Raw genomic sequence first — 72089 nt, 5'->3', positions numbered from 1 at the left:
TCTTCGGTGCCTATATGGGGTAACTAATATGGCCCCACGGTTACAGGGGAAACTCCATCAGGGGATTAGTTAGGAAAAATGGGCTCGTTATTGATGTTTCCTTCAACCCCTAGGTCATCTATATATTTTATATACCCTTGTCAGCTCTTCTAGTGCTTCGATTGGGTACGAAGAGGAAACAACCATGCCAACATCATGAAACATTTGAAGTCCTTCCTAGATTTTAGGTCATGGAAGGTGATTGAGATTGGTCACACATCTCCACTAGGAAAATTTCTTTGATCTTCATTATTTTGGTTTTAGTGTGGTTTGTTCTTTCAGTATAGGGTGATGGATTTGAGCTCACTTATGTGAGAGGGTTTTCTTTCTCTCCAGAAGTCACTGAGATTACATTTTGTGTAAGGTATATTAGGCCTCTTCCTAAGGAAGATTCCATTCTCAGTCCTAAAAATTATAATTATTTTATGGATTTTTCCTCCTATGTAGTAAGATTCTCAGTCCAATTTGGGGACTGAATTACTGCAAGGCAAGGTATCATGTTGCATCAACATGCTCTCCTTCATTGTAGAGAAGCATATTAAGAAGGGGGCATACTCAAGCCTAATAGAGGGATGAAAAGTCAATAAATCGATTAAGGTAACTCACTCCATAACATGAGCAAGAGGAATTATTTCAGGTTGAAAGGGAGTTGGAAGACAAGCATTGTACCCTTATAGACATTGGAGTGTTGGTAGATATTTTTTATTCGTTTCCAAATGCCAGATATACTCGTTGGAGATATAACTCATACATGTAAATTGTGGATACCTATATGCGCTTCAAATTCCTCCTAGACAAAGTGTTGATAGACATAAATAAACTCTGGGATTAAATTATTACTAGATATATAATTTATAATATATTTTTTTCAAATTATTTTCCTCAAACAAATTTCATATATATGTAATTTTATTAACAAAAAATACTATTTTGCAAATAATCAAATAAAATATTTTATGACTGGTATAATTTGGAAATAATAAATCACCATCATTAAATTAATTTTGAATGTTATTTTTTTTTAAATAGATTTTTAAAATATGTTTACCCTAATGATAGTGCATATTTGTGATTCATAAAATAAAATACAAGATGTCAAAAACTCATTGGCACGTTAGATGAGTAAATCAAAATTCCATTTCTCCAAAACAAAAAATGTTTTTGCTTAATTTCAAGGAATCTTTTTCCTTCTTGATCAACCTCTTTAGCCATGGGACCCATTCAGGAATAACTAATAAGGAATGAAAGTCATAGGGACTTCATATTATTGACCAATACCTTGTCATGTTCATTCATAAAGAGGCTTTAGAACGCAAAAATAAAGTCAATATATTGTAAGTATTAGGGTGATGTGGGGTGTCTCAATGTTTATAGTTGATGGGGTGTATAAAAGGATGATACTACCAAAAGACATGAAGAGGAAATCCATAGGAGGATTAAAGAATCCCTAGAGAGACCATGTAAAATTAGAAATGCATAACAAAATCAAAGAGGAAATACTTCAAATTTGAACCTTATTGGTATATCATTACTAAAAAAAATTCAAAAATTTATATTGATATCAACAATATTAAGGAAGTCAAGAAGGTCAATACCAATATTATGGAGATGAAAGATAATTCATCAATATTCATGGATTAGGGCATCATCAAGCCATTAATCAAAATAATGTTATCCCATACCAATATTTACTATGAATTAGAGAAGTCACAACAATAATACGTGGAGTCAATGGAAGGAAACTTATGAAAAAACCAACCATCATTGATTAAAACCAAGAGAAGCTAAGTTTGGAAGGATGTATCATGGTCACTAGAAAGAGCAATATAGGAGTATAAGGAGATCCCATTATTTGGTTTCATCACATGTAACACCCTTAACTACAATTATTTGAAGACAAAGGCTTTCAAAGGAGGGCACTGCAATATGACCACAAGTGGGGGCATGCATTGGGTTAAATGTGAGGGCAATACATAAATAAACATGTAATTTATGAGGAAGGGTGATTTGGTATAACATTATAAAGATATGACACTAGATCAAGTGTGTGCCATATTTGAATTGCTCCATTACTCTCACATGTTTATGTATTCATAACGTTCAATTGCCCAAAGTGTTATGATTCATTAATAGTTCTTATTATTTGAGTGGAGAATGCAATAATAGTATACAAATTCAAACCTTTTTGCTAAGATATTTAAAAAATAAAATAAAAAATCTTGAAAAAATAAGGCACTAGAGTAAGTGTGTGCTAGGTTTAAATTGCCCCATTACTCTCATATGTTTATGATATTGCATTTTCATAACTTCCAATTGCCCAAGTGTTGTGATTCATTAATAATTCATATTAGCTAGTTCCTATTATTTGAGTGGAGGATGCGACAATAGTATACAAATTCAAACTTTTTTGCTAGGTCCAAGGAATTGTTGATCAATTAGTTGATGTATATATTCTTTAGGCTAGAGCTTTTGAAAAAATATTATGATTATTATGGAATTACCTATCAAGGACCTGATGGCTATAAACAAGAAATTAATAAATTTTGAATGAATATTGATGAGGTGGAGGAATTTTTTTTAAAACACATTTAAAATAAAATATGTTAGCCCAACTATATATAAATTAAATAGTTGGTAAATGTCTATAAGCATCAAGATACTTACCTCATGATACATCTCACATTATCAAGATTTACAAAAGCTCATAAAAATGAACTAAATTTTAACTTTATTTATTATTATTATTATTATTATAAAAAAGTTAAATATATATACATTTAAAAAATAACAAAAAAAAACATAATCCAACACTTATGCACATGAGTTATAAGTTATAAAAATAAAAATAAAAAATACATTAAAAAATAGAAGAAAAACCTAGTATCCAACACATATGTACATGACCATTTTTTTAATTAAATTGAAAACTGAAAAGAGTATAATTACTTTTAAGATCAATTTCAATCCTCTATCCACCATTACTAAAAATCCACATCATATTTGTTTTAATTAAATTAAACTTATAAAAATCTTATTCCAAAATAAACATGTCTATAAAAACAAGGAGCCATTGTTGTGGCGCTAGTCCCTGCCGGTTAATAGAAGGGTTTGGTGAGTTATTATGATGAGATTTAATAGGTGTTTAATTTGCATTATCATCAGAGCTGGTTTGCATTACTAATGTGTTGTAGGCATGCTTATTTGTATTAAGATTTAGTGAATTGGATAGCGAATTGTTGTATGGACTTTTTGACTTTATGCAAAGAGTGAAATATAATGAACTTTGCGTTTGTTAAGTAAGAATTGTGATAAATGTAAGAATAGTTTTAGACGTAATTTTCCAATGTGTCATGATTTAGAAAGTGTTTAGATTAATAATTAAAATGTAATAAAATTTAAGAGTGAATCATGGAAACCTTGACGGGGAAAAACTATAAAAGGTAATAATAATGCATTATAATGTATGAAGAATTAGAGAGTGTTAAAGTAAGTAATGTATTTTAATAAGCATGGGGTATAAAATATATTTAAATGCATAATAATGAATTCATGGTGCATAAAAAATAGAATTTTGTTATTTTTTTACATTTGAATATTATGGAAATATTCATAAAATGATAATGAGCAAATAAAAATTATTATGAATATAAATTTGTTAATTAAATCCGTGGTGGAGAGTGTTCAATATTTAGATAAATGATTGTCGAAAGTCAAAGAAGAACTTAAGCATTTAAAAATTATGGAGTCTTGAACCCACAATTGAAAGATTAGATATCTAGTAACATGTTTGGACATAAGTGATTCCATTGGGGTTAATGTCAATGATTGGGGAATTATTCCATGGTCAAAAGAACAAAAGATATATTTATTTAAAAATATTGTTTATCATAACTTTAGTGTGAACTTTAAATTTGTCCAATTACTAATTAGCAAAGAAAATAAACCCTGCATCTAATTTCTAATTAGTAATTTGTTGCATTTAATTAGTAATTTGTTGTGATGCAAAAGGACATGACTTTTGGTCTTTTTTATAGTTTTGGGTTAGTAAATATAGTATCTAAGTACAATAGCAAAGCAATTTTGATAAGTTTATTTTATAAATTAAAAACTAAAATAAACAGATTAAAATTAAAAAAACATTTAAACTCTACGAGTTGAAATGTAAATTGATCATGACCTGCAAGAAAAAATTCATTATCTTTTGGTGTTGTATACTCTTGCTTTTTGCAATATCTGTGTTCCATTTAAGCAAGTTAGTTTTCTTATTGAAATTTTTTCAAAGTATAATGAAGGCACTTACATCACAGATAAACAGATGCCATTAAACATAGTTGTTTTTCTATTTTGTGATTATCTTAATTAGGGAGTATAGTTTAATATAATTCATTTATTTGACATAACATAAGCATAGGATATATGATGACATATAGAATGACGAAATTTGGGATAATTGAAAATAATAAAAGAATGGAGATTGACTATAGCAGTTCAAATTACTCTATTTATTAGTTAGAAATAATGTTTTGACACTTCAAATTACTTTATTTATTAGTTAGAAACTATTTATTAGTTAGAAATAATGTTTTGACACTTCAAATTACTCTTTATTAGTTAGAAATAATGTTTTGACAGCTTGATTTTTTAAAAGTTATTATGTTATTAAACTTTATACCTGGTGACAAGAAAGGCTTGCCTTGCCATAAGCTAATTATTGCAGGTTAATACAACTGGGAGAAATGATATTACATGTTATAAATTATGAAAGTCATATTCAATTAATACTGTTTTAAATAAAAAATAGATAACAGTTCATTTCAATGTGCGAATCTTTTTATTCAAGGAATTTTATTTCTTTGTGATTGGAAGTGTAGTCTTTCCATTATGAATACTGAATAATAAAAATATTATAGGAAATTTATACTTAGTTAAAACTATAAATAATTTAATAGTTATAATTAAATATGAATGGATAAGCAGTATTTAATATTATATGGGTAATTTAAATCATAAAATGCATTATTTATTTAAACAATGCAAGATAGAGTGTGATATTACAATTAAATAAAAATAAATAATAATAATATTTTTATATTAGATCGGAGATATTGAAATTTAATTAAACATTAGCATAATGAATCAAGAGCCATAGAGACAAAATAAAAACTGCCAATGCAATTTTTATTAACTAATAATTAATGCATTAAACATTGGCATAATGAAAAAATATTGGACCAGAGATATTGAAATTTAATTAAACATTAGCATAATGAATCAAGAGCCATAGAGACAAAATAAAAACTGCCAATGCAATTTTTATTAACTAATAATTAATGCATTAAACATTAGCATAATGAATCAAGAGCCATAGAGACAAAATAAAAACTGCCAATGCCAATTTTTATTAACTGATAATTAATGCAACATTCCACTAGATGAATGTTCACATAAAAGATGATCATTTAAGAACAGAGAATTTGTGTTGTAACATTTTGCCATTCTGTCAATACAATGTCATTTTGCCAGCAAGGACAACACTTCATTCCAAGTCTGCATGTTTCAAAAATTTCAGTTGAAGGGGATCCCATGGAATTTGCAGAAATTTATGCTTCTTTATACTAGCTTAACTGCTGAATTTTAACAAGATCATTTCCAGACTTTCCTAGAATCGCTGCAACTGTGCGTTCAGATGTTACAACTTCAACTGTAGTTTTCGTGATAAGCTGACCAGCTGCTGTCACACTGCCAAAGGTGATATACAATGCCAAGGACATTAGCACAGAAATACTGATCAACAAAAGCACTATGATAGTAGCAATTGACAAAATTTTGCAAATGTTGTGTACCTTTCAAATCTGGCAGAAGTCTGTTGACAAAGAATTGGGTCCTCAAAATCAGAGAAATTGCCAATACTGTTTATATTGTGATTTGACTGAATTTTGAAACAAAGCATATAGTTAGTACTGCAGGGGTTCATGTTTGCAGACAGATTTATGGTTAATTATCTTAAATAGAAATTTAATTGAATCAAGGAATCTGATTTTGTTCTAAGAAATCAAAATCAAAAAGTAGCAACAGAAGGACAGTAGACGAATTGTTGGCAAATGTTGGAAAATGTCGGAGGGAGATCAAGAACTGCATACAAAATTGGTGCACTTGTTTGCTGTGGATTGCCTGAAATTTCAATCATTGATTCAGATTTTCCTGGTCTAACTTCAAGAAGATTAACTTTGGCATGAGAAATCTGACCATACAAAGAAAACATGATCAGTAAATAAAGTGTGTTCATAGCAAGGCATCAACAATTGAGCTTGTTATTTGAGCATGCAAGAGTCCATGGTTATTTGAGCATTATAAGTTAATGGCATTGTGGTTGAATACTGAGGGTTTGTCTTAGCTGTGGTCGACATGCGCTGTGGTGGTCTGATTGGTGGCTAGCTGTTCCTCCTCGAGATGCTGGAAAGTTCGGCTTGGGTTTTACTGTCTTCGTGGCCTTTGGGTTTTACTGTCTTCGCGGCCTTTGGGTTGGTATTGTTACTTGCTTGTTTAGCTCTGCAGTCTGTGTGATTTTTTGTCTGTGGTGGAGTTCCTGGTTGCTCGGATATTGTTAGTTGCTTGTTTAGCTCTGCAGTCTGTGCGATTTTTCGTCTGTGGTGGTCTTGTGGGTGGACAATTGTCCCTCGTCGAGATCCTGGAAAGTTACTCGACTTGGGTTTTACCGTGTTCGCGCCCTTTGGGTTATTATTGTTACTTGGTTGTTTAACTGTGCAGACTTGCCTGCTTCGTAGGTCCAGCAGTATTGTCTCTTCGTTTCCCTCAAGAGTCCATGGCTATTTGAGCATTATAAGTTAATGGCATTCTGATTAAATACTGAGGGTTTCTCTTACCTACATGGCTTTTATGAGCAATATAAGCTAAGTCGAACCAAGGTTTTGGAGGTTGGAAAGGTTGGTTTTGGGGGTGGAAAGGTTTTGGGGTGTTATTGGGGGCCTCGCATCGTTGGAGGTGAAGGGCATGTGGTCCGGTGACTCCCAAGCCGTTGTGTAACGTTGGTATGAATCGGACCGTGTTCGCGCCCTTTGGGTTATTATTGTTACTTGGTTGTTTAGCTCTGCAATCTCTGCGATTTTTCGTTTGTATTTGTTGTATTGTCTGCGGTGAAAACACAATGCGGTTTCTGCCGGCCGTGATGCTGTGGACTTGTCTTAGCTACATGGGTTTTATGGAAATTTCTGTAAATGTCGGTTTCGACCGGCATTTGCAACGAGACGACCTGAGTCAAGCTATGGAGTGTATTCAAGGTTTTTCGGTTGTATAATTTATGTGTATGTTTACTTTGGTGCATAATGTTTTTTTAAGTTTGTAATTCTGTTATGGATCTATGGATATTCGACTTTGATATTACTCCTAGAACGGAAGGTTGCTTTGTTGACTAAAGCTGTATAAGACTAAAACACATGCCTAAGATGGCTTGTTGCAGCTTTGCAATGTTGACGAGATCTGTTTTGATTTGCAAAAACAATTTATTAGAAAGTGAGTATTGTACATACCTCAACCAATTGATCAATTTCGAAAGCACACTGAGGAAGTTGTTCTCTTTGTAATATTCTAATATTGGCAGCTGTTGTGTGCCTCATATTAGAAGTCAGTACAGCACCCCTGCCAATTAGACAACACAATTTCAAAATAAGATCAAGTTGCTGAAACGTACTTTATCATATGCAATCCTATTACTGGTTACAAAATTGTATCTGCGATCAAACTTCAGATTCACGCTAACTAGCTAAACATGAGAATGCAGAAGGAGAGATCAAAAGTGTGAGGCTACAAAGCCATAAACTTTTGGAACAAGGCCTGTAGCATGTGCTTTTCAATGAGGTCTAATAGAAACATTGGCTGAAAATATTGCACAATGTTGAGGATGTAGGCAATTAAATGCAAAGAACCGACTAGAAATTTTAGGCACGGGTTTCATAAAAAGTTTTAAGTCCCCTTGCCGAAGTACTCCAAAGGTAGCTTCTGCATACACAACACTGTGTGTGAAGTGCACTTCAAATGATATAAAAAATGAAATGGGTTGAGGTAAACTTACTGCTTGGACATTCTTTATCATGCTTATTTTAAAACACCAAATAAACCTTATTCTTCGCCCCGTAAACCTTAATTCGACTTAGGAAAAACGCCAAATATTTCCAAATATCGCCGCGGTCAACCCAAAGTCAGCGATCGATATAGTCCCCGGAAGGGACTAATAACTATGCGTCATGATCTTTGTTTTTTATTCTCGAGTCAAATGAATGCAATTAAACTAAAACAGAATGCACACAGAATCCAGACTAACACGTAGCAAAGTTTTAGAGACATATATGTAAAAGCAAGTGAAGCAGAAAATAAACGTACTTTCACGTTGAACTCTGAGCGGTTCTGTTTTAGAAGATAAAGAATTGCAAAAAAGTCATTTCTATCTATATCTGAATCCAACAGAATTTGATGTGGTGCTCCATGCGATGGAAAAATTTGACAACTTAGGTAAGCTAACAGAAATATTTGGGAAAGAATAAACACATGTAACATCATCATGATGCTCTGTGACGAGTTGCACTTTGTATCATCAAGTGCACTTGCTCATGCAAATAAACTAGTTGAGTCAAAACAGCAGTCAAATTATGCAAGACTGAAATAACATGGAAGTGTAACGTAAAACATCTCAACTCAATTTTGCATCTAATAATATGTTGAGCCATAAATAAAACAAAGATGTCTGGATAAGGTATTTGCAAAAAAACCTGAAATACTTGCAAACAGAAAGAAGCATCAAATAGTTGCAGATTGCCTTATGTGAGCAGGGAAGAACACAATTTCAATATAAGATCAAGCTGCTGAAAGGTGTTTTATCGTATGCAATGCTATTGCTGGTTACAGAATTGTATCTGCAATCAAACTTCAGATTCACGCTAACTTGAGCCTCCTTTTACCCTGATTGAAGCTGTTTTTCTTCTGATGCACCACCAAGTAAAACAGAACGTCAACAATGCAGCAGAAGATTCAAACTGATATAAAAGTGGTTTCCAACATTAATGCAATTGATATATCTAGCCATTTAGCTAACCAACGTATGCAAAAGATATCACCCCATAAACCTTGTTCAGACTCCTTTATATTTGTAGATGCAGAATAACGCATTTTATGAAGATATGTACCAATATCATTAACACGATGTAACTTGTATAGGAACTCAGGTGCTAGTTCATATTGATATGACTGTATTGCTTCAACGTCATTGTTCTTTAAGCAAAAAAGAAAGTGGTCTATTAACGCATTTCGCAATTCATTTGAAGTATAACGAAAATGTAGAAGCATTTCGAACGAGTCAAATAGACAATCTCCTACACTATATGAAAATGCATTTAGTCTAAAAAGACCATTTCTTTTTAATACAATATCAATGTTCTCAGGCAAAATGCATTGCAATCTGAATTTGTAATTGTCAACATATATTATTTCTTCCATTATTTGCAATTGCTTACCAGAGTTGGCTTTTTCAATTGTCTTGTATAGCTTTGCAAAAAATATTAATGAAGTTAGCAAAAACTGAACATGACTGTCATCGATAGGCCACCAAACCCCCTGAAGCTTCTCAACGCCAAAGTGTTTCCCAAAGAACGATGTCCCTTTTTCAACAAAACTACCAATGCAAAAATTCGCAGTTTCGTTGAAAAAGGGAGATCGTTCTTTGGGAAAGACTTTGGTGTTGAGAAGCTTCAGGGGGGTTTGGTGGCCTGATCTGACATATATACATTTAAATATAGATATGTAAAAAGAGGAGATATATATAGTAAACATTAATATTTTAAATAGCAAATAGCATATTTGTATAGTTGCCATACATACCTTTTCAAAGCAAGTGGTTGGTTTGCCTTTCCTAATTGAGTTATGTGGTCTATTTCTTCAGTTGTTTGTTTTCCTTTTTCAGGATTTATGCTATGTTATAGAATAGGAACATATATTTAGTTCAATTTCAAAGAGCATATAGAAGTAAACAGTTAACAAGGAACATTAAAACCATAGAACCATACATATGTAAAGATAGAATGGATATATATTAAACATTAACATTCTAAATACAAATTGGCATATTTGTATAGTTGTCATAGACATACCTTGCTGAACATTATTATTCTAAATACAAATCAGCATATTTGTATAGTTGTCATAGACATACCTTTGCAAAACAAGTGGTTGGCTTGCCCTTTCTAATTGCGTTATGGATTCTATTTCTTCAATTGTTTCGTTTCGTCTCTCAAGATTTAGGCTATGTTATAGAATAGTAACATATATTTAGTGCAAACTAGAAGTAAAAACTGAACAAGAACATTAAAACCATAAAACCATACATATGTAAAAATAAAAATAGAATGCATATATAGTAGACATTAATATTCTAAATACAAATTACCATTTTTGTGTAGTTCTCATAGACATACCTTTGCAAAACAAGTGGTTTGTTTGCGCTTTCTAATTGGCTTATGCATTCTATTTCTTCAATTGTTTCATTTCCTTTTTCAAGTTTTATGCTATGTTATAGAATACCAAGACATATTTAGTACAAGTCAAAAGAACATATGAAAGTAAAACTTGAACAAGAAGACAAGATCCATAGAAAAGGAAAGGCAAAAAGAATATACTATGTTTGTTTATGTTGCATGTTGTTGTTCTTTTTTCTTGGTTGTTCTGTTCAATTGAAAAGGGTTTTACTAGCAGAATCTGCATGCATAAATAGATGGGGTCATATCTGCAAATTTATGATAGGATAGTTCTGTTGATTAATTGAAAAAGTTGTCTCTGGCATAAGTTGCATTGATCAATATAGAATGCCATATATGTAAATGTAGAATAGAATGCATAGTATGTATGTTGTTATCACTTCGTTTACCACAAAAAGATATTGTAGTATGCTTTAGTAAAATAGATATGGTAAAAGAAATGAGATATTGCAAAAATGTCAAAATTTGGAATTTTGTAAATTGTTTCATGTGTATATCATAGGTCAAGGACAAGAGATATTATATCATGGTCAGACCAATATGCATCCAATACGAAAATTCTATAGTTTATATTGCCTAGATTTGCCCAAACATGGTCAATCAATGATTTGTGCATGCTATTAGTTTTGTCAACTAGGAAATGAAGATTGTAGTTTTGCATGTAGGTTTCTAGCTGCTTTGTTTTTTGATTGCAATGCACCATATCAATATTCAAGTCCCCTAGTATAACTATGATATTGTTTAGATCTAACTGGTATAAGGATTTTGCAATGACGTTGAGGATATTGTTTAGGTTTGCATGTGGCAATGCATATATATTGAGTATTGCAATTTCTAATGTGTCAACTTTTATTTTTGCAAACAATGCTTCTACAAAGCAGTCTTCAAAACGGGTATGTTCAAGGATAATGATATTTTCCTTTATCAATATCATTACTTCATGCTTAATGCAACTTGAGATGCAATTGAAATTTTTGAAGTCTTCATTTAAGTCGAACTAAGGTTTACGGGGCAGAAAGGGTTGGGGGTCTTATTACGCGCTTTGCATGGTTCGAGGCGAATGGCACGTGGCGCACGTGAGGGGCACATGGTTGCATGCGGTCTGGTGGTCTGATCGGCGGCCAGGTGTCCATCCTCGAGATGCTGGAATGTTCAGCTTGTGTTTTACTGTCTTCGCAGCATTTGGGTTGGTATTGTTACTTGCTTATTTAGCTCTGCAGTCTGTGCAATGTTTGGTCTGCGGTAGAGTTCCTGTGGTAAATGTCTGCGTGAAGCTATGATTCTTAGTTGTATTGTTTAGAGGTTAAGTTCGGCTACTGCATTATAAGTTAATGGAATTTGGATATGGTTATACTATATGGATCTAAACAGAATTCAAGGATCAAGGAACCCAAACAAAGCATTGAGAACCAAATACGAGTAGTGCATAAGCATAATTCCATAACGCTTCTCAAGAAGATCCATCATTATGGGACACTGCAGGTATGATCCATATAAATGATGAACATGTAATATATTCAAAGGGCAGGTTTGGCAAACACAGCAACAATCTGCCTAAGCAAATTGTCCCAAGACTATTGGCAATTGTCGCATGTGAAAGAAGATGCCCAAAAATTACAGATCTTTGATGATTCACAAATTGTGGTGAATTCGATGAATGGAACAAATTGATTGGATAATTATAAACTTCAACCTATATTTCAGGAGATTCGACTTCGTTAAACAGAGTATTTAACACATTATGTTTGAACATGTTTACAAAGACAGGAACATGGAAACTGATGGACTGTCAAAAGCAAGATTACACTTGGTAGCATGAGCTTGGCTCATTCAACAGAGAGTGGAAGGAGAGCTGATGGAATGTCTTTTAAATGCCAATATCTATGTATAATTTTTTATGCCACTGTTTATGAACATATCTAGGACCTGATTCTTCATGAGACAAAACTGGTTTCAAATCTCTGATGTATGTCAGAATGACCATGACAGGGTTGTCATATTGACATTTTTGAAAACTGGTTATGAACCAACATATCTTCTCAGCCATACTTTTATCACTTCCTATGCTTAAGCATATCTCTATATCTATATTTTTTTATGGGACTGTTTATGGACATATCTAGCAGCTAATTTCTAATGAGATAAAACTCGCTTCAAAGCTCCGATATATGTTAGAATGACTATGATAGGGCTGTCATATTGACATTTTTGGAAACTGTTTATGAAACAAGATATGTTCCCAGTAATACTTTTATCACTTCCTATGCTTAAGCATATCTGTGAAATGCAGGAACATATATAATAAATGTAATTTTGTTTTCATAATAAAATAATTTTTTCCGTCTGAGCAGAATAAGGTAGTTGAACATCATATGAGAACCAATCTGGTTATAACTAGCTAACATGACATTTTAATCTAAGGTTTAAATAGACAAAATGTCTTGATTCATCATTATACGGAGCTAGTTGCATGCATTACTCAACTTCTACTTGTTGGGATCATCTCAAATAATATTGTTGTTATGATTATAACAATTGATAATATTAATATTAATATTAATGTAAACACAGAATAAACAATGACAATTTCAGATTTGAATTCCAATATAATTGAATGACAGAAAAGATATAAATGACTGAATACAGCTTAAATATCTATGTTTTTTAAAACAATCACAGAGTAACTCAACTATAAATCTAGAGTAACTGAACCATAAACCTACACAATGCAAAAATTAAAAGCCTAACAAATTTACAAAAAGCAATTAATAGAAAAATTGACAAAAAGCAATTAGTCGAATAACAGCGTACCTGGAACAAAGCCGACTATTCAAATTGCTTCTCGTCTAGACCATATTCATGCACAACAGAGCCTGTACCAAGAACCACAACTTCACCTAGGCCATCTCGGCCCAAATGACAAGGAAGTCACATGGTGCTCGAAGCTGACATTTACGGGAATTTCCATAAAACCCATGCAGGTAAGAGAAACCCTCAGTATCACAGAAAAGCTTATAATTTTCGCAAACGAAACATTTCATCCAATATATAAGCAACAGCAAATGAACAACATCTAGTACCAATATAGCAAACCTTCAATTCAGCACTTCTTAACAAAGCAAATGAACTTAACAAAGTCGTTAACAAAGCAACCTTCTGTTCTAGGAGTAACATCAGAGTCGAATATTCATACATCCATAACAGAATTACAAACTTGAACAAACATTATGGACCAAAGTAAACATATACATAAATTATACGAGCGAAAAACGTTGAATACACGCCTAAGATAGGAAACCGTGCAGTTACAAAACAGACTGCAATCTTCAATATTTTAACATTTCAAACAGTTCAAAATCCCCAATTTATTTAGATCTTCATGTGCAAAAAAAGTTCAAACTACAAAAGACTGCGACTCAATCTGTACCAAGAACCATAGCTTCGCCCAGGTCCACTCGGCTCAAATGATAACGAAGTCACATCGTGGCTGAAACCCACATTTACAGTTGTTTCCATAAAACCTATGCAGCTAACAGAAACCCAGAGTATCACGGCAGCTAGCAACCGCATCGGTCAACCCAAAGTCAGCGATCTATCAATCGCATATAGTCCCCAGCAGGGATCATGGAGTAACTGGACTATAAACCTAGAGTAACTGGACCATAAACCTACACAATGCAAAAATTAAAACACTAACAAATTGACAAAAAGCAAGTAATACAAAAATTGACAAAAAGCAATGAGTAGAATAACACCGTACCTGCAACGAAGCCGAGCGTTCGAATTCCTTCTCGTCTAGACCATATGCATGCACAACGCAGCCTATGCCAGTACCATGAGAAAATGTGCAAATGACGAAATTGGTTAACGAAGTCTGCACACAAAACCCTCAGTATTCAACCAGAATGCCATTAACTTATAATGCTCAAATAACCATGGACTGTTGCATGCAGGTAACAGAAACCCTCAGTATTTAACCAGAATGCCATTAACTTATAATGCAGTAGCCGAACTTAACCTCTAAACAATACAACCAAGAATCACAGCTTCACGCAGACATTTAGCCAAATTTCCATAAAACCCATGCAACTAAGACAAACCCTCAGTATTCAACCAGAATGCCATTAACTTATAATGCTGAAATAACCATGGACTCTTGCATCCAAGTAACAGAAACCCTCAGTATTTAACCAGAATGCCATTAACTTATAATGCAGTAGCTGAACTTACCAAAGCGACAGCACACAGTCGAGCGATAGAAGCTGCACCTAGAACAAGACAACCGCAACCAAACGTTTGCGATAGAGTTAACCGAGCAGCCAGGAACCGCATTGTGTTTTCACCGCAAACAATACAACAAATACAAAGGAAAAATCACAGAGACCGCAGAGCTAAACAACCAAGCAACAATAATAATCCAAATGCCATTAACTTATAATGCAGTAGCTGAACTTAACCTGTAAACAATACAACTAAGAATCACAGCTTCACGCAGACATTTACCGAAATTTCCATAAAACCCATGCAGGTAACAGCAATCCTCAGAGCAGGCAGGAACCGCATTGTCTTTTCAACGCAGACAATACAACAAATAGAAAACAAAAATCGCACAGACCGCAGAGCTAAAGAACCAACTAACAATAACAACCCAAAGGCCGCGAACAGGGTAAAAGCCAAATAACCATGAACTCTTGCATGCACGTAACAAAAATCCTCAATATTTAACCAGAATGCCATACAGTAGCCGAACTTACGAAAGCCACACCCAGCAGGCAGGAACCCCAGCGCAGACGAAAAATCGCACAGACTGCAGAGCTAAACAACCAAGGAACAATACCCGAGCAGGCAGGAACTCCACCGCAGATGAAAAATCGCACAGAGTGCAAAGCTAAACAAGAAACTAACAATACCAATCCAAAGGCCGCGAAGACAGTAAAACCCAAAGGCCGCGAAGACACTAAAACCCAAGCCGAACTTTCCACCATGTCGAGGAGCAACAGCTGGCCACCGACGAGACCACCACAGCGCATGCCGACCACAGCTAAGACAAACCCTCAGTATTCAAGCAGAATGCCATTAACTTATAATGCTCAAATAACCATGGACACTTGCATGCACGTAAGACAAAACCTCAGTTTTCAACCAGAAGACAAACCCTCAGTATTCACAATAATAATCCAAATGCCATTAACATATAATGCAGTAGCCGAACTTAACCTCTAAACAATACAACTAAGAATCATAGCTTCACGCAAACATTTACCGCAGGAACTCTACCGCAGACCAAACATCGCACAGACTGCAGAGCTAAACAAGCAAGTAACAATACCAACCCGAATTCCGCGAAGACAGTAAAACACAAGCCGAACATTCCAGCATCTCGAGGACGGACACCTGGCTGCCGATCAGACCACCAGACCGCATGCAACCACGTGCCCCTCGCGCGCCACGTGCCATTCGCCTCGAACCATGAGAAGCGCGTAATAAGACCCCGAACCCTTTCCGCCCCGTAAACCTTAGTTCGACTTAGGAAATATGCCAAATATTTGCAAAAATCGCGTCCGTCAACCCATGGACAAACCCTCAGTATTCAACCAGAATGCCATTAACTTATAATGCTCAAATAACCATGGACACTTGCATGCACGTAAGAGAAAACCTCAGTATTCAACCAGAAGACAAACCCTCAGTATTCACAATAATAATCCAAATGCCATTAACTTATAATGCAGTAGCCGAACTTAACCTCTAAACAATACAACTAAGAATCATAGCTTCACGCGGACATTTACCCAAATTTGCATAAAACCCATGCAGCTAAGACAAACCCTCAGTATTCAACCAGAATTCCATTAACTTATAATGCTCAAATAACCATGGACTCTTGCATGCAGCTAACACAACAGGCAGGAACTGCATTGTGTTTTCACCGCAGAAAATAGAACAAATAGAAAGGAAAAATCGCACAGACCGCGCAGCTAAACAACCAAGTAATCATAATAACCCAAAGGCCGCGAACAGGGTAAAACCCAAATAGCAATGGACTCTTGCATGAAGGTAACAGAAACCCTGAGTATTTAACCAGAATGCCATACAGTAGCCGAAATTACCAAAGTCACACCGAGCAGACAGGAACCCCACCGCAGACGAAAAATCGCACAGACTGCAGAGCTAAACAAGCAACTAACAATACCCGAGCAGGCAGGAACTTCACCGCAGACGAAAAATCGCACAGACTGCAAAGCTAAACAAGCAAGTAACAATATCAACCCAAAGGCCGCGAAGACAGTAAAACCCAAGCCGAACTTTCCAGCATGTCGAGCAGGAATAGCTGGCCGCCGATCAGACCACCATAGCGCATGCCGACCACAGCTAACTTGACAAACCCTCAGTATTCAACCAGAATGCCATTAACTTATAATGTTCAACTAACCATGGACTCTTGCATGCACGTAAGAGAAACCCTCAGTATCTAACCAGAAGACAAACCCTCAGTATTCAACCAGAATGCCATCGACTCTTGCATGCAGGCCACACAGTAGCCGAACTCACCAAAGCCACACCGAGCAGGCAGGAACTCCACCGCAGACGAAAAATCGCACAGACTGCAAGCAACAATACCCGGGCAGGCAGGAACTCTACCGCATACCAAACATCGCACAGACTGCAGAGCTACACAAGCAAGTAACAATACCAACCCAAATGCCGCGAAGACAGTAAAACACACCCCGAACGTTCCAGCATCTCGAGGACGGACACCAGGCCGCCGATCACACCACCAGACTCAAGGAAAATTTTAAGGATGGAAAATTTTCTTGAAGTTTAAAAACATTGGCGAATCTCACTAATCCCTAATATGCAAACTATAAATTTTTTAATGATATATTTGCAAAATTATTCAAATTTATAATGATTTTATATATAGTCTCTATATAATGTTGGCGATTTTTAAGGTAAAATAATTTTATATTCTAAAATTTGGGCGAATCATCTTTTATAAAAATTGGAAATTGGCGAATCGTTTTTTGGAAAAATCATGGAAAATTAGCCCACTGGGCGAACATTAGCCCCTAAAATTTTCCATGACCAGACTGCATGCAACCACGTGCCCCTCACGCGCGCCACGTGCCATTCGCCTCGAACCATGCGAAGCGCGTAATAAGACCCCCAACCCTTTCCGCCTCGTAAACCTTAATTCGACTTAGGAAAAACGCCAAATATTTCCAAATATCGCCGCGGTCAACCCAAAGTCAGCGATCTATCAATCGCTTATAGTCCCCGACAGGGACTAATAATAATCACTTCACCAATCATAAATATTTTTATACTTAAAATACAAATTATTATTCTTGGAGGTTTATTTAGAGTAATGGGTGAGAAATTTCAAATATTAATTAGCTTTTAAATTTAAATTTAAATTTATCGTAGAGATTCTAGATAAATTGTGATTGGGTGTGTCATTAAAGCACTTTTAGATATTAAGTTGAATTCCCAGTATTATTCAAATATTATTCTAGAACATGACTATAATATACCCTTACTAATGCTAAACTATATAAAATGTCAATCATTTTTATTAATATGATTACAATGTATATTAAATTCAAACTTATTTTAAATTTATATTAATTTGTTTTATTGATAAACTATAAAATATTTATTTTATATATACATATTAAATTTTAAATTTTAAATATTTAAAATTAAATATTTTGTTTTTTTAATGATATTTAAATGTAATGTGATAATATGGTTTAAAATTAATCCTAAAGGATACTTTAGTTAGTCTAGTTATTGTTGATAAGTACCTCCCCTATTATGAAGTCACCGGATCTAATCTCCTTAATGCCCTTAAAGGTTAGACTTCGGTAATTTCACAATCAGATTAATCTACATGAATTTTCTAATATATATAAGCACTATCGTTTAAAATAATCCATTAGAAACAAAAAAAAACAAAAAAATAGCTCATAATGTAAGCAGCTCTACCGCTGTACCTGCATTAACTTGCTCGCGGCTCGAGTCACGGTTTGAAGAGGCAATCACAATACCATTTATTCTAAGATTAAGGTTCAGTAGTAGAAGTTATTGTAATTACGATTTAAAAAAAAAAAATTCTTAATATGTAAATTAATATAACTAGCAATTGTCCCAAAAGGTACAAAGAGACGCCGATAGGATTATTAATTTGGAATGGTAAAATTTAGTAGCAAATATTGCAAAGGGAAATCTAATGATATTACAGAATGAAATCCCATCCTATTACAAGTAAAACTGAGAAATTTCATATACCACAATACAAGTAAAACTGAAAGCAATCTTGTAGAGTGAAATCCCATCATATTATAAAATGAAATCTCATTATATAGGATATATTAGGGTCATTACAGAGAAAATTAGCACAAGTGGAGAGCTGATTCAGAAGGTATGACATGGACTCTGTAGAGTGAATCCCCGAATCTTGTAGAGCGAATCTCATCATATTACAGAATGAAATAGAAGTCTAAAGGATTTATCAGAGACATTACAAATAACACTATCACAATGGAGAGCTGCGTCACAAGGCAAGACATGGATTCTGCTTATTCACCACAGAAACTCTTGTTGTTGAAGATGAGAAGCAGCACAAAAGTAAGCCATTCCACAACTACTACAAACTTACAACAATATTAACATCCTGCAAATATTCTCATCTATGAGGAGCTTTGGGGGCCTATAGATTACAAGAGAATAGCAGAAATTCTTCACTAAACATGTTAGTAGCATATTGATCATCTTGGCGGTTGGAGACAGAACTAGTGTTGAAGCTCTCTTTCCTCACAAACCCTGCAGGAGCTTTCTTGTCTTAATTCTGAGTACGAAATTTGACTGTCATTTTCTGCATATTTCTATTTATATACATTGTTTGAACTCCTGTACAAAATTTCCCACAGAAGAGAAACAAAAGATATTACAATCATATTGTAAGAGAAACAAAAGATATTACAATCATATTGTAAGAGAAATGATCTGGCTACTAACAAATGAAAACCAACATGAAATGATGATTCAAGCACTACAAAGCTAAATTCTAGTTTTTAAAATACATTCTGTATTAACTGCGTGTGGGCATCAGACTGTCCTTGTACAGTGACTTAAGCTATTTGGCTAGCAAGAAACGAAAAGAATTCAAAACAAAGATGTTATTACTAATCAAGTTTGACACAAGAATAGATATGCATATTAAGGGACACAGCCACCTTTAAAGGAAAAGAAACCAATAATACTAAGATCCCCAGATATATATATATATATATATATATATATATATATATAAACAAGAGTGTGGAGTTATTTCAACGAGGCTTGTCAATGTAATCCCAGCTATTGTGGATCATGAGGCATTACTTTAAGAGACAATTACGAGATCAGTTTCAAAGAAGAGTTGTAGGAGATGGATCAAAGAACAGAGCAGAACTTTATGCTTTTTGGTAGATTCTGAAAATAGCAATAGAGAAAGGTTTAAATTGTCTACAGGTGATAAGAGATTCCAAACACATTGCAAAGAGGTCAAATGGAAATTTCAATCAGGAAAATTTGCAGCTGGCCCATCATTGGACGGAATCAGAGAAGCAAGGAAAATTTCCATGTCATTATCCTTTCAGCACGTCTGCAAGGGATAAATATGAAGGCTGTTATATTGTCCAAGTAAGCACTGAGGATGCAGAACAGATGGATGGAGATGATTGAATACACCATCTGGACCTTCTCATTCAATCTATTTCTAATCAAGCTATTATAGTAATGACCTTTTGGATCGCTGTTTTGGAAGCAGTGTGTTGTAAAATTTCCATGTTTAAGAAACTGAGCGTAAGTAGTTTTCTCTGGTGTCTTGAAAAACCTGGAGGATTGCATTAGGTGAAGGATTTTGAAATTTCTTAAGATTTCATGTATGGCACAACACACACACATATATATGAGAGCACTGGATTTATCAGAGGGTTGGTGAATGGGAGATTGCTGAAGAAGCTGTGGTCTCTTTCCCAATTTCCCTGTGATCCCAGTTTCTGTGGGAAAACTCTCAACATCCAATAAAGATTGCCAACTACACTCAAGGGAATCAAGTTTTTCTTAAACTCTCAATGAAATTTTGTTTTTTCCTTCTAGCAGAACCCTCTCATTCAGATGTGCTTTTGCATGCTGCAATCTAGAAAAACTTCTTGTCACTTTCATCGTGCCAAAACATGAAGAGTGTAAGTTTCAGACAATAATCACAGACAATAATATAAAAAGATTTTGCAAACAATTTTTGTCACGTTTATCAAGCCAAAGCATGAAGACTCTAAGCTTCAGAGAAAATTCCATCTTTCAAATTAAACAACATAACATTACAAAACATGCAAGTCCAGAACATAAATTTTTTTAAACTCACAATTTCATTACTAATAATTGGGCAAAAGTTAAAACATTGCTTCCTGGAAGAGGGCACATATAGATATATATTAAAGAAAGGGTTGACACGGAAATAAAACAGAAATCTCTGTTTTTAAAGTAGTCTTAAGCATGGAATACAATTCAGATTATTTTTTCTTGATGACTACCGACCCTAAAGAGAGGGGAATTACCGACCCTAAAGAGAGGGGAATTAGTTTAAAAACGTTTTTCCTGCTGGAAACCACATTGAGCTAGCACAGAATCCAAATACCAATTAACTCATAAAGTCACATTTAACTTCAGATACAAGGCATCGCACTAGATATATGGAAGCTTATGTAACAGAAACTACACATAATGATCTGATCTTAGAGAAAAGCACAACTCAGCAAAACATAGTATGTAATTGTACCTCAGCCAAGGAATTGTGCAGATTGAGCTCCTCCTCAGTCGCTTTTTGTAGCTCATTGATTGATGATTTATCATCGTCATCATCTGCGCAATCCTCTGCCATGTTGTACCTATATGCAACCCATGAAAGCATCCATTTAGACAGACATTTATATTCAATACAAATCTATGGCTTGGTGTATAAAGAAAGAAAAGTCAAAAACCAGAGTCGTAGGTTGCAGTAGAGAAACTGAAGGCCTTGTATGGTTGGGCTGATGAGTCCTCCAGAATTTTTCAGGGCACCAGGAGAACCACCATCCAATGTTACTATTGCACTTGTAAGGTTGGGAGGTAGAGTAGCATTTATGGGTAAAGTAGGTGATGATCCCACTGGTTATCAAATGGTTCTCACAATGAACAAGGAACATGTCCAAACTCGTGGTGTTAAATTTGATCCTTATGCATCCACAACAGTTCCCTACACGAAGGTAACCCGCCGGGAAGGAAAATTAGGAATGGAATGTGTCAAACCATGTGCAAAAGATGGTTTTCACATTTCTGATATTAACATCGACATATTGAAAGAGGTATTCTTATAGTCATCCACACAAAATGTATACTTCTAACTACATGAAGGTAACCCGTCGGGAAGGAAAATTAGGAATGGAATGTGTCAAACCATGTGCAAAAGATGGTTTTCACATTTCTGATATTAACATCGACATATTGAAAGAGGTATTCTTATAGTCATCCACACAAAATGTATACTTCTAACTTCTTCCTTTTTTTCGCAACATTTTCCTTATCTCATGTGCTTGATTAGTTTCCCTTTTATATATTTGACCTTTCCCGTTTTTTATATTATTTTGGTTTGGTCCAATTTTTTCAATCATCTTACAGAAGCAAACTGCTTTGTAATCACTATGTGCTGATAACCACAGGCTGGAGTTAAATGCTCTTTATCTGTGACTAAATATTTAAACTTTTCACGCAGGCCAGGAAGTGCTTTGCCTAGGAGACTAACAAGTGGCATAAGGACTCATTCAAACCCGTGTTCATGCATAATGCATTGTTTTTAAAGAGTGACCTGCCTTGAAGAGCATTTATGATGTATAATTTAACATTGTTCTAGGAGAGAATGTGGATCTAGGATTCACTTATTCTTATTTTATTGTAAGAGAGGTTGAGCTAAAATTCTATATAAAGAGAAGCCCTCTCATTTGTTGAGGATGGTTGGATTTGGAAGGACATCCCCTTCAAGCCTAGTCAAAAATCTGTCAGGAGGAAGAAGTTAAGGGGCTTATTCAATGTAAGGTTCACCGTTTCTATGTCGTTCACCGTTTCTCATCTCATAGGGCTGAATTTGATCGCTGGAACTGTGTCTGTAAAATCTGTTGTAAGGGACTATATTTAAGGGTAGTTATGCTCCAGAAAAAGGGAAAAGGTTGAGGTGAGATCTTCCTTCTTCTTGATGTTTTGTTATTGATATACGACCACAAGCGGAACATGAGCAAGATTTTAGGATGTTGGTATATGACCATAATCTTGAAGAGTGAAATAAAATTCATCTATTTCCGAAGTGCAAAAAAGAAGAAAGGAAGTCATCTTGAACCTAATTTGAGGAAATCCTCAACGTGCATCTTGTCTTTTTCACTGTGGTTCACAGACACTAAGTGGCCGCTACATCACAATATCCCTGAGCAATAATCCAGGCAGATCCACCTGAAGGGATCTACCCGCTAGCCTAATATGCCAGGGCTAACCCCAAGGACGTCGAGGAGATTTGACTCCACCCTGCCAATTGGCAAGATACTTAGCAACAAAAACTTGACCAACTGAGCTATCCCTTGAAGCTAATATGCATCTTCTCTTAATTGCATTTCAATGCAATTTAATATCCACGTGGATCATTCATTGCTTTGCACTTATCCCGAAACACAGTATATGAAGATACCATTGTTCTTTAGGTATAGAAAACAGATCATACTCTTAATCACAGTAAAACAATTAATATATTTCATAATCATCACTCATAAATATCGCAAACATTTTGAAGAATCTGTTAAATCAACGAAAGTTGGGGGCTCAAGTGGGGTGCTCCCTTGGGCACATGAATTCTATGGAAAAAACCTTCATCTACCTATAGCATGGAAATTCCTCCTAATTTCCTTATGCTTTAGTGTATGATGATCCTGTTCAACAAGAGCAAACATCAATTCGTAGGTTGTCGGCAAGGTCATTGGTGTAATAGAACTATCATTACATCTTATGATGAGTTTGGCATCAATCTCCTTAAAAGTCTGAGGACTTTTGACCCCTCTTGTGCACCTTCATCCATAGCCACATAATTCTTGTCCTCGTCATATATATGACACTTTGTCATTATTGTCTTCATTAATCGCCAATTCTAGTGGGCCTCATTAAGATACTGGTCATACATACCACCCAAAGAAAACCCATTAATGAAGAAAATAAAATGAATCTAAGGATCTGTCCGCCACACATTACCTTTCTAAAAGCCATACAAGTCAAAAAGAATGTCGGATGAGATATAGTGTACATTTTTAATTTTAATTTGAAAAAATGTATACCTTGCCCCAGTTTTGGCGGAGGGAATCCTGAGCTAACTGTAGATTATAGCTTGGAATTCTTTGAGAAATATGATGGGGAATATGAACATTAATGTCATGGCACAACAATTCAATCCTGCAAAATAAATATATGAGTGATCTGCAAAGGCCTCATTATCCTGACACACACAAAATAATAAGATGAAGAAAAACAAATTGAATGAAAATAGAAAAAGGATGAATTAGTAAAATTGAGCATCACCAATGTGGATAACTGCAATGAACTGTTCCACCTAATTGAGCTTGTGTAGCATTCCAGTGTTTGGGATGTTTGAAAGGTATATGAGGTGTTGTATGATGGACCATAGTAAAAGTACTCATCTGCACAATTTCATGTCAGAAAAAGGCACACAAAGAATGCCACAAGCTTTAACGAATCCTTGTACAATTTCAGAAGCAGTAAATTAAATAAACTACATAACCAGTAGAAAATCATAGGACGAACATGCCCATTTGAATAGAGTTGATGACAAATATGAGAGAAGAGAAGTTTACCCAAAAGTGATATCCAAGCCATGGCATGAGCCAAAACTTGAACCAGCCTATAACTCCTGTCTTGTATATTATCAGTGGCCATCCAATAGCCATGAATGCAAAGACCCAAGTCAAACTTATAAGAACTTTCTTTCTTTCATATGCTCTAAATTTGTTCAAATCAAAGTGGCAATTCAACCTGTCATAAAGCAGAAAATGTGTGTGGGTATAATAGAGTATGATACAGACAAAAGCTGTTACGAGATTGGATTCATCGTTTTTCATGCTTCCTAGGTGAAGCTCTCAGCATAACAAAGGAAAAACAAATAGAAAACGTCAACTACATTCATTTAATCTTATTTGTCAAAGATCATCTTGAATTAAATGGTACATCATGCCCTATCGTACTGTAATATGGACATCCGAGACCATTAAGATAGTCCTTTAATATAGATGCATACCAGTGACCAACTGATAACCATGGACGTAATGGACCAAATCCAGCATCAAACAATGGCCTCAAAGACAGCGGTAAACAGTCATAATTTTCCCTTAGCAATGGGTGCCATGCAGTGTCTTCACCTAGCCTAGGCACAAAAGAGTCACAACTTATGTCAAGGTGCAAAGAAATTAGTCACAGATCATATCAATATCCAAATATTAGTAACTGTTCTTGTCAAGGTGCCATTACTGGACTATAAGTGTAAAATTAGTGATCCGCTGTCAAGGAGGAACCTTCACTTCTCATCTTTTTCTAGGTGGATTGCAGGAAATCTCTCTCACACACATATAGAGCCAGCCTCCAGGTCGACATGCATGGAATAAAGCACAAACACCAAATATTTATTTTCGTTTGAGTATGCTAGATACATATTTGTCCATAAGTTGAGGCTTGGCAGATATGTTCTTCACTTAGGTTTTTGTTATTTAATAACTGTTTATGCCAAACCATTCTACAGGCTGAACTGGTAGCAACTATTTATCCAATGGCTAATATTGTAGAAAAAATAATAAACTCAAGTAAGAATTCCACTCTCACATAATTGCATCAGGTCCATTTAATCTCAGATGAGTTATCATATAGACTGTAACTTTTTCTGGAATGTAGGCTAAATACAAACAACTAAAAGGACTCATCATTGTCTAGAAAAATCCAAAGTAGATCCTCTCCAGGCATACTAGCAGATTCGATAATAATTTGCTTCCTTACATGCAAATGAGAAAGAAATGAAACTATTTGTTATGAATTATAGTCAGCATTTTAACCAAATTAAACAAATACCATTTGCTTCACTAATTTCCCTCTGTTCAAACTTCACACATACAGAGAGAGAGAGAACATGTTTGTCTTGGCATGATGTCTGTCATGCTTGATTCGCCATGGTTCATATGGATAGATTAGAGGTAAGAAGGCCAGCGTCCCAACAATATCCTCTATCATCTTGTTTTTTGAAAAGCACTTGTGTGCACAATCATGTCCTATCACAAAGAACTACAAACAAAAACAATTAGCAGAAGAATACAAACAAAAAAGGCATGATGACAAAATTCCCAAATTGTACAACTCCTCTTTTCAAAAATTAACATGCTCACTGTCATGAAAGCATCGTTTGATATATAAAAATAAACTGACCCCAGTGATTACAGTTCCAGCCCATGCCCAAGCAAGAGGGAGGAGGTACCAAGGTGCTCTTGATATGATATAAATCCCTAGTGAATAAGCAGTAACTGATGTAACTACAGTTCTCCAAGCCTTAAAATAGTTAATCTCAAATGCCTGTCCAGGTATTACAAAGCAGAATTAGGTGACCTTAAAATACACCACAACTTGCACGTCTAGAGGATTTGTAATTACATGTCAAAACAACTGAGACAACGAGATACCTCCTGAGGTAGTGTATCAATGACATGCTTCAATGTCACATTATCAGGAACAGGCTCCCCAATTTGGGTAAATCCATAATCTTCAGCAAGGTGCATTCTTTCCTCTTTGTCATTAACTGGAGGTGGAGGAATAGGAACAGCCACAGCTGAGATGAATCTCAATGCCTTCTTCCTTAACCCACATAGTTGGGTTGGTGTTCTCTGTTCAGGTTACCAACAAAGTAACATTTATGGCATTTAAAGAATAGCAAGCATCAGCGAAAATTCAAATACTGGGAACAGCGGAGATAGAGATGTACTTCGTTATTGATTGAATGACTCAAATGCCTTCCTGAAATGATACCTGTAAATCAGCTCTCTTTTATTAACACATCAATATCACAAAAAGTGGGCAATTAGTGCAAAACAAAACAAGAGGAAATTGAATGCATGGGCAAAACCCCACATAAGGTATTGCATGTTTAGTTTTTAATCTAGTCCAGTGGGTTAACTCAAGTGGTTGAGTGCTGTGCATTACAAGCAGGAGGTCATGGGGTCAAGTCCCCGGGATGGCTACCTCTGTGTATATTATTGGGCCTCATTCAATGTCCGGGCTAGGTTAGGTTGCCAAAAATTGCAACTGGCCAGTTCACCCCGTTTACCATACTCAAAATCAGAAGTGACCAGAGAGTTTCCTTGGGATGTGCATTCACTGGAGAAAATTAAAATTAGATTAAAACTAAATTACAAAAATTGCAACCGGCCAGTTCACCCCGGCTACCATCCTCGAAATCAGAAGTGACCAGAGAGTTTCCCTGGGATGTGCATTCACTGTAGAAAATTAAAATTAGCTTAAAACTAAATTAAATATTCCCTGCGCATAAATTTCAGATTTGGTTATGCTGTTAAAATTAAATTCTGCGTATAAAAGTTATTGGCACTCTAAATCAATTTGCTGGGCTTAGAAAATCTAACATCACACCTCAACTCAACAGATAAGCCAGAAATAAATCAGATCAGCAACCTATCACAAAGGCATATTGCTTCTCTCAGGGACAAACAACACTCCAATCACTGGAGCAGTTAGGGAATCACAACCTAAAACCTCTCAAAGGACTGGAATGCTTCAACCATTGAAGCTCTTGGGCATCATAACCACTGAAATCTTCCAACAGCTCCCACTCACAGGCAGCACCCTTCTCCATGCACTGATTCCTAAAAGATTTCAGATTTGCAGCTGTGATACCATGTTAAATTTCAAATTCATGGTAAACAAACCACTCCTACAAACCCGAGGTAGTTTAAGGAATGAAAGCATCTCAAAATTGCAAGTAAGAATGCTAGTTCTACAAATACATGGATAATTGAAAAATATGAACAGCGAGAACTAAGATTCTGTAGCACTCAATCACATATGTTTTCTCTATTAACTGGAACACAAACTCTCAGACAGAGACTCTAAGAAACCCTACAGCCCAAAAACCTAATGAAACCAGTAATCATAATAAAAAAATCCCATTATGATATTCAATAATAATGCAAGCAAAGCAGTGCGGTAATCTTACATTAGTGTAATCTCGGTCGGTGAGCCACCACAAGCATTTACTGGTAACATCGTAGACCCTTCTATACACAAACGCCGAAACCCCCGAGGGAAGTTGAACACCCTTGCTGAGAAACGCGACTTTACAGGGATGAAGCAACGATGCCCCCGATATCTCATCCTGGTGGAACGAATAAAATGCCTCGTTGGGCGGCAGGGGTCAATTGAGGCGCCTTTGCCTAATTTCACGTCAGTAGGCCTATAAAGCCAATTCACTCCCAGCTTTACGTCGCCCTCCTCGTCTACGACTTGGTGCCGTATTATTCCAATGAATGGCGGTGCATTGCCGGCCCTAAATAGCGCGCAGTTCCCATTGCTAATCTTGCGACCATCCTGCAAACAAATAACAAAAATAGGCAAAAAGACACACAAAGAAAAGTTTCAAACCTAACGCTTAATCAAAACCGGTGCCAAATTAAGATAAATTTTGCCAAAAACGTAAAATGAACGGGCAGAGGAGGGGAGATTCAGCTAACCTTTGAGACGAGGAAGCTGTGAGTGGAAGACATGTGCCACCGCTGGTGACTTAGGTGCCCATGCATAAGAATCTCATTCCTCCTCCCTTTTCCATCGCACAACACAGTTCGCTCAGAAGATCTCCACTTCCATTCCCATTCAGCTTTTGCAGAGGTCCGGATTCGACCTCGCGACCTGTCAGTGACTGGCTTTGTATACAGAGTCACGGGCAAAAAGAGACACGGAAACCCATCCTTGGCTTTTTCACGGAGCGCCTCGATCGGATCTGTAACCGCACTTGCCCTTATTCTGCGACCTTTTGCCCTGATTCTGCGACCTTATTCTGTGATGGCTACGTCGTGGCTCTCAAACTCCGCCAGGTGTCAGCATGAGAATCAAACTTGAAAAAATACTAAACAAATTTCACAATCCGCCAGGTGTCAGCGTGAGAATCAAAAGGACGACGAAAGTCCCTTTCAAAGGAAAGCCTATCGGTCTAATAATAATAATTTAAAACAAAATTATTTAATTTTTAATAAAATGATATGTACCATGTTTATTATTATTTACTAATTATTTAATTTATAAAATTAAATTAAATTATATAATTTTATTAAAACCAAATTACAAATCTTCACTAAAATACTCTATTTAATAACTATAAAAAAATTGTAATAAATCTATTTTACAATAATTTTTTAGACGCATTTAAAACCTCTATCTAGAATCCAAGAAACTTAAAAATAAATACTATATATGTTGCTAGATCTTAAAATTCTCAAAATCCTCACCATATAAATCTCCAAACTCTAACCCTCAAAAAATTTAGAGTAAAAAGAAAAATTTGCTTTTAAAATAATAATGAGTTTGTTTTTAAAATACTAATGATATATGTTTAGTAAATTTTTTATTTTCACCATTTAAAACTTCTTAAAATATAATGCATAAATAAATTTAAAAACTTTTGCATTTATATAAATTTAAGAAATGTAATCTACTATTACTATTTTAGCAATTTTAATAAATTATCATTACTATTGTAGTTGGTTTAAAATGTTAACCAAATCTTAATGATATAATTAATCTGAAAAAAACATCTATCTAAAATTTAAATAACCCTTACAGAATTCAGTTAGCAAGAATCTTTTCTTATAATAATCCCATATGAACTACCAATTTGAGAAGAGGAAATGGTGAAAAAATGGATTCGTCCATCCTCGAAGTGGAAGCATATTGTGACGGTTTGTAACAGCCCAGTGGAAGCATATTGTGACGCTTTGTAACAGCGGAGCGCTGTAAAAGAGAGGTAAACGGGAAATATTTGTTTATAGATTTTTACAACAAGTATAAATTTATTTTAAATATAAATTTAATATGAGTTTAGAGGTATTTAATTTCTCTAAGTATAAACTTCTTTAAAATGTAAAATACAATATGTTATTTTCCATTATTTAAATTGTATTTTTGAATTAAAGGGGAGAGACGAATGGATGGACTTACACATCTTCTCATATTGGATTGTAGAATAAGCATCTCGCTCAACTAGGAGGATAGTTTGGTATTAATTAAATTTTTTATTTTGACAAATGCAATTTAAAGCACATAAAATTAGTCATTTTATTGTGAGTAGGTTCGAAACATGTAGACCCTAAGTTATGGATGTGATTTATCTAGAAGAGTTTTGCTTTTAGTCACTTCATTGTCCTTGTCCAATAGGAATAAAACTAGCAATTGTCCCAAAAGGTACAAAGAGAGGCCTATAGGATTATTAAATTGGAATTGTTGAACTTTTCTAGAAGAGTTAATTGGTTTGTGGAAAACCTTGTTTTCTTGGACTGGAGCATTATGCAATTACTTTTCAGGAACACATTGAATGTCTTATTTCATTTTAGACAAAATCAAGAGGTTAAGTTAATTACCCAAAATCAAGAAACCTCTATAGATGACCAAGCATATACGAAGAATACATCTCATTCATATGCAATACTAAATCCATCTTTTCTTTTCTCTGAGTAAAATTTCAAAAGCATGAACACATGCCATTTCATATGCACAATAAACCCAACTTCTGAAATTTCAATGTTTGATCAAATCTCCAAAGAAATTTGAACCAAAGAATCTACTTTTTGTTTTAATTGCCCTGTGTAAAGGAACGAGAAAATGCGAGGTAAGCGATGGAGAAGCCTGGCGACTAAGAGGAAACATGGCCACAAGAATGACCTGGTTCACTTCCCGGGTAAGGAGAAATTGTTGCCCCCACGGTTGCACTGTGGAAGCCATAGACAGTATAGATCTGTAGCTTTCCCCTGCAAAGAAGGGGAAAAGGAAGTACCAATCAGCCATGCATAATAAATTACAGATCATCTGCAAACTCTGAATAAAACTAAGTGACTAAATGTTGCCACATTAAATTTAAGAAACCTAACAAGTATCTCCTTTTAATTACCTTAGAACTTTACGAATAGGGAAAACAAGGTTTTCATCTGGTTATTTCTTACTCATCAATAAATGAATTCATTACCAAAATGTACTGGAAAGTGGCAATAAATAGATGAAACCATGATGGAACTTAATCTACTCTATTGGCACTGAAACCCACACTATTTGGCATAAAGAAAGGTATTGGAAAACACATGTGGGTATGTTAAATTTTAGTACCAGCAAAAATATCAATTAGTGGGGCAGACAGTATGAGAGACCAAAATCTGACAAGGGTCCCAGAGAAAGCAGTCACAACAATTAACACAAACAACGAAGTTTCAAATCAAAGCACAGTCACCGGATGGAAATCAGACAAAACCAAAAAGCCACAACTTAAACTAATTTGGGAAGCAGATGAATATAGGGTAAATATGTGTGTTTTAATAAAAAAAGATAAATATGGTTCATCAGTCCAACAGACCAATAACAGATACCAGAAAATGGGAGGAATGATATGATAGATCATAGAACCAATGAGCATCAACAACTTTAACAAACATTCAAAATATGCAAGGTGTCAGAGGACAAAGATAACTGATCAGACCAACAGTTCCATGAGACAGGATCTTGCAACAAGGGCACAACAAATGATGATGAATATCGCTTGTCCTATCATATCATCAATACTCGGTATGCATGGAGGTCTTTAGTCAGTTTTTCACTCAATCAATCTACAGCCAACTCAGTGAGGCTTCTTGTTATCTTAAGACACAGTAATATGTCATCTGTCTCCTGGGACTTGTTCAACATAAATATTCAACCAAAAAACTGACAATTAAAATTGCAAATTAAAACATGTTTTCCTGTCACAATATAAATATCATTAAGTGAGACCAAGCAGAACTCTTACAAATTGGAGAAGGAACTATATAAAGCAAGAGAAATATGGCAGAAAAGAAGTGATTTTGCAACTTAAAGCATACAGGATATATTGGAACGTCTAGTAGTGGATAGAAAGTTCAGCTGACGCAAAAACTCTAGATACACGAAAGTTCCCAAGTAAGGGAGACGTATACTGTCTATTTAACATAATGCTGGATAAATCAAATATTAGTATACAGTTTTTTAAATTACAATTTGAATTCTTAATTCAACAACGTTACAACTTACATTTCTGCATGACAACAGTGTAATGACCTGAAACAGATCTCAATGTACAGCCCATGGATTACTGACTTAAATGACCAATGAGGAAGAGCTCCCTGAACAAAGATGCCCCTAATTTTTAATTTTTAATTCAGCATTATATTTTTGCATGACATGAAAGAAATATCAGTGAACAACCCATGATAACTAACTTTAATGACCAAAGGAAAAAAATACAGTCCACAAAGGAAGCCCCTCTTGTGATTATAAGAGAAAAGGCTATGCCGTTGTGCTTTTAATAAAGAGTGAGCAAGAAATACCTTGGTCTGAATATAACAGAACATAAACATCAAAAGATTCCATAATCCTGACCTAAACTGGGCAGTAATTCCAGATGCAATTTAATATGAAGAATGGATTAAATCTCTGCTAAACATAATGTGACTAGCCAAGAAAAAAATACTACACGTTCATTTATTTAATACCAACCATTATTAGATCAAATGGTCTTTGCGAACGGGGTCCCGGTTCAGCAGTGAAGGAAGTGAGATGTCAAGCCATCCACCGAGCTTCAATTCTCCCAAAGAAAGAAATAAGCAATTGGGGCAATCCACCAAGTTAAAATCTTCCCAGAGACAAAAGCAAGTGGTTGGGACAATCCACCAAATTTCAATCCTCAGAGACACAGAGTGATCTTGACAGAAGAGTAACCCATTGCCGCGGGAGCTCAGCCGAATCGAAAGTGCCTATGTCATGAAAGCGGACTGCTTGTGGTGCATGGAGCATTAGATCCAAAAGGTAACGCTTTTGGAGTTTAAAGGACGCGGTGAAAAATATAAATGAATAAATGGAAATGGTCTTCGTCTATCAGTCTCAGGAAAAGTAAGCAGCTTACAATTTGCTTCGGCTTCGGAGAAAGGGTAAAAAAGAAAAATGCACATTATTTGTTGGTATATATATGGGCGTTATCAGTGGAGAATAACTTTAACAAACATTCAAAATATGCAAGGTGTCAGAGGACAAAGATAACTGATCAGACCAACAGTTCCATGAGACAGGATCTTGCAACAAGGGCACAGCAAATGATGATGAATATCGCTTGTCCTAGCATATCATCAATACTCGGTATGCATGGAGGTCTTTAGTCAGTTTTTCACTCAATCAATCTACAGCCAACTCAGTGAGGCTTCTTGTTATCTTAAGACACAGTAATATTTCATCTGTCTCCTGGGACTTGTTCAACATAAATATTCAACAAAAAAACTGACAATTAAAATTGCAAATTAAAACATGTTTTCCTGTCACAATATAAATATCATTAAGTGAGACCAAGCAAAACTCTTACAAATTGGAGAAGGAACTATATAAAGCAAGAGAAATATGGCAGAAAAGAAGTGATTTTGCAACTTAAAGCATACAGGATATACTAGAACGTCTAGTAGTGGATAGAAAGTTCAGCTGACGCAAAAACTCTAGATACACAAAAGTTCCCAAGTAAGGGAGGCGTATACTGTCTATTTAACATAATGCTGGATAAATCAAATATTAGTATACAGTTTTTTAAATTACAATTTGAATTCTTAATTCAACAACGTTACAACTTACATTTCTGCATGACAACAGTGTAATGACCTGAATGCAAAGGGTGCCATCCAGAAAGCTCTACACACACGTTCATGCATATATCTATACAAACATAATAATTTGCCAGTAGGGTTTCATGGTAGAACGGTGGATAGAACAACCAACATGGCAAAAATGAGAATAACAAGTCCAGTGGAGTTGACAAGCATGGCCTGTGAGCTGAAGCGGTCTATGCCACCCAACAACTCCTGGAACGAGAGCCTTTCCAGGATTCCTAACTCTGCAGTTCCAATCAGCATTGAATAAAGGAAAACCCCAAGGAAAACATGCCATGGATAGATAGCATCTCTCCTCTGCTGTGATGCGCCAGGGAACACGAATGCTAACAGTGCTGAAATCCACTGGTTAACTCAACACAAATTCCAAAGGATGAATATTTTGAAACCTTTAAACCCCAACAAAATAATAAATACTACAATATTTTAAAACCATGGCTAAATAAAGTCTTAAGCATGTAAGTTAATGGATGAAACTGGTGATATAAAGTATTATGTAAATAACAAGATTCAAGGTTCAAATTTTTGTTAGAAGAGGAATTTTAGAAATAATAGATACATAAAGTTTTAAATAAGAAGGTATTAATGATCAAGTCAGAACAGGAATTTTAGAAATAATAAATACATAAAGTTTTAAATACGAAGGTATTAATAATCAATTCATATAAAATATTATGCAAATAATGAAATTCAAGATTCAAATTGTTATTAGAAAATTAGAAAACACTGTGAAATACCATACTCAGATATCTACAGTAATGAATAACAAAAATATACCTGGAGCCCAAACAAAGAAATGGTGCCTATACCCAGCCAGGAATGCAAGCTGTACATATTTTTAATTTTTCTCTCGTTGTGGTATTTGAAGACTGCGTATATTCCAATGGCTCCCAGTATGATACCACTGCCCAGAAGAACTAGATGCACTGTTTTCTGGACCTCCTTTTTAGCAGGGATTATTTTGTAAGCTAGAATTGGTGTACACACATGGAATGTTAGATAGTATGTTCAGCTCCAAACCCAGCCTCTGATAAATTAGCATCTAGTCAATTTCAGGATTTGATTGGTTTTACCTTGGCTGGACAAAAAGATGAAGCCTACAAACATGAAGACTGGATGAACCTGCACAGTTAATAAAAGACATGGAGAACATTAAAATCATTCAGGGCTTGGACTGAACAGAATTAAACCCATCTAGAGAAGAGAATTAGAAGGAGAATTTCTAACGTTGAAGATTTTGATCTTTTTTTGGCTGTCAAAAGCCAATCCCCCATTATAGTGGATGCACCAGTAGAGGATGAGTATGCAGGCTGTCACTCCAAACATCTCGGCGAGCAAGATAATGGGCCGAGCTGTGATACCAAACCTTTTCTTCAAATCCATTGAGCAGAGGCCTGATTAATCAGATTCCACAGGCTCTCACTGATCTGAATCTATGTCTCCAAATTGCAACTTGAGCCTCCTTCCCGTGCTCTAAATTCTCTTATCCAACACAGTAAGCCCCCACTGCTCAACGATCTTGTTTTGTCATCAAATATGGCATCAGCTATGGCTGGCTAAAGTGCCTTGTTCGTGACTGTTTGCTGTCTTTTATGGATTTCTTCAATTGCACGTTTACAGTACATGACATGAGAGAACCTTGTGGGATTGAATATACCTGATCTTTCTCTGATTCCTTTTAATACCAACCATGAAATGTTTATGAGTGAGAAGCCTGTTTGGAGAGATTGAATTTGAAGGACAAGATACAGAAAGTTACGGCACATATTTCTTCTCAAACAGTGCGGAAGTCTCAGCTGAGTCTTTTCTGGCCTTCCGACCGTGCCCCAAAATAAGCCTTCACCATTTAGGTAAACTAAAATCGGTTCATGCACTAAAAACAGTAAGCCTTCACCATTTAGGTAAACTAAAATCGGTTCATGCACTAAAAACAGTAAATTGATCCTAGCTCAATATCACCATGATAGATGAAAATACAAGTAGGCAAGAAGGGAGGAGATGGGGGAACCCGTCACCATCAGTGGCCAAGAAGGGGCCGATTTTCCTGCAAAATATAATTTTTTCAAGTTTGTTCCCTGTTAAGTTCAGACAATCCTTCTGACAAGTAACAGAAAACTCCAATCACCCATTATGGTTGGAATCCAAATGATATAACAAAGTTAGATATTTATGTCAGATTATTATCAGTATCCAACCAATGTCCCCGAGGGTATTTTCCTATAACTATTGCAACAACACAGAAATACAATGACCAAAAAAAAAAAAAAAAACAGCCATGAAACATGGGCTAGGAATGCCCATTATCATCAATATCCAATGAACACTTGAAGCAGTTTTGTGACAGTTACCTATAAACATGTCTTATAAACTCAAGTGGCTGGCTTTCCCCAGCCCTCCCATGTCACTTGAAAATTTTACCATTTTCAGGCCAAATAACTCCCCTGCTGTTGCCTTCTTGAACGAAAGTAAACGATCTGAAACAAACGAAACTTGCATTGTAGCTGTCGCTGCCATGGCTCTATATAGAACAACTGTGAGCCGAGATGAAGAAGTATTGATTATTCCTAAAGAAAGAAATAATGAAGTTGTCACAGTACTGAGAACAGCCGAAGAAGAGGAGAAGAAGATGAGGATGTCGATGCCATTAATTATCATGAATCCCCTGAAAAACAAAAAACCAGAGAGACGTAGCACTGTAAGAGTAAGTAAACAAAAGCAAACAGGATGGGAAAAAAAACCATTTAGGAAGGGTTTCAGGTTTTCGTATGGCGGGAAGATGCTGATGCGATAATCTTCCTGTGGCTGGCTTTCCCCAGCCCTCCCATGTCACTTGAAAATTTTACCATTTTCAGGCCAAATAACTTCCCTGTTGTTGCCTTCTTGAACGAAAGTAAACGATCTGAAACAAACGAAACTTGCATTGTAGCTGCCGCTGTTGGAATCCAAATGATATAACAAAGTTAGATATTTATGTCAGATTATTATCAGCATCCAACCAATGTCCCCGAGGGTATTTTCCTATAACTATTGCAACAACACAGAAATACAATGACCGAAAAAAAAAAAATAGCCATGAAACATGGGCTAGGAATGCCCATTATCATCCATATCCAGTGAACACTTGAAGCAGTTTTGTGACAGTTACCTATAAACATGTCTTATATTAATCAATACTAAAAAAAATTAATTAAAATATCGAAAAGGCATAGTGAACGCCCTATGACACCCTTTGGGGAAGGAACTGCAGTGTGAAAACCCTATTATACCCCCCACACACACACACACACACACACATATATATATATATATATATATATGAAAAACAAAAAACCAGAGAGACGTAGCACTGTAAGAGTAAGTAAACAAAAGAAAATGTATCATGAATCCCCTGAAAAACAAAAAACCAGAGAGACGTAGCACTGTAGGAGTAAGTAAACAAAAGCAAACAGGATGGGAAAAAAAGCCATTTAGGAAGGCTTTCAGGTTTTCGTACGGCGGGAAGATGCTGACGCGATAATCTTCCTGTGGCTGGCTTTCCCCAGCCCTCCCATGTCACTTGAAAATTTTACCATTTTCAGGCCAAACAACTCCCCTGTTGTTGCCTTCTTGAACGAAAGTAAATGATATGAAACAAAGAAACTTGCATTGTAGCTGTCGCTGCCATGGCTCTGTATAGAACAACTGCGAGCCGAGATGAAGAAGTACTGATTATTCCGAAAGAAAGAAATAATGAAGTTGTCACAGTACTGAGAACAGCCGAAGAAGAGGAGAAGAAGATGAGGATGTCGATGTCATTAATTAGTCAATTCTAGTGGAAATACAAGTGAGCAGGATATCCTCTCAGAACTGTTAGATTCCTGTGCTTCACTGGTTTCTCTCAGTCGCCGTCTCTTGCGCTCCATTTTCACAAAACAAATCACCAGGCTGTGGCGCTGACAAGAAACAGTGCCCCGCATGCCACAGTTATGGGGATTAACAGTATAGCCCGATTTCCATGCCGATGATGGTGATGCTCATAATGACGATGTTGGCCAGTGGTGTTGAGAGGCATGCCACAGAGCAAAGGATTGAAAGCAAACGAAGACGCATTGAAGCGTGCTGTGAGGGTTGCAACAGAAATCACAACAGATAGCTGCCAAATATGGACGCCAGGTGTTAACCTGGGAATGAAAAGGACGACGAAAGCTTGTTTCATAGGAAGGCCTATCGGCCTAATTAGTCATTTTATTGTGAGTAGGTTCAAAACATGAAAGACCTTAAGTTATGGATGTGATTTATCTAGAAAAGTTTTGCTTTTAGTCACTTCATTGTCCTTGTCCAATAGGAAAATTGGAATACATTTAATTTTTTTTTTTTTTTGATAATTATCAAATATTTGATTTAATATTTAAATATTTCATAAAAAAAAGTTACAAATTAATTAGAAGGCAAATATATAATAAAATTAATTATTGATAAACATTAATTCATAATAAAAATTAAAGACATTTGTTTCATGATACATTTCAAAATTGTTCAAATATAACCATCATAAAAATTAACAAAAATATAATAAAATATAATTTTATTTTAAATTGTTATTATTGATAATCATAAAAAATTAACATATATGTTAAACATATATACGTTTTACAAAGTGGAACAAGCTTATGGGGCCAAAAAATATAGGGTGATAGGGTGTTATGTTAAGGCATTTAGTGGTGAAACTCTATGGACAAAAATATAGTCATGCTAAAGGGTTGTTGTGATCTGTGCAGAGTGCGATTCTGAGTGATTTTGATGGCTTAAATGCTCTTGGGTTGTACCTAACAAAAAGAATGGAACATGTAGACCCTAAGTTATGGATGTGATTTATCCAGAAGAGTTTTGCTTTTAGTCACTTCATTGTCCTTGTCCAATAGGAATAAAATTAGTCATTTTATTGTGAGTAGGTTCAAAACATGAAGACCCTAAGTTATGGATGTGATTTATCTAGAAGAGTTTTGCTTTTAGTCACTTCATTGTCCTTGTCCAATAGGAAAATTGGAATACATTTAAATGTTTATTTTTTTTGGATAATTATCAAATAATTGATTTAATATTTAAATATTTCATAAAAAAAGTTACAAATTAATTAAAAGTCAAATATATAATAAAATTAATTATTGATAAACATTAATTCATAATAAAAATTAAAGACATTTGTTTCATGATACATTTCAAAGTTGTTCAAATATAACCATCATAAAAATTAACAAAAATATAATAAAATATAATTTTATTTTAAATTTTTATTATTGATAATTATAAAAAATTAACATATATGTTAAAAATATATACGTTTTACAAAGTGGAATAAGCCTATGGGGCCAAAAAATATAGGGTGATAGGGTGTTATTGTAAGGCATTTAGTGGTGAAACTCTATGGACAAAAATCTAGTCATGCTATAGGGTTGTTGTGATCCATGAAGAGTGCGAGTGTGAGTGATTTTGATGGCTTAAATGCTCTTGGGTTGTACCTAACAAAAATAATGGAACATGTAGACCCTAAGTTATGGATGTGATTTATCTAGAAGAGTTTTTCTTTTAGTCACTTCATTGTCCTTGTCCAATAAGAATAAAATTAGTCATTTTATTGTGAGTAGGTTGAAAACATGAAGACCCTAAGTTATAGATGTGATTTATCTAGAAGAGTTTTGCTTTTAGTCACTTCATTGTCCTTGTCCAATAAGAAAATTGGAATACATTTAAATTTTTATTTTTTTTGGATAATTATCAAATATTTAATTTAATATTTAAATATTTCATAAAAAATGTTACAAATTAATTAAAAGTCAAATATATAATAAAATTAATTATTGATAAACATTAATTCATAATAAAAATTAAAAACATTTGTTTCATGATACATTTCAAAGTTGTTCAAATATAACCATCATAAAAATTAACAAAAATATAATAAAATATAATTTTATTTTAAATTGTTATTATTGATAATTATAAAAAATTAACATATATATTAAACATATATACGTTTTACAAAGTGGAACAAGCCTATGGGGCCAAAAAATATAGGGTGATAGGGTGTTATGTTCAGGCATTTAGTGGTGAAACTCTATGGACAAAAATCTAGTCATGCTAAAGGGTTGTTGTGATCCATGCAGAGTGCGATTCTGAGTGATTTTGATGGCTTAAATGCTCTTGGGTTGTACCTAACAAAAAGAATGGAACAAAATTCTTAACCATAGAGATTTACTCTATTTTGCCATGGAGATTATTAATTTATTACAATACTATGGGTTTGTACCATGGCTTATCAATACCACATTTGCAAAAAACCATAACTCACTTTATATGATACTTGTTCATGTAATTTTTTTTAATTCATTAAAAGGAATGGCATATGAACAAGTGTCATACAAAGTGAGTCATGGTTTTTTTGGACATGTAGTATTGATAAACCATGGTATTGGCTAATGGTATGGTAACAAATTATATTTAAAGATTCTAATCTCCATGATAAAATGGGGTAAATATCCATGGATAAAAAGCTTGTTCCATATTTTGTGAAGATTTTTATAAATAATAAAATCTTAAAAATATGAGATGTATTGTGAAGTAAAGTGTTTTGATGCTTATTATAGATAGATGTCTATTGGTGCTATTTAATTTATATGGCTGCCCTAGTAAAAATAGAGTTTTTTTAATTGAAAGATGTAGAAAAATGTTCAACAAAATCATTTTAGTGAAAATAAAAATATTCTTTAATATCCTATGAATACATGTACTATGCTATAGATTTATTAAATAAAAAGCTTGTACCAAGCTTCAACACCAATATTAAATTCATTTAATCTGTCAACCATATTCCCTTTAAACCATAAAAACTAATCTAATAATAATCTCTAATAATAATTTTGAATCTAGTATTTAAGTTGCAACACAAAAATAACATTGGGGACTCAAGCTATTTCAACGCAAGGCATGTCCTTTTCAAATGATTTGATTGCATCAGAACTACAACATGGACCATCTATCTAATCTCATCTCAACAATAATAACATATTTCCTTCCATTAAATTCATAGTTTCTTATGTGCAAACATAAAACCAAATTTCATATTTTGTCTAAGATAATATTTTCATTTCCTTTTTCTTCTTAGAATGGAGATACTTGACCATAATGACAACACCAATACGATAGATTATTAATGTTGAAAAGGTGAAGGATGTGCCATCTCTATCCCATATTAACGTTAGATTATTAATGTTGAAAAGGTGAAGGATGTGCCATCTCTATCCCATATTAACGTTGGGTTTTTTATCTATTATTTATTTTATGATAACACTTTTTCTTTATTAAACATTATAGAGTAGATTACAAATTTTGTAATTTTAAAATATATATTTATTATTAATAATATTTCAAATATATATTTCAAATGAGGTATTCGATTCAAAAAATAGGGGGCGGGGGCGGGGGCGGGGTTATTTTTTTTCACCCGGTCACATGCATTTTGGACGTGGTGACACATCTCCATAAAGGTTTGACTCGTTGCATGCAATGGGCTGTGGAAGTTTCTTTAACTACCTCATAGAAATCTACATGGAGTTTTTTCTCAAATATTGTAATCATTGTTTGATAGTTAGACATACAATAAAGCTTGTTAATAGATCTTGGATTGATATTTGCTTGCTTGACGAGCTTATCACTATACCTAGTTTCACAAATATTGCATTTAATGGTTATGTGAGCTTTTTCTCAAATATTGTAATCATTTTTTGATAGTTAGACGTAGGATCAAGCTTGTTAACAGATTTTGGATTGATATTTGTTTGCTTGACAAGCTTATCACTATGGCTAGTTTAGCAAATATTGCATTTAATGGTTATGTGATGAGGTTATGTTTTAATTTTTGACTCAAGGAAATCAATTTTCATGAATTCATGGGTGGTATCTAACCTAGATTTGTGTCTCATGGTGGTTGTTTAGGGAAGCAGCCTCCTCAATGAGCTTAATTTAAGAGATTTTTGTATCTTTAGTATTTATGGTTGATGATTTAAATTCATCTTCGGTGCTTATATGGGGTAATTAAAATGGGCTCACTCTTACAAGGGCAACTCCGTCAGGGGATTATGTAGGGAAAATGGGCTTGTTACTGATGTTTCCTTCAAGCCCCATGGGCATCTATCTATTTTCTAGACCCTTTTCAACTCTTCCAGTGCTTCGATTGGATTTGAGGAGGAAACAATCAAGCCAACATCATCAAACATTTCAAGTCCTTCCTATATTTTAGGTCATGGAAGGTGATTAAGATTGGTCACACACCTCCACTAAGAAAATGTCTTTGATCTTCATTATTTTGGTTTTATTGTGGTTTGTTATTTCTGGATAGGGTGAGGGCTTTGAGCTCACTTCTGTGAGAAAGTCTTCTTGCTCTCTAGAAGTCAATGAGAGTCCATTTTGTGTAAGGTGTATTAGGCCTCTTCCTAAGGAAGATTTCATTCTCAGTCCTCAAAATTCTAATTATTTTATGGATTTTTCCTCTTATTCTGTAACATTCTCATTCCAATTTGCGGACCGAATTACTCCATTGAAAGGTATCATGTTGCATGAGCATGCTCATGTTCATTGTAGAGCAACATATTAAGAAGGGGGCATATTCAAGCCTAATTGAGGGATGAAAACTCAACAAACCGATTAAGGTAACTCACTCCATAACATGAGAAAGAGGAATTATTTCAGGTTGAAAGGGAGTTGGAGGACAAGCATTCTACCCTTATAGACATTGGAGTGTTGGTAGAGATTGTTTATTGGGTTCCAAATACCACACATAATTGTTGGAGATATAATTAATACATGTAAATTATGGACACCTATAGGCACTTCAAATTCCTCCTAAACAAAGTGTTGATAATAGACATAAATGAACTCTAGAGAACATTCTTCTCTCTTTGAATCAAATGCAACAACACTGAGCATTACTGGATTGAAAGCTAGGTCATATAGAAAAGCACATGGGTATCCTTCTTAACATAAATTGTTTTCTAGGTATCAAGAAAGAGCCCATAAAAAATTTTGATCACAAAATAATTGAGAGTGAAATTGTGATAGTTAATTTTTCAAAATGTGTTTTTATCTATATACGTATATTTATACATATTTCACAGCCCCGACCATCTCTTTTTAACAAATAATTGTGGCAAAATGGAATGAAGAATGTATCCAAAATAATTATTGCACGGTTTTGGAAAATGAGTCTGAATTTGTCGTTGATTATGTCCTTTTAATTAAATTATTGTATATCACTTCCTCGAAATTAATTTGTGGTTGATCATTTACTTTTTAATTAAATTATTATATATAGCTTCGTCGAAATTATGAATACGTAAACGATGATGTAAGCAATGGGGCCCACAATGACGAAGACGTCCTCAGGGAACCGGCTCGGCGATATTAATTTCTCGAAATTAATATTAAAATCAGGCCCTCCTATTTCCTAGTCAGCTTCCAAACATTTGCCACGTTGTCTCCTACTGGACATCGTAATATTTACCGTGTTGCTTCCTACAGACCTTCAAAGTATCTGCCGCGCAGGTTGACCTTTGCGTTTACTGGAGTCAATAAAAGGCCTTGCGCAGACCTCAGTCTGTGTGGGGATAAGCTTGGTTTCCGCATTGCAGAAATGAACGCCCTCAATCAAATCGGGGAACCTCTGTTGGCGGAATCCGGCAGCTCGCCTTCCCTCTGCACTGGATCGCCGGCGGAGTCCTGCACGACGGAAAATTACGCGTCTTCTAACAGCGGGGACGCCGCAGATGGACCAGATTCCGGTTGTGTCCAAAGCTCTCTGGTAAGCGATTCAGTTGAAGAAGAACAGACGGCAGCAGAAAATCAGCCATGCGGCGGCACTGGTTTTTTCCGTTACCAGTCAGATTCTGCAAGTGGGCGAGTAAGAAATAAGGGGTTGAGTAAAGGAATGAGGGTTGAGGTGTGCAGCAGTGAGGAGGGTTATGGTGGGGCTTGGTTTGAGGGAGTTATCCTCACTTTCACCACAGGTGGCCGGGGTTGCAAGATCCGGTATGATAAGTTTGTGACAGACGAGGGAAAGCCATTGGTGGAGGAGGTATGGCTGCACAGTGAAGTCAGACCCATTCCACCCCACATTGAGCTGCCTCTCCATTGCTCAGTTGGGGATGCAGTTGAAGCTTATGACACTGACTGCTGGTGGCGTGGCGTCATTGTCAAGCCTTGTGAGGGAGCGGAAGAGGATCTTTGGGTCGTCTATTTCCCTGACACTTGCACTCTCAAGGCATATCCCCATTCAGAGTTACGCCCAGCTCAAGAATGGCTCCGAGGAGAATGGATCTTGGCGCCCCAGGTTCGATTCTTAAAATATATATGTCTCAGGCCCTTTAATGGGGCTCTTTTGGGTTTTATATTTAATGGGGGCTTTTGGGGGTTTAATAATTTATAAAGGTTTATAGGCCGGTGAATCTTTTTGGTATATTTGGTATATATAGTAAGGGTTCTTTTGTACTGTGATTGATTCTGAGCAATGTATATTCAACTGTGTCCAGGATAGAAGCCAGTCATTGAACAAGTGATCCAGCCCTTGAGCGTGGACAACTCGAAGGAAAGTCCTGGGAAATCAGGTGGAAAAGGCGTTGGAAAGAAAAAGAGGGAGGGTGTTAAGTGCAAAGCAGCTTGTCTCGGTGGAAGAGCTTCTGGTCAAACGAAAAGGTTGAAGGTGATTGTGAGCGGCAGTGTGTATGTGCGAGAAATTGTGCTGGGAAATTGAAGAGTGATGGATGGAGGGCACCTGAAGCTGTCAAGAGAAGGGACTCGACATCATATGGAGAATGATGACTAAAAGTAAAGAGAATGTTGGCGCCCCAGGTTCGATTCTTAAAATATGCCTCAGACATATGTCTGAGACCCTTTAATGGCGCTTTTTTGGGTTTTATATTTAATGCGGGCTTTTGGGGTTTTAATAATTTATAAAAGGTTTATAGGTTTATAGGTTAAGTGCAAAGCAGCTTGTGAGCGGTAGAGTGTATGTGCGAGAAATTGTGCTCGGAAATTCAAGAGTCATGGATGGAAAGCACCTGAAGCTGTCAAGAGAAGGGACTCGACCTGATATGGAGAATGATGTGTAAAAGTAAAGCGTTAATGGAATTACATGACGCACGTATGGATTATCGAGATTAAATAGCCTGTAAATTCACTTTTTTTTATGGTGGTGTAAATATTTTTTTTGGAAGGCGGTAAAACTATCAAACTCAGATGTAAATCTCTCTTTATATTAATGGGCGAGAAATTTTAAATATAATTAGTTTTAAAATTTGTTTATGAATTCTGGATAAATTGTGATTGGTTGCGCGGTTAAAGTACTTTTAGATATTAAGTTGTTGGTTGAATTTCTAATTATATTGTGATATTATTTAAAAACATGATTATAATATACCTTTATTAATGGGAATTATATAAAATGTTAACTATATTTATTAATGTGATTACAATGTATATTAAATTTAAACTTATTTTAAATTTATATTAATTTTGTTTTATTGATGAATTATAAAATATTTGTTATATATGTTATTAAATTGAAATTTTAAATATTTTAAATATTACTCTTAAATAGAGTTTTTTTTGTTTTCAAAAAGGTGTTTTTTTATTAAAATAATTTTTCTTTTATTAAAATATTTTTTTTTTCTATAATTACTATGATTAAAATCATCTATTAAAAATAGAAATTAAATTAGCTGTACGCAGCTCTACCGCTCTACGTGCATGAAAATGATGTCACTTTATTTCTTTTAAGAGGTTAGTTATAAGCGTTCATTCACAAATATATAATATTCAATTAAATAAACAAAATTATATATAATTTCACAGTTATGAAATGTGTATTATAAATTGAATATATCTAAATAAATATGAATAGATATGCGTTTTTGAAACCAAAATCATAACAAATTTACATGTAAAGTTAGATCAAATTAAATTAAATTAAATTGAAAAATCATGCAACCCTATATGATTTTGGTAACTAATTTCTTTTAACATTGCAGACTAATAAAGCATAACTAATCCAAATGAACCCAATTATATAAACAAATATTATTTTAACTCAAAAATAAATATAATTAATTTTTTTATAAAAAAATAATTTATATTCCATAAAACTTAATTATAGGTTAAAAAACTCGAACTAATCAAATATACTAAATTTATAGGTTAAGAAAACTAAATCAACCAAAAAAAACTAAATTCTTATTAATAAAACAAAATCCTACTGAAAACTTATCATTACATTAATGAGCCTTAGTTAAGTAAATCAAACTCTATTAATATGCACTTAAAACAAAATCCTACTGAAAACTTATCATTACATTAATGAGCCTTAGTTAAGTAAATCAAACTCTATTAATATGCACTTAACCGTGGAATGCTTGATTTAAGGCATGAAATGGAATATTTTTTTAACTTGAAATCACAATTTTTTTTTTTTTTTTTTTTTAAATTAAAATATAGTATATGTTTCAGAGTATCGACTACTCATTCGGTGGATTCTTTTCAGAGAGTGCGTGTTCCATCGACCAAATTACTCATTACCATTTGATTTGCTTACCATTTATAAAGTTTTTATTAAGAACAAACGATTAAGGTTAAGTGAAAGCGATGTGAACAAGTCTAATAGGTAATTATGGTATTTGTTTTTTATACAAAAATACTAATGGATAGTCGAAATTTTGTGTAATTATGATAAAAAATATATTATTAATATATAAATTAGTGTAATAATAATAATTTAAAATAAAATTATTTAGTTTTTAATAATATTATATGTATTATAAGTTTTTGATGTTTATTATTATTTATTAATTATTTAATTTATAAAATTAAATTAATTTATATAATTTTACTAAAACCAAATTATAAATTTTCACTAAAATACTCTATTTAATAACTATAATGAAATGCAATAAATATATTTTATAATAATTTATTAGATGTATTTAAAACCTCTACCTAAATGGTATACCACAGTCAGGAAATACATCATGTCATAGGAATATCTCAAAAAGAAAAAATATGAAAGTATTTTGAGCAACTCTCAAGAGGTTTTATCTTTATTGACTCGAATTAACGAAACTCAAAAATAAATATTATGAATGTTGAAATATCTCAAAATCCTCACCACAAAAATCTCTAAATTGTACCTTTCAAAAAATTTATAGTCAAAAAAAATTGTTTTTAATATAGTGATGATATTTGTTTAGTGAATTTTTTATTTTTCGCCATTTAAATTTTTTAAAATATAATACATAAATGAATTTAAATTTTTTTACATTTATATAAATTTAAAAAATCAAACAAATCTAATCTCTCATTACCATTATAACAATTTTAATAAATTTAAATATCTTAAAAAATAAATACAAGCTCTTTTTTTTTTTTTTTTTTTTTTAAAAAAAAAAACTTCATTGTATTATGTTGAGTCAATATAAAAACTCCAAATGATACAAAAAAAAGAAAATGACGCAAAAGATGCAGTCACTAGTAGAAACACCAAAAACATATACAACATCACATATCCATAAAAAAACATAAAAAAAAATCAAATAGACAATCATCTCTACATCACGAGTTAAACGTATGGATAAATATCTTAAAAAATATGGATGCCAAAAAAACCAAATAGACAATCATCTCTACATCACGAGTTAAATGTATGGATCTTAAACTAGCATTTGCACCGAAAGTTGCAAAGATATCTTAAACTAGCATTTGCACCGAAAGTTGCAAAGATATCTTAAACTAGCATTTGCACCGAAAGTTGCAAAGATATCTTAAACTAGCATTTGCACCGAAAGTTGCAATGGAAAGGCCATAAGTCGATAGCACATATGGAAAAAGAGACTAGCACATATAGAAGAAGAGAATAGATGAAGAAAGAAGTGATATGTTATGTAATCTAACTATAGCCCAATTTGAGTGAAAAATAATTGTTAATGCTAAATATAATACAATAAAACAAAAAAGGCATATGCAAGTATCCCACCTTGTCTATCTTTTACAAGTCAAACAATTTAAATTATTTTAAATTTGAGGGAAAACATCTAAGATGACAACAACCATGATATTGGCGATGACAATAACAATGTTGATGATGACGATAACAATGTCAACCAGCATGATACAATTACAATGATTATAATAATAACAACAATGATTATAATAATAACAATTTTCGGCATATTACTTTATATTTTAAGAAATATCAATCCCACAAAATATTGTATTAGCTGACTTTGGGAAAAAAGAAAAGAAGACTACACCTTTTTAAAATTATCACAAGTTTAATAAATTAAAACCATAATGAGATTTGGTTTGCTTTATCATGGGTTCTAGATAAATGTTGTCTTATAAATAGAATGATTGATTTAAATGTTATCATGGAGAGATGCTGCAACTCTAAAGTCCCTCGAGACATGACTGTTATACCACGTAGAAGATATTCTCACATGTCGAGGTGGGATTCTTAAAGTTGACTATCCTAAAGAGAAAGTCCTACAGCAACTGTTATACCACATAGAAGATATTCTCACATGTCCAAGTGGGATTCTTAAAGTTGACTATCGTATAGAGAAAGTACCAGGTAGAAAATATTTTCGCATGTCCAAGTGGGATTCTTACAGTTGACTATCTTGTAGAGAAGGTCTCTTACTACTTGTATGATTAAGCAAATTGCTTGATTTGAAATTCCACTACTTTTAATCACATACTAACTATATTTAATCATTTAACAACTTAAATGATTAACAATGTATACAATCACTCTTTATTCAAAAAACTCTTTATTTAAAACTTCATGAATTTATTTTTAATGCTTTATCATAAATGTTAATTAAGCATCATTTATAAAATTACAATATTACTAGGTACAAAATTAATCTAGACCTTTCATACATAATGAGGGAAATGAATTTAATTTGTCTTTTATTTATTTTTTTGGGTGGTTGAAGTAGATAGGATTAATTATGGATTTTGGACCAATAAATGTCCTCAAAATGCACCAATCATCAGTTAGATAAAAGTTACTTAAATTTATTTTATTGCTGAATTCTAATCAATAATATTAAAAAAAAAGAAATAATAAATGTTCATAAAATTATAATACTATTCAAAGCCTGTAACTGTTGTGAGATGAAGCAAGAGTGGTTACTTTAGCTTTTTAGATACTTTTGAAGATTATCAGCTACATTGTATTTATATTCATTTATTATTGATCTTTAATATGCTCAATTTTTTAACAAATTTTCAAATATTATAAAAAATTTACACATTTAAAAATATGTTTTAAATGCCATAAAATACATTAGAAATTGCAGAATAATAGTAATGGTAGAATAACAATACTATTGAAATTCCAATCCAACCATCAATATGTGTCATTATTTCAAATTCCTCAGCAATATCATTCATATTGGTATGGAAGAATATATGCATTTATCGAGCCTTTGCTTTTACTACTGAGTAACTTTGGGACTCAACCTAACCTTGCCCTTACTACTGAATAACTCTGGGACTCAACCACCAGATCTGTAGAAAGCTATGGGTTTTAAGTAATAGGATTTGACTGGAACGGAAATAATAAATACTATTAAAATACATTAATAGAATGACAATATTACTAATAAACCTTTGAAGCTGTGAGTTGTGAAATGAGGAAAGAGTGGTTAGAGTACTTTCCAAGAATATCAAATATATTGTATTCCGAATCATTTATTATTAGTTTTAGAATGGATGATTTAAAAAAATATTATAAATTATTTATACATTTAAAAATATATTCTAAGCACTATAATTAAAATAAAATTACTGCTTCAATAATTTACAAAATAATAGTAATGGTTGAATAACAATACTGTATTCTTGGCACTATAATTAAAAAATTAAAATAAAATTACTGCTTCAATAATTTACAGAATAATAATAATGGTTGAGTAACAACACTGGGCACTATAATTAAAATAAAATTACTGCTTCAATAATTTACAGAATAATAGTAATGGTTGAATAACAATACTGTTAAATTTTTCAATCCAACCATCAATACTTGTGTGTCATTACTTCAAATTCCTCCTCACTGATCATTCATATGGAGAAATTTATATATGGAAAGAAACGTGCAACCATGATTCTGGACTACATGAAAATAATACGTACCCCTAATAATAAGCAGGCTACCAATTAATGAAATGGGGACGTTTTTTCTGATAGTTCCTTCTCACCCCACTGTGCATCATAGTAACAGGAAAGAAACCACGGTGCATCATAATAACAGGAAAGAAAATGAAAGTTTCAAGGAGCAATTACATTAAACATGAGTTAAGTCATGAACGGAGAATTATTTTCATGTTGAGTCATGCACGGAGAATTATTTTCATTTAGGCCATACGAGTTACAATGTTTAGCACATATATGATTTGACTTAGCCATTAACCTTCTGTATATAACACCTGTATATGATTTGACGTAGCCATTAACCTTCAGTGTATAACACCTATCAATGGAGGCTTCTAAGTTTGTTTCCACCCACAGACACTTGGCATTGTTCTCGGGATTGTCACTGCATCGACTGTCTGGAGCGACGATGCTCATCTGACGGTGGAAAACCTTCCCCCTCTTTTCAGGCTAAGAGCCTACCCTAACCCTCCGTCTCGAACACCATTCTCTCCAATTGTTCAGAGCATGCTGCTACTCTCTGCCAAAGTCATGACAGAGGAACCACTGGTTCTTGCTCGGATTCAGATCGATGCTTTTCCCACCAGAACCCCAGAACTGACTTCCAGTTATGCGTGGTTCTCCTCTCGACCTTCTCTGCACAGGTGCTCTCATCTGTCACAGGAGGGCCGCACCATCGGATGGTTTCCTTTAGCAATACATGCACCTAGATAAAACGAGGGTTTGATGTAAGGGACGTTTCCGGCTCCTACAGCCTTGGTTTTTATGAGCATTTTCTTGTCTGTTTGCCGGTAAAGTTACAACTCGCGGCACTATGGTGGTAAAATCACAGGGATACTCCTGTAGCATCTTACCCACTATTCGAGTGTTAGTTTTGTTCCTCTCTGTTAAAACTATTTTGACTATCGCTTTTTTTGTAACAGGTACCTCTATTTCCCTTGGCTACAACAATGAGGAAAAGGGGTCTGGTTAAGGCTTTGTTTCTTAACAGGGTTTGCCTCTGCTTCCACGTATTTACTCTGGCATCCTCAAGGAGTTAAACTACTTATTTATTCTTGGATTGTTCTATTAGTTTGAGAATGGATGATTTAAAAAAAATGATTATAAATTATTTATACATTTAAAAATATATCCTGGGCACTATAATTAAAATAAAATTGTTGCTTCAGTGATTTACAGAATAATAGTAATTGTTGAATAACAATACTGTTAAATTTTTCAATCCAACCATCAATACTTGTGTGTCATGACTTCAAATTCCTCTTCACTGATCATTCATATCCAGAATTTTATATATGGAAAGCAACTTGCAGCCATGATTCTGAACTACATGAAAATAATACGTACCCATAAGCAGGCTATTAACCAACTAATGAAATGGGGACGTTTTTTAATAGTTCCTTCTCACCCCACCCCACTGTGCATCATAATAACAGTAAAGAAAATGAAAGTTTCAAGGAGATAACAGGAAAGAAAATGAAAGTTTCAAGGAGCAATTACGTTAAACATGAGTTACATCTAGCAATAGTTGCCTGCACAACAGTACAAATGCAAATGCAGGCAGTGACGGTAGCAATCATGAAAATTACATCTATTTGTTTTGTATATTTTTTTAATTGAAAAAATAGCATTTTGTATATTTTTTTTAATCGAAGAAATCGCATTTGAAAGGCATATATAGTCTTGCATTTATAATTTTTAACAAAATTAGACCACAAGATTTATAAAACCAAACCTCACCACAATTTCAAAATACATATTAAAAAAAAATTCAACCATGATTCTGAACCAGATGAGAACAACATATATTGTCTACAACAATACAGGCTATTGACCAACTGATAAAATGGGTCATTTTATGATAGTTCATTCTCGCCCCCATCGTGCATCGTAATAACATGAAAGAAAATGATAATTTCAAATTATGTCTAATAGTCGTTGCACCGTTTGCAGCAACATTCCAAATTCCGGCAATTATCCCAGCAATGTGGAAGATTACAACTATGTTGGCAGAATTGACTTCCAGCGAGCAGAACCAAGGTATGAGTGGTTCTCCTCTTGACTATACGTATGAGTGGTTCTCCTCTTGACCATACCCGACTTACTCGCTCTCAGTTTTGGGTTGTGGTTTTTCTGTTTAACTTCTAATTCGACCTTCTCTACACAGGTGCTCTCATCTGTCACCGGAGGGTCCCGCACCATCGGATGGCTGCCTTCAGCAGTACGTGCACCCATATAAAATGTGGGTTTGATGTGAGGGACGTTTCCAGCGCTTACAGTCTTGGTTTTTTTGAGCATTTTCTTGTCTGTTTGCAGGTGAAGTGCCAAACTTGCGGCACTATGGTGGTTAAATCACAGGTATACCCTGTAGCATCTTACCCTGTATTTCAGAGTTAGTTTTGTTCCTCTGGCTACAACAATGAGGAAAAGGGGTCTGGTTAAGGCCCTGTTTCTTAACAGGGTTTGCCTCTGCTTCCAGGTATTTACTCCAGCACTATGGTTGTGCTTCCAGGTATTTACTCCGGCACTATGGTGGTAAAATCACAGGTATACTCCTGTAGCATCTTACCCTCTTTTCCAGTGTTAGTTTTGTTCCTCTGGTTACAACAATGAGGAAAGGGGGTCTGGTTAAGGCCCTGTTTCCTAACAGGGTTTGCCTCTACTTCCAGGTATTTACTCCGGCGTCCTCACCTCACGATGTAGCTGTACTGTTATAGTTTTCTTGTATAATTGACTCTGTCCACAGACAAGAGAACAATTTATTTCCTATTTATGAGAACAAAGTCTGTTTAATTATCTATGAGACTAGATCTGCACTTTCAAGGTTAATGGTTATACGCTTTTATTGTTATGATAAAGTCCCTGTTATATCTGTACGGTCAAATGTGTTGCAGCATAGTGTTCCTTTCAAAGATTATTCATTTTTTGGTTATAAGTTATAATATGATCTTCATTGGGTTCTGTTAATAGGATTTGTAATTTCAATAATACAACCGATTCCTCTTGCATGAAACTGTTTGGTATCCAGTCTTATTTGTATGGAAATTAATACTAAGCTCCTTATATGTTGCATGCAGAGTGTTATTCTCTTGAAAATGGAAAACCGCGCATAACTAGGAAAGAATTAGGTTGGAAAAATCTCTTTTCATGCTCTCATTTTATTACTGCACAATATTTTTAATTATAACAATATTTTTGTTATTAAAATTCTCTTTCATGCATCCATTTCATTTCCACATGAAAAAATTTATACAGAAAAAATTTCGTGCATACATTTTATTTTGGCAAGAACAGATTTAAAGAAAATTTTACGCTAATTTAGCTAAATAAAGTTCATAAATTCACCATTTTCTGATCGTTCACTGATGTTGAGGGCTTAAAACAAATATTTTATTTTAGCAAGAACAAATTTAAAGAAAAAATTAGGCTAATTTAACTAAATAAAGTTCTTAAATTCACCATTTCGTGATCGGTTATTGATGCTGAGAGCATAAAACAAAGATTTTATTTTAGCAATAACAGATCTAAAGAAAAATTTAGGCTAATTTAGCAACATAAAATTCATAAATTCACCATTTCGTGATCAGTGACTGATTTTGAGAGCTTACGATTTCTTTTACCTTTATGCCATTACCGTCATTCAACCACATCGATGATTGTCTTGTAGGTCGATGATTGTCAAATGAATTGCAGGTCAATAATTACATAGCTCCATGGATCTTGCCACAAAAAAATAAACTCGTTACAACGTAATTAAATATGGAATTGGGTGTTCTGTTTTGTATGCGAAAAGGGAAAATGGGAACCAAGATGAGATGAGGGCATGAAAATGACATCGTAACTAATGGAATACCATGGTGGAGATGTCAAATGAGACATTCCCTGGACAGGAAATCCTCTTTGGCAGGGATACGCAGGAAACTTGCTAGACAGGGACGGAACAACAAGAGGTTTCATGGATGGATAAGATAGAGGAGGACGATATTCTGCGAGGCAAGCCATGGCCATCTACCTTCTCTCAATCATTCGCTGCTCCAAGAGGGTTCGCCGCTCCAAGAAAAGGATCATTCGCTGCTCCAAGAGGGTTCGCCCCTCCAAGAAAAGGATCATTCGCTGCCCCAAGAAACGGATGAATTTTCGACTGTTATTTTTAATTATAACAATATTTGATTAACGGTGGAAAACAGTTTAATCGTCTAACATAAGATCGGATGGATCATGGTAAGACACGTAAGACAAGAGGAGAGTCGATTTCAGAGGGAACGCCTTACATCGTAAAAATAAATACAAGTTAAACGTATGGATGCCACCTTACTGGATTCAGTTGGCAAGAATCTTTTCATATAATAGGCGGTGGCGAGGTTGACAATCCCAAATTGAGAGAAGGAAATGGCGAAACGATGGATTCGTCGATCCTCGAAGTGGAAGCATATTGTGACGGTTGGTAATCGTTTGTAATCGCTGGGTAAGTATATATTTGTTCATAGATTTTTAAGGGATTAAGTATAGATTTAATATAAATGAAGAAGGATTAAATTAAAATATAATGTATTATTTTTTATTATTTAACTGCTGGAACTGTCGGGAATAGCCGGAATTGCCGGAACTGCCAGGAATAGCCACAATCGTCGAAACTGTCGGAACTGCCAGGAATAGTCGGAATTGTCGGAATTGCCGAAACTACCGGGAATAGCCAAAATAACCAGAATAGCGGTAACTGCCGGAACTGGCGAGAACTGTCGGAACTGCCGGTAAAAGCCGGAACTGTCGGAACTGCCAGGAATTGCCAGAATTGCCGGAACTGTCGGGACTGCCGGAACTACTGGGAATAACCGAAATTGTCGGAACTGCTGAGAATAGCCGGAACTGCAGGGAATAGCCGGAATTGCCGGGAACAGCCGGAACTGTCGGAACAGCCGGAATTTTTAAATGTTAAATAAAGTATATAGAAGGCCAAATAAAAATTTTGATTATAAAAACTTATATTTTTCCTAATATATATGTAGTTTTTTAAAATTGATATAAATATATATGTAATTGACATCATAATATTTTTATTTTTCTATTTCTAATGTAATTTGTAATTTTAATTTTATTTTAAATGAGAAGAGACTAATAGATAGACGTAGCTAGTAAGATAGTTTGGTACTTAATATATATATATCTACATAATATAGGCTCAACTAGTAGGATAGTTTGGTATTTAATATATATATTTACATAGCATAATCCAAGCTCCTTGGAGCTATAATATAATTTTTAAATTTTATTTTATTTTATTTTGACAATTGCAATTTAAAGCACATAAAGTTAGTTATTTTATTGTTAATTATCATTGTGATTTATTTAGAAGAGTCTTTTAATTACTTCATTGTCAAATTGGAATATATTTAAAAAAGATAAATTATAATTATGAAACATTTGATTTAATATTTAAATATTTCATTAAAAAAATGACAAATTAATTGTATTTGATAAACTGATTACAATATAACCAAGTATAATAAAATGAATTGTTGATAAACATTAATTCATAATAAAAATTAAAGACATTTATTTCATGATACATTTCAAGTTTTCTCAGATTGGATGCTTATGTGATTCATCTTCCAGATGAATCACATGGAAAACTTCATGACATAAGCCATGCTCTTCTTGAGAAATCACATATCTAGGTTCATCATGAGGGCAAGGATGAGGAGCAAGACCAATAGACCACTAATTTATATCAGAAATGCAATGGTAAATATAAAAAGAAATATAAATAAAAATATATGTCAAGGGATAAGAAGCAATTTATTTATTAGTTATTTTGAATTTAAATTTAATTTATTAAATTTCTATTTTTATTATTCATAGATTATTATATGGCTCTAACCATTTCTAATATTTTATTATATAATTTATTAAGATTCAAATATCTTATTAATTAAAATTATAGTAAATATAAATAATGATTGATTAAAAATTATATCTATCTAATAAATTATATAATAATAAAAACTTATAAATTGAATAATATAACAAAATTCAAAATAAAATCAAAACAAATAAAATAAAATAAAAGAGATCCTAGAACCGAACAAACACCAACCAGGAAAGGGGGAAGGAAACAAAGAAACGGAGAAAAACTCACGGGGTTAAGAACAAAGAGAAGGGACCCATGAGCTGCTTAACTTTCATCCATCGTCCCTATTAAGAGTCTTACTTCTCTTTTCAATCTCAATGGTTTCTCTTAATTTTTGGTGATGGAAATGATCAACCCTAACGAGGACCTTAGAATCCTCTAAGAAAATATGGTGTTTTGATAATTCAGCATGTTCCGCTAGAGCAAAGGAGCGAGTCCTAAAGTGTCTAAGGTCAATTTCATGGTCTTGAATCCTCAGAGAAATGGAATGACCAGTCTCTCCAATGTAGGGGGTTCCACAAAACATGGAATTAAATAAACACCCTTCATGCTTTTGGTATCAATAAGATCTTTGACGGATCTTAAAGAGCCACAAATAGTTATTAAAAGTCTAAAGGTGGAGCCAATCTATTGTTTCCTCATAATCCTAGCAATCTTGTCATTTGTCCCCTAGATAAAGGGAAGTTGGAAACTAGAGGCCACCTCAACCAACTCTTTCTTAGTTCTAGGTCCCTGACTAGCTTTTAAAAAGGCTCGGAAACCTTGGAATTTATTATAACCATTCTTCTTGATGACATTTAAGAGATGGGTTTTTTCATCAACCAGATGGTCTTCATCAAAAACCCTTAAAGCCCTAGTAGCTAAAGTGTTGAGAACCCCTAGTTTTTGGGCCAGAAAATGATGAGATTTAGCATGAAGATACTGTTTAGTGTGGGTTTTCTTATGAAAAACTTGGTGGGAGAAAAAACATCATCTTTCTTTGAAATAAGCACATCAAGGAAGGGTAACCTTCCATTAACCTCACATTCCATGGTAAATTTAATGGAATTTGATTCATTATTGAGATGCTCGAAAAGAGATACTAATTTTTCTTGACCATCGAGCCATAAGTTGAAGGTATCGTCAACAAATAATTCTCAAATTTTTGGCTTAAATCTAGTCGGTGCTAAAGCTCTTGATTCAAGATCTTCCATAAAAGGGTTGGCCATCACTAGAGGGAGGGGAGAACCCATCGCTACCCCACACATTTCTCATAGAATTCACCTTCGAAACTAAAGAAGGTCGAGGTAAGACAAATCTCTACAAGCGTGGCAGTATCATGATCCGTTATGTGATTGATAACATCAATAGCCTCCTTAATAGGGATTATAATGTAAAGAGAAACAATATCAAAACTAACCATAAAATCTTCAAGCTCAAATTTCACATCTTTCAACTCATTCACAAAAGAGAAAGAATCCTTAACAAAAGAACTAGAATTACCTACTAAAGGTTTAAGCTTTTGAGCTAAATACTTAGCAAGGAGATACGTTGGCTCACTTATGATATTGACAATAGGTCTAAGGGGAAGGCCTTCCCTTTGAATATTAAGAAGCCCATGGATCTTAGGAGTGAGAGGATTACTTTCTATAAGCTTGTGACTTAACGAACTCACAGATCTATTAGAATTAATATCCAAGATAACACTTTTGAAACCTTTTTAATGGGGATCTTATTTAGATTTGTATAGCTCCCACAGTTGCACAGGTGATCTAACATCTTCTTCCAGTAATCATCTCTATCTAAAATCACCACCCCTCCTCCTTTATCTGCTTTAAGGACAACAACATCAGGGTTATTGTTTAAAGATCTTAGGGCTTCAAATTCTGACTTGCTAATATTGCTTTTAGGTGGTTTAGCATTCCTAAGAATCACGGAATAATCATGCCTAATGACATCCTTAATGTGATCAGACAACTCCAGGTTGGATTCAATGGAGCATATGATCTCCTCAACTAGAATCTTTCTAGGGACTAAAGAAAAATTCAACCATTTCTCAAGAAGACTATAAACCAAACAATCAAAAAAGACAGTGGAAAAATTAATAACCTTATTATTAAAAGAGAGGACTAATGATGGTGTATTATTGTTATTATTATTATTATTAAAAATATATTTTTATTTTTATTTTTATTAAATAAAAATAATGAAATATACCAAAGAAAAATACTATAATCTACTTCTACTATCAATTTGTGGAAGCTTAAAGATTGAGCAAGATCGAGCTGAACACATATAACAAGAAGAAGAAGAATCAATGCACATGAAACACAGAAAATACTCAAGGGAAAGACTCAGCTAAAAACCCCACTATCTGTATTATCATACAAGGTGGAAATACATCAAGAATTATACAAAGCCTTAGCTCTCACAACTAGCGAGCTCATGCACATGAAACACAAAAAATACTTAGGGGAAAGCCTCAGCTAAAAATCCCACTATCTGTATTATCATACAAGGTAGAAATACATCAAGAATTATACAAAGCATTAGCTCTCACAACTAGCGAGCTCTCAGTACAATCCTCCTGGATGCTCATAGGCAATCAAAGCTTCTCACAAGCCTTCTCCTCTACCCTCCAAGCTCCTATTTCTCTGTGTTGTTCCTCTGGGATGATCTTCTTCAACCAAGTGGAAAACTGATCTATCTCGCACCCTGTATGAACTACACAATCCTCAAGGAACCTTACCTTGACTGCATGCATGAGTTTCTTTTATAGGAAAACACATGCAACTGATATTACACTTTCCTTGACATTTAGCTCAACTGGGTTTTTCTCAGAATAGATATGCATGAGTTACTGATGAGGAAATCTTCAGTTATCTGGAGTACACTAGTTGAGTGCATGCATACATCAACAACTCACAACTAATTCCTCAAACAGTTTGGAATTAATTTAACTGCACTTAACTCAGTAAACTAAGCTAACTAATTACGACTCAAATATAACTCAATCTAATCTCCTTAATTTAAGGGATAACTCTTGCATGACCACAGAAAGACCTCTAACTTGAATTTCTCCAACTAATTAATCCATAATGTTCGATTTTAATTCAAGAACAAATTAAAATTGGAATATTTTGGATTCTATTTTTAGCATTTCTAATTATTATTTTCAACAGAAATATTATTAAAATTATTAATACTATTATAGTTACTAGTATTTATATTACTATTAATAATATTATTATTAGAATTACCATTAATTTCACAGTTTATGTAACACCTACAATTACTAGTTCCAATATTATTATTATAATAAATATAATTATTAGAATTACCATTAATTCCCCAACCAAATGAAGGGTTAACGAAATGAGAGCTAAGGGACTTCTCCAATTTTGATGGCGGAACCGGAGATTGGAGAGAAGAAGCAGATTGAAGAGTAAGAAAAGTATCTGAGGGGGAACCGCAAGAATGCGTAGGGGGCGGGTGACACGGAAAAGAGGCACAAGGGCCGTTGAAAGCTGCGAAAGGGAAAGGACTGGAGAGACACATCAACCGCACTCATATAATAAAATATATATATATATATATATATATATATATATATAATATATATATATATATATTTTTTTTTTTTAAAATTGTTATTAGTGATAATTATAAAAATTTAATATATAAGTTAAATATATATACATTTTACAAAGTGGAACAAGTCTATAAAAGGTGATATGGTATTTTGTTAAGGTATTTGGTGGTGAAAGGGCCATCAGTTCCAAATTTTATGGACAATAATGTAGTCATGCCAAAGGGTTGTTGTTAGGCATGCTAGTACCTAACAAAAAAAATAGAACAAAATTCTTAACCATGGAGATTCACCATTTTACCATGGAGATTATTAATTTGTTACAATACTATGGGACAATACCATGGCGTATCAATACCCGATTCCAAAAAACCATAACTCACTTTCTATGACACTTGTTCATATAAAGTGTTTTTAATTAATCTATTTAATTTAAAAGAATGTCATATGAATTGGCTAATGGTATGGTAACAAAGTCTATTTAAAGATTCATAATCTCTATGGTAAAATGAGGTAAATATCCATGGATAAGAAGTGTGTTCCATATTTTGTGAAGATTTTTATAAATAATAAAATTTTAAAAATATGAGATGTATTGTGAAGTAAAGTATTTTGATGAAATATTTTACTTCGAAAATGTATTAAAAAAAAGTTCAACAAAATAATTTTAATGAAAATAAGAATATTCTTTAATATCCCATAATACATATATTATGTTATAGATTTATTAAGTAAAGACTTTGTATCAAAATTCAACACAAATATTAAATCTATGTATCAACCATATTCCCTTTCAACAATAAATACTATATACTAGTCATGTTGCTATCTAATCATAATCTCGAATACTAGAATTACAACATGGACCATCTATCTAATCTCAACAATAATAACCTATTTCCTTCGATCGATTGTTTTTTTAATGTACAAACGTATAACCAAATTTCATATTTTGTATAAGATAATATTTTCATTTCCTTTTTCTTCTTAGAATGGAGATATTCCACCATGATGACAACTCCAATATGATGGATTATTAATATTGAAAAGCTGAAGGATGAGCCATCTCTATGCCATATTAAGGTTGGCTTTTTTTTTTTTTTAATGATATCAACACTTTCTCTTTATTAAACATTAAAGAGTAGATTACAATTTTGTTATTTCTAAATATATATTATATTATTAATAATATTTAATATATACTTTGGATAAGGTGTTCGATTTGAAAAATGGCGGGGAAGGTTTTTATTTTCCCATCAAAGCACATGTATATTGGACATGGTGACACATTCCCATAAAGGTTTGAAATGGGTTAGGGGAAGCCTCTTCAACTATCTCATAACAATCTACATGGAGCTTCTTATCAAACATTGTAATCATTGTTTGATAGTTAGACATACCATCAAGCTTGTTAATAGATCTTGGATTGATATTTTCTTTCTTGAAGAGCTTATCACTCTGCCTAGTTTCATAAATATTGCATTTAATGGTTATAATGTGATGAGGTTATGTTTTAGTTTTTGACTCAAGGAAATCATTTTTCATGAATTCATGGGTGGTATCCAACCCAGATTAGAGTGTCATGGCGGTTGTTTAGTGAAGGAGCCTCCTCAACGAGCCTAATTTGAGAGACTTTTATATCTTTAGTAGTTGTGATTCATGATTTAAATTCCCGTTCGGTGCCTATATAGGGTAACTAATATGGGCCCACGGTTACAGGGGAAACTCCATTAGGGGATTAGGTAGGAAAAATGGGCTCGTTACTGATGTTTCCTTCAACCCCCATGGTCATTTATATATTTTCTCTACCCTTGTCAGCTCTTCTAGTGCTAAATGGCTGTTGCGATCCATGCAAAGTGCGATTCTGAGTGATTTTGATGGCTTAAATGCTCTTGGGTTGTACCTAACAAAAAAAATGGAACAAAATTATTAACCTTAGAGATTTACTCTATTTTGCCATGGAGATTATTAATTAAATTTTTTATTTTGACAAATGCAATTTAAAGCACATAAAATTAGTCATTTTATTGTGAGTAAGTTCGAAACATGTAGACCCTAAGTTATGGATGTGATTTATCTAGAAGAGTTTTGCTTTTAGTCACTTCATTGTCCTTGTCCAATAGGAATAAAATTAGTCATTTTATTGTGAGTAGGTTCAAAACATGTAGACCCTAAGTTATGGATGTGATTTATCTAGAAGAGTTTTGCTTTTAGTCACTTCATTGTCCTTGTCCAATAGAAAAATTGGAATACATTTTTTTTTTTAATAATTATCAAAGATTTGATTTAAGGCATTTAGTGGTGAAACTCTATGGACAAAAATCTAGTCATGCTAAAGGGCTGTTGTGATCCATGCAGAGTGCGATTCTGAGTGATTTTGATGGCTTAAATGCTCTTGGGTTGTACCTAACAAAAAGAATGGAACAAAATTCTTAACCATAGAGATGTACTCTATTTTGCCATGGAGATTATTAATTAAATTTTTTATTTTTACAAATGCAATTTAAAGCACATAAAATTAGTCATTTTATTGTGAGTAAGTTCGAAACATGTAGACCCTAAGTTATGGATGTGATTTATCTAGAAGAGTTTTGCTTTTAGTCACTTCATTGTCCTTGTCCAATAGGAATAAAATTAGTCATTTTATTGTGAGTAGGTTCAAAACATGGAGACCCTAAGTTATGTATGTGATTTATCTAGAAGAGTTTTGCTTTTATTCACTTCATTGTCCTTGTCCAATAGGAAAATTGGAATACATTTAATTTTTTTTTTTTGATAATTATCAAATATTTGATTTAATATTTAAATATTTCATTAAAAAAAGTTACGAATTAATGAAAAGTCAAATATATAATAAAATTAATTATTGATAAACATTAATTCATAATAAAAATTAAAGACATTTGTTTCATGATACATTTCAAATTTGTTCAAATATAACCATCATAAAAATTAACAAAAAGATAATAAAATATAATTTTGTTTTAAATTGATTATTGATAATTATAAAAAATTAACATATATGTTAAACATATATACGTTTTACAAAGTGGAACAACCCTATGGGGCCAAAAAATAGAGGGTGATAGGGTGTTATGTTAAGGCATTTAGTGGTGAAACTCTATGGACAAAAATCTAGTCATGCTAAAGGGTTGTTGTGATCCATGCAGAGTGTGATTCTGAGTGATTTTGATGGCTTAAATGCTCTTGGGTTGTACCTAACAAAAAGAATGGAACAAAATTCTTAACCATAGAGATTTACTCTATTTTGCCATGGAGATTATTAATTTATTACAATACTATGGGTTTGTACCATGGCTTATCAATACCACATTTCCAAAAAACCATAACTCACTTTATATGATACTTGTTCATGTAATTTTTTTTAATTAATTAAAAGTAATGGCATATGAACAAGTGTCATACAAAGTGAGTCATGGTTTTTTTTGGACATGTAGTATTGATAAACCTTGGTATTGGCTAATGGTATGGTAACAAATTCTATTTAAAGATTCTAATCTCCATGATAAAATGGGGTAAATATCCATGGATAAAAAGCTTGTTCCATATTTTGTGAAGATTTTTATAAATAATAAAATTTTAAAAAAATGAGATGTATTGTTAAGTAAAGTGTTTTGATGCTTATTATAGATAGATGTCTATTGGCGCTATTTAATTTATATGGTTGCCCTAGTAAAAATAGAGTTTTTTTAATTGAAAGATGTATTAGAAAAATGTTCAACAAAATCATTTTAGTGAAAATAAGAATATTCTTTAATATCCTATGAATACATGTACTATGCTATAGATTTATTAAATGAAGAGCTTGTGCCAAGCTTCAACACCAATATTAAATCCATTTAATCTATCAACCATATTCCCTTTAAACCATAAATACTATATACTAGTCATGTTGCTATCTAATAATAATTTTGAATATAGTATTTAAGTTGCAACACAAAAATAACACTGGGGACTCAAGCTATTTCAATGCAAGGCATGTCCTTTTCAAATGATTTGGTTGCATCAGAACTACAACATGGATCATCTATCTAATCTCATCTCAACAATAATAACCTATTTCCTTCCATTAAATTCATAGTTTCTTATGTGCGAACATAAAACCAAATTTCATATTTTGTCTAAGATAATGTTGTTTTCATTTCCTTTTTCTTCTTAGAATGGAGATATTTCACCATAATGACAACTCCAATACGACGGATTATTAATGTTGAAAAGGTGAAGGATGTGCCATCTCTATCCCATATTAAGGTTGGGTTTTTGTATCTATTATTTATTTTATGATATCAACACTTTTTCTTTATTAAACATAATAGAGTAGATTACAAATTTTGTAATTTTTAAATATATATTTACTATTAATAATATTTAAAATATATATTTCAGATGAGGTGTTCAATTCAAAAAAAGGGGGGCGGGGGGCGAGGGGCGAGGTTATTGTTTTTTCACTCGGTCACATGCATTTTGGACGTGGTGACACATCTCCATAAAGGTTTGACTCGTTGCATGCAATGGGCTGGTGAAGTTTCTTTAACTACCTCATAGAAATCTACATGGAGCTTTTTCTCAAATATTGTAATCATTGTTTGATAGTTAGACATACAATCAAGCTTGTTAACAGATCTTGGATTGATATTTGCTTGCTTGACGAGCTTATCACTATACCTAGTTTCACAAATATTACATTTAATGGTTATGTGAGCTTTTTCTCAAATATTGTAATCATTGTTTGATAGTTAGACATACGATCAAGCTTGTTAACAGATCTTGGATTGATATTTGTTTGCTTGACGAGCTTATCACTATGCCTAGTTTCACAATATTGCATTTAATGGTTATGTGATGAGGTTATGTTTTAATTTTTGACTCAAGGAAATCAATTTTGATGAATTCATGGGTGGTATCTAACCTAGATTTGTTTCTCATGGTGGTTGTTTAGGGAAGGAGCCTCCTCAATGAGTTTAATTTAAGAGATTTTTATATCTTTAGTATTTATGGTTGATGATTTAAATTCCTCTTCGGTGCTTATATGGGGATTAGGTAGGAAAAATGGGCTTGTTACTGAAAATTTTCAGGGGATTAGGTAGGAAAAATGGGCTTGTTACTGAAAATTTTCAGGGGATTAGGTAGGAAAAATGGGTTTGTTACTGATGTTTCCTTCAACCCCCATGGCCATCTATCTATTTTCTAGACCCTTATCACCTCTTCCAGTGCTTCGATTGGGTTTGAGGAGGAAACAATCAAGCCAACATCATCAAACGTTTCAAGTCCTTCCTATATTTTAGGTCATGGAAGGTGATTAAGATTGATCACACATCTCCACTCAGAAAATGTCTTTGATCTTCATTATTTTGGTTTTATTGTGGTTTGTTATTTCCGGATAGGGTGAGGGCTTTGAGCTCACTTCTGTGAGAAAGTCTTCTTTCTCTCTAGAAACCAATGAGAGTCCATTTTGTGTAAGGTGTATTAGGCCTCTTCCTAAGGAAGATTCCATTCTCAGTCCTCAAAATTCTAATTATTTTATGGATTTTTCCTCTTATTATGTAACATTCTCATTCCAATTTGCGGACTGAATTACTCCATTGAAAGGTATCATGTTGCATGAGCATGCTCGTGTTCATTGTAGAGAAGCATATTAAGAAGGGGGCATATTCAAACCTAATTGAGGGATGAAAACTCAACAAACCGATTAAGGTAACTCACTCCATAACATGAGAAAGAGGAATTATTTCAGGTTGAAAGGGAGTTGGAGGACAAGCATTCTACCCTTATAAACATTGGAGTGCTGGTAGAGATTGTTTATTGGGTTCCAAATACCACACATAATTGTTGGAGATATAATTAATACATGTAAATTATGGACACTTATAGGCACTTCAAATTCCTCCTAAACAAAGTGTTGATAGACATAAATGAACTCTAGAGCACATTCTTCTCTCTTTGAATCAAATGCAACAACACTTGGCATTAATGGATTGAAAACTAGGTCATATAGAAAAGCACATGGGTATCCTTCTTAATATAAATTGTTTTTTAGGTATCAACAAAGAGCTCATAAAAAATTTTGATCACAAAATAATTGAGAGTGAAATTGTGATAGTTAATTTTTCAAAATGTGTTTTTATCTATATACGTATATTTAACACCCTAAAAATATCTCAAAAACATCCAATGTATACATATTTCACAGCTCAGACTGTTCTTTTTAACAAATAATTGTGGCAAAATGGAATGAAAAATGTATCCAAAATAATTATTGCACAACTTTGGAAAATGAGTCTGAAGTTGTCGTTGATTATGTCCTTTTAATTAAATTATTGTATATCACTTCCTCGAAATTAATTTGTGGTTGATCATTTACTTTTTAATTAAATTATTATATATAGCTTCCTCGAAATTATGAATACGTAAATGATGATGTAAGCAATGGGGCCCACAATGACGAAGACGTCCTCAGGCAACCGGCTCGGCGATATTAATTTCTCAAAATTAATATTAAAATCAGGCCCTCCTATTTCCTAGTCAGCTTCCAAACATTTCCCACGTTGTCTCCTACTGGACATCGTAATATTTACCGTGTTGCTTCCTACAGACCTTCAAAGTATCTGCCGCGCAGGTTGAACTTTGCGTTTACTGGAGTCAATAAAAGGCCTTGCACAAACCTCAGTCTGTGTGGGGATAAGCTTGGTTTCCGCATTGCAGAAATGAACGCCCTCCATCAGATCGGGGAACCTCTGTTGGCGGAATCTGGTGGCTCGCCTTCCTTCTGCACTGGATCGCCGGCGGAGTCCTGCACGCCGGAAAATTACGCGTCTTCTAACAGCGGGGACGCCGCAGATGGACCAGATTCCGGTTGTGTCGCGCCCCCAGGCCTACGGTAGTCTTCCAACCATGTCCGGCGAGGTGCGGCACCACCGTACACTTTCTTTTTAACAATACTCATGCACATGGACTACGCCTTTCCACATTAACATACTTAATTCATCTTTCTCAATTAAGTAAAATGCATTAATCTTCATACACGTTCATAACCAGTATGCAATTAAACCGAGAACATAACAATTGCACACAACTATAGAGGGAGGGGCAACTCCCGAACAAGTCCGCCCGATAATAATATATTATGAAAGATTTCAATAATACATCATACAAGTGTGCCCGACAAAGTCCAAGACCAACACTTAGAAAATATTACAATCACGGCAAGACAGCCTTTACATACACACTTGTGCACTTTTGCCCAAGAGCGGGTACCCACACGGGTCACCAAGACGCTCATACAATCCTACACAAATCTCGTGTACAAATCCTCCTCAACCGAGACAATACTTCACATAACCAAGCCTTAAGACATGCGAGATCTCCTTAACTCCTATGTGCATGAGATATGCACATATCTCAAGACTTTCGCACTTCCCTCTTGTCCTTATGCGAAGGAAGTCAAGTGAAGTTCCATGATGAGAATGAGCTCCATCTCTCATCAATATATACGCTCCTCTCATGTGTTTTAAGGGGGGTGCACCACTCATGGCCGACCCCACCATTTCACACATGTGCCCACGTATATATATGTTTTATATTATATTTTATTTTAATTAATCCACACACACACACATATATATATGTGTGTGTGTGTGTGTGTGTGTGTACAAGTCTCCATATAATATATGTTTATGTGTTTATTCGTTGCTCCAAATGAGCCCAAGCTTTTATGTTTATACGTACTCCATTGTGGGTTTATGGAAGGGTGTCTAGCCTTAAGGCTTCACCACATACGCCCACAACATACATAATAACATGTCGGCCTCACTCCATTTGACAACGCATATAAACCATATTCAACACTTAATTTTATTTTAAGTGTTTCCCTTCGTCGCTTCTGAAATGTCGCACATTATCGTCGCAACATGACCGCAGTCCGCCCGCTGTTCGTCGCATTGTTGCCGCCCGTCGTGTGAAGGGGCGCCCGCCCGGGTCGCCCTTCCTTCGCACCTGCGCGCCCGCTGCTGTTGAACCGCGTCCGCCTTTGTTAAGTCGCGCCTGCCTATGTCGAACCGTGCCCGCGTTCCACATAACCGCCACCGCCATGTCTGTCGCTCGGGTCGTCCGTCCATCGGGCGCGGGTCGCCCACGGGTCGCCCGCCCATCGTGCGCGGGTCACCCACGGGTCGCCCGCCCATCGTGCGCGGGTCACCCACGGGTCGCCCGTTTATCCACCGCACCGGCTCGTCGGGTGGCCGCACCCGCATACCAACTCGCCGCCTGCTCGTCAGCTCGGGTGACCGCACCTCGGTTCACCATGCCTATCCGCCAGCTCGAGTGACCGCACCTCGGTTCGCCATGCCTAACCGCTGGCTCGTCGGCTCGCCAAGTGACCGCACCTGTGCCTCGGCTCGTCGTGCCTATCGCACATCAACTCGTCGGGCCGCCCGTCCATCATGCAAGGGAGCCCGCCCGGGTCGTGCCCACTGCCCAACCGTCATGTGAAGGGGCGCTCGCTCGTCGCGCACCTGCCCGAGTTGCGAGGGCCTTACATTCTCCTCCACCTGAAATCGTTGTCGTCCTCGACAACATACCATCTCGGTAGCTCTCCACCAAGATCAACATCAACAGGAAGTCATCTCAATCCATGATGATCAACCACCATGTGTCGTCCTCATGTGCTGCCATGATACTCCAACAAATGCTAACACACCTCTGTACACTACATGTCCCCATGTCTGAACTAGTTGGGTAGCTAATCCAACCGTCACACCCAAACAATGAGAATTCACATCCTCATGTCACCATCAGTCGTTCCTCAAGGCATCCTGTCACATCCTCGACTCATCAAGAATCAACCTCCATAATCCATGCTCAGGTCCATGGAACTCCATCCACCTCATCTGCAACATGCTGTCCACGGTGTGTTGGTGTCAATGTGCTACAAGTGATCAGCCACATCTATCCCAACATCATCATGTGCGTAAAGTAGTTGAGTCTCGGCTCAACCCATGCCCAAGTACGTCCACCAAGGCATCATCATCGTAACTCCATCGCTCCAAAGTGTCTCATATCGATCCTCCACATCAAGTCACCCTTCCAAGCCATGCCCATACATGTACTTTGGAAGTATGCATCCCATACTGCATCAAAGTCTCCTGACCTCGGCTCCTCAATGCATCGAATCCTCTAAGTCCACCATGTATGAAGTCTCCCAAAAGTCACAACGATCTCATGTCATCATGAGCTCCTCCACCAAAGGTCCACCAAGACTATCTCTTGGTCTCGGCCATGAGAAGTTCATCTAAGCATCATCATCACGAGTCCCTTCCATCACAGCTTCTCTACCAAGGTGTCCATCAAGACTATCTCTTGGTCTCGGCCATGAGAAGTCCACCCAAAAGTGTGCCCTTCAACTTGTCCATGAGTCATGCCGGGCATCTAGCCAAAGTGGCTAAAGCATGACCCACTCATCCACAACGATCATCAAGTTCCACCCTTGTCACGGGCCTTTGCACCTTCAACCACAAGGTCACAAGTAGCCCCAATAAGTCCTGCAATAGTCGAAAATCCTTACTTCTCCATACAAGGTTCCATCATAGTCATCCATGGCAAGATCCTCCATAACATAGGCAAACTGATTTTGCCCTTCACTGCACAAGGTCCATCTACCAAATGTCCAAATGAAACACAAGTACCAATACTTACTTCATCAACATGAGGCTCCTCTATGTGAGTGTCCTCATCCATACATGTTGACAAACTGCACGATCCTGGGTCGGCCTGATCATCCTCAAGTCCATCCTTCATCGTAGTCAAGCTTGCAACATCTTCATCACAGAGGGGGACAACAACAGCCTTGCTGCCCTTCAAGAAATCCCGTCCAAGTATCATGTCGAAGCCATTCAACTTCATCACTATGAAGTCCAACTGACCTCTCCATTCTTCTATCTGTATAGGTACATCGTGTACCAACCCGACCACCTTAGCTCTAGAGTCCACTGTCTCGACCTCCATAATAGATGTCAGCCCCGTCTCTTTTGCTAACCGTGTAGTCATGAAGCTATGTGCAACATTCGTGTCTACCAGAGCTTGAACGGTTTTACCATAAACCATCAAGTCTATGTAACCCAAACTGTTCTCCATAACCTTTGTCACGAGCAACCCTGCTCAAACCGAGTCTTGAAACCTTCACGAGCAACCCTGCTCACCAGCTCTAGACCGAGCTCTGATATGCTTCAACACCTGAACCTTGTTCAAGTCTCTACGAGCAACCCTGCTCTGATACCACCTTTACTTCGGTAAAGGTGTGTAGTAGCTTCAATACCGGATCAGCTGCTCTGATACTACCTGTCACGCCCCCAGGCCTACGGTAGTCTTCCAACCGTGTCCGGCGAGGTGCGGCACCACCGTACACTTTCTTTTTAACAATACTCATGCACATGGACTACGCCTTTCCACATTAACATACTTAATTCATCTTTCTCAATTAAGTAAAATGTATTAATCTTCATACACGTTCATAACCAGTATGAAATTAAACCGAGAACATAACAATTGCACACAATTATAGAGGGAGGGGCAACTCCCGAACAAGTCCGCCCGATAATAATATATTATGAAAGATTTCAATAATACATCATACAAGTGTGCCCGGCAAAGTCCAAGGCCAACACTTAGAAAATATTACAATCACGGCAAGACAACCTTTACATACACACTTGTGCACTTTTTCCCAAGAACGGGTACCCACACGGGTCACCAAGACGCTCATACAATCCTACACAAATCCCGTGTACAAATCCTCCTCAACCGAGACAATACTTCACATAACCAAGCCTTAAGACATGCGAGATCTCCTTAACTCCTATGCGCATGAGATATGTGCATATCTCAAGACTTTCACACTTCCCTCTTGTCCTTATGCGAAGGAAGTCAAGTGAAGTTCCATGATGAGAATGAGCTCCATCTCTCATCAATATATACGCTCCTCTCATGTGTTTTAAGGGGGGTGCACCACTCATGGCCGACCACACCATTTCACACATGTGCCCACGTATATATATGTTTTATATTATATTTTATTTTAATTAATCCACACACACACACACAAACACACACACATATATATATATATATATATGTGTGTGTGTGTGTGTGTGTGTGTGTGTGTACAAGTCTCCATATAATATATGTTTATGTGTTTATTCGTTGCTCCAAATGAGCCCAAGCTTTTATGTTTATACGTACTCCATTGTGGGTTTATGGAAGGGTGTCTAGCGTTAAGGCTTCACCACATACGTCCGCAACATACATAATAACATGTTGGCCTCACTCCATTTGACAACGCATATAAACCATATTCAACACTTAATTTTATTTTAAGTGTTTCCCTTCGTCGCTTCTGAAATGTCGCACATTATCGTCGCAACATAACCGCAGTCCGCCCGTTGTTCGTCGCATTGCTGCCGCCCATCGTGTGAAGGGGCGCCCGCCCGGGTCGCCCTTCCTTCGCACCTGCGCGCCCGCTGCTGTTGAACCGCGTCCGCCTTTGTTAAGTCGCGCCCGCCTATGTCGAACCGTGCCCGCGTTCCACATAACCGCCATCGCCATGTCTGTCGCTCGGGTCGTCCGTCCATCGGGCGTGGGTAGCCCACGGGTCGCCCGCCCATCATGCGCGGGTCGCCCACGGGTCACCGGTTTATCCACCGCACCAGCTCGTCGGGTGGCCGCACCCGCATACCAACTCGCCGCCTACTCGTCAGCTCGGGTGATCGCACCTCGGTTCGCCATGCCTATCCGCCAGCTCGGGTGACCGCACCTCGGTTCGCCGTGCCTAACCGCTGGCTCGTCGGTTCGCCGGGTGACCACACCTCCGCCTCAGCTCGTCATGCCCGTCGCACATCAACTCGTCGGGCCGCCCGTCCATCGTGCAAGGGCGCCTGCCCGGGTCATGCCCACTGCCCAACCGTCATGTGAAGGGGCGCTCGCTCGTCGCGCACCTGCCCAAGTTGCGAGGGCCTTACAGGTTGTGTCCAAAGCTCTCTGGTAAGCGATTCAGTTGAAGAAGAACAGACGACAGCAGAAAATCAACCATGCGGCGGCACTGGTTTTTTCCGTTACCAGTCAGATTCTACAAGTGGGCGAGTAAGAAATAAGGGGTTGAGTAAAGGAATGAGGGTTGAGGTGTGCAGCAGTGAAGAGGGTTATGGTGGGGCTTGGTTTGAGGGAGTTATCCTCACTTTCACCACAGGTGGCCGGCGTTGCAAGATCCGATATGATAAGTTTGTGACAGATGAGGGAAAGCCATTGGTGGAGGAGGTGTGGCTGCACAGTGAAGTCAGACCCATTCCACCCCACATTCAGCTGCCTCTCCATTGCTCAGTTGGGGATGCAGTTGAAGCTTATGACACTGACTGCTGGTGGCGTGGCGTCATTGTCAAACCTTCTGAGGGAGCGGAAGAGGATCTTTGGGTTGTCTATTTCCCCGACACTTGCACTCTCAAGGCATATCCCCATTCAGAGTTACGCCCAGCTCAAGAATGGCTCCGAGGAGAATGGATCTTGGCGCCCCAGGTTCGATTCTTAAAATATATATGTCTGAGGCCCTTTAATGGGGCTTTTTTGGGTTTTATATTTAATGGGGGCTTTTGGGGGTTTAATAATTTATAAAAGGTTTATAGGCCTGTGAATCTTTTTGGTATATTTGGTATATATAATGTTGGATATATTTTTGGTGTTAATACTAAGTGGTATTA

The 72089-nt window shown here is 35.2% G+C and overlaps 5 protein-coding genes across 5 annotated transcripts in view; 2 read left to right on the top strand and 3 right to left on the bottom strand.

The window, feature by feature from the left end:
* Nucleotides 1-19467: 19467 nt before the first annotated feature.
* On the bottom strand, nucleotides 19468-30689 carry LOC149217073 (uncharacterized). The gene is made up of 9 exons (XM_089390127.1): nucleotides 30574-30689; nucleotides 28430-28739; nucleotides 27916-28286; nucleotides 24949-25074; nucleotides 24509-24686; nucleotides 24216-24334; nucleotides 23975-24089; nucleotides 21406-21514; nucleotides 19468-19493 (listed from the first exon to the last, which is right to left on the bottom strand). Exons 1-8 carry the CDS (start codon nucleotides 30687-30689, stop codon nucleotides 21485-21487), a joined length of 1365 nt encoding a protein of 454 aa, XP_089246253.1. The 3' UTR covers nucleotides 19468-19493; nucleotides 21406-21484.
* LOC149217074 (omega-6 fatty acid desaturase, chloroplastic-like) lies at nucleotides 25855-27577 on the bottom strand. The gene is made up of 4 exons (XM_089392938.1): nucleotides 26928-27577; nucleotides 26671-26714; nucleotides 26372-26572; nucleotides 25855-26264 (listed from the first exon to the last, which is right to left on the bottom strand). Exons 1-4 carry the CDS (start codon nucleotides 26950-26952, stop codon nucleotides 26061-26063), a joined length of 474 nt encoding a protein of 157 aa, XP_089249064.1. The 5' UTR covers nucleotides 26953-27577; the 3' UTR covers nucleotides 25855-26060.
* A 2911-nt stretch (nucleotides 30690-33600) lies between the features above and the next one.
* LOC149217072 (putative ascorbate-specific transmembrane electron transporter 2) lies at nucleotides 33601-35604 on the bottom strand. Its single transcript, XM_089392937.1, has 4 exons — nucleotides 34844-35604; nucleotides 34690-34738; nucleotides 34394-34593; nucleotides 33601-33961 (listed from the first exon to the last, which is right to left on the bottom strand). The coding sequence occupies exons 1-4, from the start codon at nucleotides 34997-34999 to the stop codon at nucleotides 33695-33697; spliced, it is 672 nt and encodes a 223-aa protein (XP_089249063.1). The 5' UTR covers nucleotides 35000-35604; the 3' UTR covers nucleotides 33601-33694.
* A 7572-nt stretch (nucleotides 35605-43176) lies between these two features.
* LOC149217071 (protein AGENET DOMAIN (AGD)-CONTAINING P1-like) lies at nucleotides 43177-44933 on the top strand. The gene has a single exon (XM_089391305.1). It carries the CDS (start codon nucleotides 43281-43283, stop codon nucleotides 44070-44072), a length of 792 nt encoding a protein of 263 aa, XP_089247431.1. The 5' UTR covers nucleotides 43177-43280; the 3' UTR covers nucleotides 44073-44933.
* Nucleotides 44934-66017: 21084 nt separating this feature from the next.
* LOC149217070 (uncharacterized) overlaps nucleotides 66018-72089 on the top strand; it is a 6576-nt gene continuing 504 nt past the window's right edge. The window contains exons 1-2 of the mRNA XM_089391304.1: nucleotides 66018-66201; nucleotides 71360-71908. Of these exons, the coding sequence (XP_089247430.1) occupies nucleotides 66054-66201; nucleotides 71360-71908 (697 nt within the window). The 5' untranslated portion in view covers nucleotides 66018-66053. The remainder of the gene's footprint in view (nucleotides 66202-71359; nucleotides 71909-72089) is intronic.

This window comes from Pinus tabuliformis, chromosome 1_1, assembly GCF_031772625.1.
Source record: "Pinus tabuliformis cultivar Carrire ecotype Pingquan chromosome 1_1, CPIR1, whole genome shotgun sequence".
Lineage (NCBI taxonomy): Eukaryota > Viridiplantae > Streptophyta > Pinopsida > Pinales > Pinaceae > Pinus > Pinus tabuliformis.
The sequence above is the reverse complement of the archived record's forward strand: the minus strand, read 5'-3'. Positions and strand labels throughout refer to the sequence as shown.

Bases quoted from the DNA above. Each gene is read 5' to 3' on its own strand.
- LOC149217071 (XM_089391305.1), top strand. From the start codon at position 43,281: ATGAACGCCCTCAATCAAATCGGGGAACCTCTGTTGGCGGAATCCGGC.
- LOC149217073 (XM_089390127.1), bottom strand. From the start codon at position 30,689: ATGGCTTCCACAGTGCAACCGTGGGGGCAACAATTTCTCCTTACCCGG. The intron at 28,740-30,573 runs GCATTTTCTCGT...ATAAGGTCGCAG, and splicing joins GCTTCTCCATCGCTTACCTC to AATCAGGGCAAAAGGTCGCA. The intron at 25,075-27,915 runs GTAAGATTACCG...TTTTGTGCCTAG, and splicing joins CCGACCGAGATTACACTAAT to GCTAGGTGAAGACACTGCAT.
- LOC149217072 (XM_089392937.1), bottom strand. From the start codon at position 34,999: ATGGATTTGAAGAAAAGGTTTGGTATCACAGCTCGGCCCATTATCTTG. The intron at 34,594-34,689 runs GTAAAACCAATC...ATGTGTGTACAC, and splicing joins CATCTTTTTGTCCAGCCAAG to CAATTCTAGCTTACAAAATA. The intron at 33,962-34,393 runs GTATATTTTTGT...TGAGTTAACCAG, and splicing joins TTTCTTTGTTTGGGCTCCAG to TGGATTTCAGCACTGTTAGC.
- LOC149217074 (XM_089392938.1), bottom strand. From the start codon at position 26,952: ATGAGGCCCAATAATATACACAGAG. The intron at 26,573-26,670 runs GTACATCTCTAT...TAACCTGAACAG, and splicing joins GTCATTCAATCAATAACGAA to AGAACACCAACCCAACTATG. The intron at 26,265-26,371 runs GTATCTCGTTGT...ATACCTGGACAG, and splicing joins TTGATACACTACCTCAGGAG to GCATTTGAGATTAACTATTT.